The 71,424-nt window shown below is 46.0% G+C and overlaps 2 protein-coding genes across 2 annotated transcripts; one reads left to right on the top strand and one right to left on the bottom strand.

Annotated features, from left to right (window-relative positions):
- Positions 1-31,807: 31,807 nt before the first annotated feature.
- Positions 31,808-67,193, bottom strand: C8H1orf198 (chromosome 8 C1orf198 homolog). The gene is made up of 4 exons (XM_043477159.1): positions 66,789-67,193; positions 51,180-51,230; positions 37,205-37,750; positions 31,808-34,697 (listed from the first exon to the last, which is right to left on the bottom strand). Exons 1-4 carry the CDS (start codon positions 67,110-67,112, stop codon positions 34,641-34,643), a joined length of 978 nt encoding a protein of 325 aa, XP_043333094.1. The 5' UTR covers positions 67,113-67,193; the 3' UTR covers positions 31,808-34,640.
- On the top strand, positions 67,111-68,488 carry LOC122446831 (proline-rich protein 2-like). The gene is made up of 3 exons (XM_043477308.1): positions 67,111-67,165; positions 67,261-67,650; positions 68,102-68,488. The coding sequence occupies exons 1-3, from the start codon at positions 67,111-67,113 to the stop codon at positions 68,185-68,187; spliced, it is 531 nt and encodes a 176-aa protein (XP_043333243.1). The 3' UTR covers positions 68,188-68,488.
- The last annotated feature ends 2,936 nt before the right edge of the window (positions 68,489-71,424 follow it).

Genomic DNA, 71,424 nt, shown 5'->3' with positions numbered 1-71,424 from the left:
GGATCAGGGGTGGGAGGGAGACTTCAGAGAGAGGGAATGTTAGGGTTAGTTGCTCAGTTGTGTCCAGCTCTTTGAGACTCCATGGACTATAGCTCCTCTGTCCATGGAATTCTCCAGATAAGAATACTGGAGTGGGTAGCCATTCCCTTCTCCAGGGGATCTTCCTGACCCAGGGATCAAACTCAAGTCTCCCACATGGCAGGCAGATTCTTCACTGTCTGAGCCACCAGGGAAGCTCCAATGTATGGATGTGAGAGCTGGACTATAAAGAAAGCTGAGCGCCAAAGAATTGATGCTTCTGAACCGTGGTGTTGGAGAAGACTCTTGAGGGTCCCTTGGCCTGCAAGGAGATCAAACCAGTCAATCCTAAAGGAAATCAACCCTGAATATTCATTGGAAGGACTGATGCTGAAGCTGAAAGTCCAATACTTTGCCCACCAGATGCAAAGAACTGACTCATTAGAAAAGACCCTGACGTTGGAAAAGATTGAAGGTGGGAGGAGAAGGGGACGACAGAGGATGAGATGGTTGGATGGCATCACCGACTCCATGGACATGAGTTTGGGCAAGCTCTGGAAGTTGGTGATGGACAGGGAAGCCTGGTGTGCTTCAGTCCATGGGGTCGCAAAGAGTTGGACATGACTGAGTGACTGAACTGAACTGGTAGCTAATTCTCATTGTACAGCAGAAACCAACACAACATAGTAAAGCAATTGTATTCCAATTTAAAAAAAGGGGGAAGACCCAGAGGGATCGGGTAGAGAGGGAGGTGGGAGGGGGGATCGGGATGGGGAATACATGTAAATCCATGACTGATTCATGTCAATGTATGACAAAACCCACTACAATATTGTAAAGTAATTAGCCTCCAACTAATAAAAATAAATGAAAAAAAAAAGGTGGGGGGGAGAACAAATTCAATTCAGTCAACCACCAGCAAGGACCCTCTGTGGGCCAGCACTGTGCTAAGTGTTGGAGACACAAGGGTAAATAATATGTAGTTCTCATCCCTACAGGAGCTGGAATGCAGGACAGATGGGGAAGGGTAGCAGCGTAATCAAACCAGACACAGGCAAACGCTCTCCTGGCTGGGGTGGAGGGACTGATTCCCAGCCCCACTCCTCCCGGTCCTGACCCAGGCCCTGTAATTTTGGAGCACCTCCTGTTGACTCCGGAATGAGACACAGGCTTTGAGTTGGCCAAGGGGACACAACTAGGAGCTTGAAGTCTGTGCATTTGGGCTTGTTCTCTGTCACCAAAACATTCAGGCTGGCCCAGGGGAGACATGTGGCCTGGTCACCATGACATCCCCATGTCTTCCTGACTGAGAAGCTTGGGTTTGTCTTGTGGGGATGAGGAGAAGCAGTCCTCGTGGATAGGAGGGATAAGCTTGTGAGACTAAGTGGAGGGCAGGTTTTGAACAGACAGCCCCGTCTCCAAAGGTGCCGGAACAAAGTGGCTCTCATTCACAGAGCAGGGACCAGGGGCCAAGCCCTTCCCGCTGCTGTTGACTCCTCACAGGAGCCCTGAGAGAGGCTCCTGTCATCACGCCCCCTCCATAGATGAGGGAGTCTGCCTTGTGAAGCTGAACACCTCACCCACACCACCCAGCCCATGGCAGAGAGTGAGTGGAGGAGCAGAAGGCCAAGGCCAGGCAGGGCCCTCCTAGCCAGGAGGACAGAGGCTGGTCAGCGGAGGGGGGCTTAGGGAGAGCCAGATTGTGACCCAGCTGCTGTAGGCAAGGAGGCCAGGTGTCCCTAAGAGGAGAAAAAGGGAGGATGGGGCTACTTTAGGTCTGCTCAGCAGCCCAGAAGCGGGAGGGAGTCACTGTGGGGAGATTCAGAGCCTGGCTTTTGCAGGGCCTCCTGCGACCAAGCAACCTAGAGTGGAAGAAAATCTACCTGTGGGAGTGGGGACGGGGGGTAGAAACTGGCAGAGGGCAAGAAGATCCCACCCAGAGCTGAGGAGGTGTGGGTGAAGGGTCACAGGGTGCCCGGCGGGGGCAGGGGGGATCTGCCCCAGAGAAGTCATACGCCTGCCACTGTCAGCTGTCAGGTCACAAGAGAAACAGCTTTGCAACCGTGAGGCCCTTGACCAACGTCAGGGCTGCTCACTTTCCCTGGGTCAGGGGATAACAGGCATCAGGACATTGATGCTTATCTTTTCAAGATCTTTTTTTATATATAACTTAATTGATTTACCTGTCTATTTTGGGCTGAACTGGGTCTTTGTTGCTTTGAGTGGACTTTCTCTAGTTGCAGAAAGTGAGGGCTGCCCTAGTTGTGGCTCATGGGCTTCTCACTGTGGTGGTTTCTCTTGTTGTGAAGCACAGGCTTTAGGCCCGCAGGCTTCAGTAGCTGCATTTCCCAGGCTCTAGAGCAGACTCAGTAGCTGTGGTGCACAGTCTTAGTTGCTCCAGGCCATGTAGGATCTTCCTGGACCTGAGATAGAACCTGTGTCTCCTGCATAGCCAAACTGATTCATTAACATTGAGCTACCAGGGAAGCCCTCTCTTCAAGATCTTGACACAATCTTTCAAAATGAGGAAGATGAGAAAACACCCAACAAGTCTCAGATGCCCATGTGGTGGAGAGGATCAATTTTCTACATCCTGTCCTGTGAAGCTCTGCCAGGAGGCTAAGGGAGAGGCCTGTCATCAAGTTGTGTTGGTTCATGGCACGGGGCTCAGGAGTCTGACTTCACTGGAAAAGGCCTCCTGGCTCCTCCTGTCCAGGGAAACCCTGCCTTCCTTACTCTAGGAGAAAGAATGAGTGCCATCTGGCTGGGGAGGCAGCCCAGCACCTGGCAGAGATGAGCCATGAGGCCCTTGGGCAGAAAATGGAACTCCTCACCTCTCCTGCCAAAAGGCTACTCCAACCAGCAGGATAGTTTTCAAAGGGCCTTGGAGTCGGGCAGGATAAAGCAAAACGTGTATGAAAAACGAGCTGTCCAGTAGCATGAATTCCAAGGAAGAGCAACAGGTCCAGGGGAGCAGCAGCCAGGGGCTGAGGGCTGGTTTGGCCGGATTTCCAGAAACAGCCTGTGTGAAGCCTGCCAGGGAACACCTTTGCTCCCCAAAGCCTGGGGAGAGTGAAAGTGTTAGCTGTTCAGTCGTGTCCAACTCTTTGCAACCCCATGGACTGTAGCCCACCAGGCTCCTCTGGAGTGGGTTGCCTTTTCCTTCTCCAGGGGATCTTCCTGACCCAGGGATCTAACCCAGGCCTCCCGTATTGCAGACAGATTCTTTACCGCTCAAAGCCTGGGGAGCTCACGTTATCAAATCATTTTCCTCTGGAGATCCAAGTATTTCTGATCCAGCGTTGAGGCCTGGCCAAGGTCTTCCCCAAAAGTTTCTCTACAAGTTTTGTAAAGAAAACTGACAATACTGTTTTTGTGCATCTAAACACTGGGGCAGCTTAGGGGGCTATGAAATACCACAGGGGGCATCTTCTTCCTCCAGTGATGGCCCTGGGGCCCAGGTGGCAGCCACCCTCTGGTGTGGTGCAAAAGCCACACGAGGGCACATCCAGAAAATAGGACAATGGAGATGGGGCTGAGCCAGCAGCTGTCCCAGGAGACGCCCTGGAGCCTGCAGATGAGGAACAAAAGGAAATGGTTCTAACAGGAACATCTGCGTCTAATTACTCAGGAAGAACACGCTACTATGGAGAGTGCCTTTTCTTCCTCAGTGCAGGGCAGACTTTAAATATGACCCACAGACTGTTCCATCCCTGCTTCCCCTCAGAGTCACAGAATCAGATTCAGGCAGTATTCCTATTGATGTTGGAACCTGCCAACAGGACTCAGAGGCCTGTAATTTAGAAATCAAGAATATCCACGATGGAAAGGGCCCCAGAGATCTCCCTGTATAGTAGTATTTATTTTTCTGGGTTGGGGATCCCTTTGAGAATCTGAAAAAAAAAAAAACAGTTCCTGGGCCTTCCTCTAGAAGGTACACACACACACACACTAGTGTGCTCATCATTCTAGAGAGTTCTCCCGTCTTCCAAAGCCTCTCAATGTGCTGTAGGTTGGTGCCCCTGCCCCCTGTTTCCCTGAAGTTGCAGATGGAGAAGGAGCAGGCTGACTGGCTATTTGCAGAGCAGGACTGCAGCCCAGGCCATCTTCTCTTGCCTGCACCACAGCCATCCACCTGATGAGTTTCAGAACTTCCTGAGGCCCAGAAGTCTTCCCCAGAGACTGGAAGCTTCCCTGGCTCTGTGGTGAGCTGGGCCTCATCCACCACTGTCTCATGAGCCCCAGCAGGGCTCTACCTCCTTCCTCCCACCTTCATGGTTTCCAGTGATGCCTTGTGGGTGGCTCAGGGTCCGGCAGAGTTCAGACACCAGCGGCTCTTCTCAGGGATAAGCTGCCTCCATGCAGGTGTGGGGCTTGCTGAGCTGAGGCCTGGACAAGATCACAAGCTGAACAGTAAGGGTTATTCTCAGGGCCTGGGAGTAGTAGCCTGGGGGGACAATCCAGAAATACTAGTTTGGGGACTTCCATGGTGGTCCAGTGGTTAAGGGTCCAGCTGCTAATGCAGGAGAATCAGCTTTGATCCCTGGTCTGGGAAGATTCCATGTGCCTTGGAGCAGCTAAGCATGGGCACCACAACTGCTGGGCCCACGCTCTAGAGTCCACAAGCTGCAGCTGCTGAAACCTGTGTGCCTAGGGCCTGGGCTCCACAAGAGAATCCACCGCAATGAGAAGCCCACACACCACAACAAAGAGTAACCTCTGCTTACTGCAACTAGAGGAAACCCATGCAAACAAATGAAGGCCCAGCACAGCCAAAAATAAATAAGTAAATCATGTAAAAGAAAAGAAATGTTCTGTACATCTGTGTCTCTTTTTCTGTTTTGCATATAGGGTTATCATTACCATCTTTCTAAATTCCATATATATGCGTTAGTATACTGTATTGGTCTTTATCTTTCTGGCTTACTTCACTCTGTATAATGGGCTCCAGTTTCATCCACCTCATTAGCCCAGAGGGATCGGGTGGAGAGGGAGGTGGGAGGGGGGTTCAGGATGGGGAACACATGTAAATCCATGGCTGATTCATGTCAATGTATGGCAAAAACCACTACAATATTGTAAAGTAATTAGCCTCCAACTAATAAAAATAAATGGAAGAAAAAAAAAATGCTAGATTTTCTGCAATGAGTGACTTCTGCACTGCCTGTGTCAGATCTCTCCTCTCTGCCTCGGACAATCTCCAACACATCGGAAGGCCTTCTTAGGAGCAGCAACCCCCCTTTCTGTCACTACCATCCACTTCAAGCAGAGCTCCCTTCTGAGAGCCCACTGGGCCCCAGGGAAACCCCTTCACACTCCAGACAGTGGACATGCAGCCCACCATCACTGAGACCACCCAGCCACCAGCCACCAGCCACCAAAGGGGTTGATGGATGTGTCACAGGAAGAAGTGAAGAGCTGCAGTGACTTGTCTGTGGACAGGGGGCCAGAACTCACCCTGTCCTGGAAGCTGGCAGATGCGGCAAGACCGATAAGGGAGTCTCCTCCAGGGGACCTTCCCGACTCAGGGATCAAACCCACATCTCTTACTTCTGCATTGGCAGGCAGGTACTTTACTACTTAGAGAAGGAAGTGGCAACCCACTCTAGTATTCTTGCCTGGAGAATTCCATGGACAGAGGAGCCAGGCAGGCTACAGTCCATGGGGTCGCAAAGAGTCAGATGTGACCGAGTGACTGTCACTCTTTACCATTAGCACCACCAAGGAAGCCCCATAGTATAGGGGACACGCAAGTAAAGGATGTTTATAACTGGCAGATGGAAGGTGAATTTGTTTTGTAACAAGCAGATAGACTGGGACCTGGGCCATTTTACTGCAGTCCTTGCACCTGGACAAACATCTCCTGAAACAACAGATACAAAGTAACTATAAGGGACTAAAATTAACTGCATGCATAGGCAGTTGGGGCAAATCATGAACAACAAGATACAAGATGTCAGAACCCACCTGCCAGGTCTGAGGTGTCAGAAGCAAAAGCAGGGTCCTAAGCCTGATCTCTGCCCACAGTAACACCAAAGAGGTGGGTAGACCACCTAAGTCACCCCTCCAGTCCAACCCACCCGCCTGTCCCCACCCTCACCCCACCCGCAGAGAGCGAGCCAGAACACCTGTTACTTGTTTTCGCTCCCTCCTGCTGCAGCACTAGTCCCAGGAAAACTTTGCCCGAACTCCTGGTCAGGCCTCATCAATTTCTGTTGATTGAAGAGTCCAAGGTGGTGCTAGTGGTAAAGAATCTGCCTGCCAATGCAGGAGACTTAAGAGACATGGGTTCGATCCCTGGGTGGGAAAGATCCCCTAGAAAAAGGCAAGGCAATGCACTCCAGAATTCTTGCCTGGAGAATCCCATGGACAGAGGAGCCTGGCTGGCTACAGTCCATAGAGTCTCGAAGAGCTGGACATGACTGAAGGGACTTAGCACGCACTCAGAGTCCAAGGACCTAGGTTGGTAACAGAGGACTCTGTTATTAAGACTGCAGAGAGCAGAGACTGTTATCCATGTTGAGTCAAGTGTCATTAAAGTTGAATCCAAAAAATTTTAATAAGAGTCACCATGGGGACCTCTCTTCAGGGCAGTGGCAGCTGGCTGAGTGAAGAGCGGCCAGCTACGGGGAGGGAAGGACACACCAGGGACTCAGGACTGGACCGGATGAAACATCTAGCTATGTTTCTGCTGTGAGTTTCCTGCAGGAGATAAATATTGATACAATGAAAGTGTGAGCAATAATCTAAGCTATAGGAAATAGAAGTCACAACCTTTCAGGGTGAGAGAAAGCTTCCAGGAGTTGGTTTCAGGTGGCTTTCATGATGGGTTCACTGATAAAGATGGTACGTGGTAAGCATCTGCTTCAGACAGAGGCGCCCTGACTGTGCTTTCCATCGTTCCTCATTTCATCCTCGCTGAACTATTGCCTTACCTTTAGAGCAGGAGAGGAGCCTGGAGAGCAAAACAGTTTGGTAACATGTCCTCTGTGCAGCTCAGGAGCTGCCGCCTGCCTCAGTGCCCGAGGACAGAACAACCCCCAAGGAAGCAGGGGGTGAGGCCAGGAGGGCAGAGCTGGTGCACAGCCTGGGAGGCAGAGGCTACCCCTGGCCTGCAGCCCAGGCTGCCAGGCTTCTCACCGCTGTCCCTGTCCCCCACTCCAGCCCTGGCACTAGTGGGCACGGAACCTGGGGCAGAACTGGACAGGCCAGGGCAGGAGGGTGGGAGATGGTGGTGTCTCGGGCACATCAGTGTGGCCCAGAGCAAGCATCTCCCGGCCCTCAATGGAGGCAGCCTTTGGGAGGCAGGGAAGTGACATTGTGGGGCCGCCAACTCCACTGCAGGGGGCTTGCCAGGCCAGAGGAAGTAGAGGGATGGCTCATCAGAGCAGCCTGAACACAGAAACAAAGTCACAAAACGGCGTCCTGCCCTCTTGAGGGGTTGGGCGTCACCTCGGAGGTGGTAGCCAGGAGAGAGAACCTTCAGACGGCTAGCTGTGTGGAAGTCTCTTTCAGGACCAAGAGGGGAGCCTCTGCCTGCTCCTCTCCTTCCTTCACTGCCTTGCTGAGTCATCCCAGCACAGCCACTAGGATAATGCTGCCATGGGAGCATCTACCACCTGCCAGGGGTGTTAACTGTGCTTCTCACCAACCCTCTCACAACCCCAAGAGGTCTGTACAACCTCTTGAAAATGGTCATGTAACCCTTCACAGCACACAGCTGAAAGGGAATCTCAGTTTATGTGACTCCAAAGTCCATTCTCAATTCCTCTACCTGCCTATGCATCCTTACCTGGGACTCCCCAAACTGAGACTGAAAGTGGGGTCCAGCAGAGCCCTCTAGTATGTGAGGATCAGAGACACGAGTGATGTTGATCTTATGCAGAAGGAAGGGAAATTGGGGTGGTGTGGGCAAATCCTAAACCCAAGTTCTCCAGGGCTTAGATCTAGGATTCAGGACCCTCAGGCTGGTAGGTCCCCATGTATCTTGTCCGCTCAACCCTGAGACCTCACAGACACTTTTAGAAGCTGTGTTTTTGAGGATGTGGCTGCTCCCTGGGTTGCTCCACCCTGCTGTCTAACAACCATCAAACCCACAGAACGCCCTGGCAAGGCACAGGGGAGGGAAGCTCCTGGCCCAGTGCTAGCACTCCCACCAGATGTGAGGCAAGGAACCAGGCCTGGAGGGGTCTCGCCCAAGGAGAGAACCAGTGACCCTCCAAGACAGAGAATGTGTTCAGCCCCATTTGTGGAACACGAGTGTCATGGTCACTCATCTGTCACCATCTTCCTGGGGGAGCGAGGGTTGGATGAAGGGGTCATTATAAAGAGTGATCTGGTAAAGATTCAAAACCCACTAGTTATTTGCAAGAAAACCTATTGCATGGAGAAACTCCTTGACCCAGGGCCCATTTTGTACAATTCTTTGAGGTCAGTTTTGTTAATTTTCCTGACTTCCCATCCTAAAAGGGAAGCCAATAGGCAGACCTGCACTTTGCAGGGGCCCTCTCCACTCAAATTAATCTGACAACTCTTTGGAGCAGGTTGGGAGGAAATGTGTAGCCTTGAGGCTCATGGTAGACTCCCTGCAGGAGAAAAGAAAAGGAGCTGGCCCAACAGGGACAAAAGCCACGTTCCCACATGGGAAAGCCTTCTCATTCCCTTAGAGGTGGATGACATCTATGCTCCACTTGTAGGTCTTGTACACTGTCTGGTATGAGCTTTATAAGAACCATGTGGGACTTCCAGAAATCCCATTTTACAGAGAAGGAAACAGACTTGACTGAAGTCACAGGGAGCGTAAGCAGAAGGAGATCTCAGCCTTTCATCTACAAGGCTCATGAGAATCCAGAACATACCTCAATCCCACACAGAACTGTTGCCCAAGTCAAGTGGAAGCGTGCACAGGAAGGCCTCCAGAGGGGACAAAGCGCTACCCTGCGCTGCCCAATAGAAGTATAATGCGAGCCAGCATGGAAGTTTTTCTAAATTCTGGGACTGAAAGTTTGTACCTTTTCACCATGTTCACCCACTTCTGCCTCTGTCCCAATCATTACTTCTGGCAGCCACCAATCGGTTCTCTGAATCTGATTTTTTGTTTTTTTGTTTTCAGCTTTCACATAGAAGTGAAATCATACAGTGTTTGTCTTTATCTTACCTGACTTATTTCAGTAAGCATATGCCCCCAGATTTCATCCATGTTGTCACAAAAGGTAGACTTCCTTCTTTTGATGACTTCCATTGTATATATGCCCATTTGTCTGCTGATGGACACTTGGGTTGCTTCCATATCTTGGCTGTTGGAAATAATGCTGCAGTGAGTATAAGGATACATATATCTTTTCAAGTTAGTGTTTCCATTTTCTTCAGATAAATAACCAGAAGTAGAATTGCTGGTCATATAAAAGTTCTATTCTGAATTTTTGGAGGAAACTCCATATGCTTTCCACAGTGGCTATAGCAATTTGTATTCCCACCAAGAGTGCACAAGAGTTTCCTTTTCTCTACATCCTCACCAACACTTGTTATTTCTTATCTTTTTGATGAGAATTAATCTGAGGTGTGGTGATATCTCATGGTGCTTTTAATTTACATTTCCCTGATGTTGAGTGATGTTGAGCAACTTCTCATGTACCTGTTAGTTATTTGCAACTCTTATGAAAAAGTTAAATTTTTTGATAACTACATCTAAAAATGTAAAAAGAAATAAGTGAAAGGGATTTTAATATTATAATTTATTTAACCATGTATATATAAAATAGGATTTTAACATGTAAGAAACACAGCATGATTATCAATGAAATATTTTACCCTCTTTTTTTCATACAAAGCCTTTGAAATCCAATGTGTATATTGCATTTTCAATACATCTCAATTAGCATTTGCCGCATTTCAAGCAGTCAAGTCAGCTGTGACTGGGACAGCTTTACAGGACAGCTCAACATTATCCAACAGTGGGACAAGCAGCTCCTGTAAACCTCTTTTTAATCCGGGGCAGCTGTGCACTTAAACCAGCCCAGCTCAGAGAACTTACAGAACTCCTTAGGCTGAGAGAAGAAACCAAAGCAATCCAGCACTGACACTACCGAGTGGATCCCAGTCTTGATTTTTCCACCGGATGTTTTTTCACAACAAAGATCTGATGTAAACTTCAACATGGAAAAGAGATCAAATCAGAGCTCCCCAATGAAGAGCACAGTTGTTGTTCAGTCACCGAGCCATGTCCTACTCTTTGCAACCCCATGGACTGCAGCACGCCAGGCCTCTCTGTCCCTCACCAACTCCCAAAGTTTGCCCAAGTTCATGGCCTTTGCATCAGTGATGCCATTCAGCCATCTCATCCTCGGATGCTCTCTTCTTCTGCCTTCAATCTTTCCAAGCATCAGAGTCTTTTCCAATGAGTCTGCTGTTCACATCAAGTGACCAAAATACTGGAGCTTCAGCTTCAGCATCAGTCTGAGTATTCTGGGTTGATTTCCCTTAAGATTGACTTGTTTGATCTCCTTGTTGTCCAGGAGACTCTCGGGAGTCTTTTCTAGCACCACAGTTCGAAGGCATCAATTCTTTGGCACTCTGCCTTCTTTACAGTCTGGCTCTCGCAACCATACGTGACCACTGGGAAGACCATAGCCTTGACTGTATGGACCTTTGTCAGCAAAGAAATGTCTCTGCTTTTCAACACACTGTCTAGATTTGTCATAGCTTTCCTGCCAAGAAGCAACTGTCTTCTGATTTCATGGCTGCAGTCACCATCTGCAGTGATTTTAGAGCCCAAGAAGAGGAAATCTGTCACTACTTCCATTTCCTGTCTATTTGCCATGAAGTAATTGGGCTGGAAGCCATGATCTTAGTTTTTTTAATATTTAGCTTTAAGCCGGGTCTTTCACTCTCCTCCATCAAGCCTCCATCAAGAGGGTCTTCAGTTCCTCTTTGCTTTCTGCCATTAGAGTGGTATCATCCATACATCTGAGGTTGTTGTTCTTTCTCCTGCCTATCTTGATTCCAGCCTGTAACTCATCCAACCTGGCATTTCTCATAATGTGCTCAGGATACAGCTTAAATAAACAGGGTGACAGTTGTGACAGCCCTGTTGTACTCCTTTCACAATCCTGAACCAATCAGTTGTTCCATACAGGATTCTAACTGTTGCTTCTTGACCCACATACAGGTTTCTCAGGAGACAGGTAAGATGGTCTGGTATTCCCATATCTTTAAGAGCTTCCCACAGTTTGTTATGATCTCCACACAGTCAAAGGCTATGCTAAGCAGAGTCAATGAAACAGAGGTGGATGTTTTTCTGGAATTCCCTTGCTTTCTCTACGATCCAGCAAATGTTGGCAACTTGATCTCTGGTTCCTCTGCCTTTTCTAAACCTAGCTTGGATGTCTGGAAGTTCTTGGTTCATGTAATGATGAAGCCTAGCATGCAAGATCTTCAGCATATTACTAGCGTGGGAGATGAGTGCAACTGTCTGATGGAATTGGGATGAGTACCAATCTTTTCCAATCCTTTGGCCACTCCTGGGTTTTCCAGATTTGCTGACATATTGAGTGCAACACTTTGATAGTGTCATCCTTTAGGGTTTTGAATAGCTTTACTGGAATTCCATTGCATCCACTAGCTTTATTGACAGCAGTGCTTCCTAAGGCCCACTTGACTTCACACCCCAGAATGTCTGGCTATGGGTGACTGACCACACCATTGTAGTTACCTGGTTCACTAAGCTGTTTTTTGTATAGTTCTTTCATGTATTTTTTCCATCTCTTCTTGAGCTCTTCTGCATCTACTAGGTCTCTACCATTTCTGTCCTTTATTGTGCCCATCTTTGGGCAGAATGTTCCCTTGATATTTCCAATTTTCCTGAATAGATCTCTAGTCTTTCCCCTTCTGCTGTTTTCCTCTAGTTTTACGCACTGTTCATTGAAGAAGTCCTTCTTGTCTCTCCTTGCTGGTCTTTGGAACTCTGTGTTTAAAACCTTTCCCTTTCCCCTTGCTTTCCACTTCTCTTCTTTCTTCTTTGAAAAGCCTCCTCGGATAACCACTTTGCCTTCTTGTTTTTCCTTTCATTTGGGATGGTTTTGTTTGCTGACTCCTGTACAATATTACATATGTCTGTCCATAGTTCTTCAGGTACACTTTTCACTAGATTTAATCCCTTGAATCTATTTGTCACCTCTACAGCATATTCATAGGGATTTGATTTAAGTTATACCTGGCTGATCTAGTGGTTTTCCTCACTTTCTTTAGTCTAAGCCTGAATTTTTCTATGAGAAGCTGATGGTCTGAGCCACAGTCAGCTCCAGATCTTGTTTCTGCTGAATGTATACAGCTTTTCCATCTTCAACTACAAATAATGTAATCAGCTTGATTTCAGTATTGACCATTTGGTGATGTCCATGTGTAAAGTCATCTCTTGTGTTGTTAAGAAAGGGTGCTTGCTATGACCAGTGCATTCTCTTGGCAGAATTCAGTTAGCCTTTGCTCTGCTTCATTTTGTACTCCAGGGTCAAACTTGCCTGTTACTCCAGGTATCTCTTGACTTCATACTTTTGCATTCCAGTCCCCAATGAAGAATAGAACATCTTTTTTGGTGTTAGTTCTAGGTCTTCTAGGTCTTCATAGAACTGATCAACTTCAGCATAGTCTGCACTGGTGGTAGGGGCATAGACTTAAATTATTGTGATGTTGAATGGCTTGCCTTGGGAATGAACTGAGGTCATTCTGTCATTTTTGAGGTTGCACCCAAGTACTGCATTTCAGACTCTTTTGTTGATTATGAGGGCTACTCTGTTTCTTCCATGAGATTCTTGTCCACAGTAGTAGATATAATGGTCATCTGAATTAAATTCACCCATTCCTGTCCATTTTAGTTCACTGATTCCTAAGATGTTGATATTTATTCTTACCATATCCTGCTTGACCATGTCCAATTTACCTTGACTCATGGACCTAACATTCCAGGTTCCTGTGTAACACTGTTCTTTGCAGCAACGGATTTTACTTTTATCACCAGATACAGCCACAACTGAGTATCATTTCCATTTTGGCCCAGAAGCTTCATTCTTTCTGGGGATATTAGTAGTTCTCCTCTGCTCTTCTCCAATAGCATATTGAACACCTTTCAACCTGGGGGACTCATCTTTTGGTGTCATATCTTTTTCTTTTTATATAGTTCATGAGATTCTCATGGCAAGTGTACTGGGGTGGTTTGCCATTCCCTCCTCCGGTGGATCATGTTTTGTCAGAAGAGAGCAGACCAGCGCCAAGTCTCTCCAAAGTGTCCCCCTAAGCAGGTCCTCAATGTTTTAAGATCTGTACTCAGAAAATGATAAGATACTGATGAAGGAAATCAAAGATAACATGAACAGGTGGAGAGATAAGTCATGTTCTTGGATTGGAAGAATTAATATTATCAAAATGACTATACTACCCAAAGTAATCTATGTATTCAATGCAATTCCTATCAAATTACCAATTTTTTTTCCACTGAATTAGAACAAAAAATTTTCCAATTTGTATGGAAACAAAAATGCCCCCAAATAGCCAAAGAAATTCTGAGAAAGAAAAACAGAGCTGGAGGAATCAGGCTCCCTGATTCAATCTATACTACAAAGGTATAGTAATCAAAACAGTATGGTTTTGGACACAAAACTAGATATATAGATCAATGGAACACGATAGTCCATTGGAACAGAAAGTCCAGGGATAAATCCGCACACTTATGGTCCTCTAATCTATGACACAGGAGGCAAGAATATACTATGGAGAAGACAGTCTCTTCAATAAGTGGTCCTGGGAAAACTGGACAGCTACATGTAAAAGAATGAAATCAGAACATTCTCTAACACCATATACAAAGATAAACTCAAATGGATAAAAAATCTAAATGTAAGACCAGACACTATAAAACTCTTAGAGGAGAACATAGGCAGAACACTCTTTGACATAAATCATAGCATGATCTTTTTTGATCCACCTCTTAGAGTAATGAAAATAAAGACCAAAATGAATAAATATGACCTAAATTTAAAAGCTTTTGCACAGCAAAGGAAACCATAAACAAAATGTAAACACAACCTACAGAATGGGATATATTTTGCATATTTGCAAACAAAGAGACTGACTAGGGATTAATCTCCAAAATAAACAGCTCAGGCAGTTCAATATTAAAAAAAAAAAAAAAACCCTAGCTCGTGGACTCTAGAGCATTGGCTCTGTGGTAGTGGCACATGGGATTGGTTGCCTCAGACCATGTGGGATCTCCCCAGATCAGGGATCCAACCTGTGCCTCCTGCATTGGCAGGCAGGTTGCTAACCACTAGATCACCAGTACTGTGTTTAGTTGCTCAGTGGTGTTCAGCTCTTTGCAACCCCATGGACTACTGCCCACCAGGCTCCTCTGTCCATGGAATTTTCCAGGCAAGAATACTGGAATAGGTTGCCACTTTCTTCTCCAGGGGATCTTTCCAACCCAGGGATAGAACCCATGTCTCTCTTGGCGTCTCTTTCTTTTGTAGGCAGATTCTTTACCACTGCGCCACCTGGAAAGCCAGGTGGTTTCAGACCACCAGTGAAACCCCTAAAGTGTTATTTTAAAATATTAATTTAAAATATTAAATATACATTTAAAATAATATTTTATTTTACACATATCTCTTATGTGCAGATATATTTTGTGAGGGACATAAGTTACATGTACCTCCAGCCTAACACCAAGCTATGAAGGAGTAGGAGTGTGGGTTCATTTAATGCTTACTGAGTGACTATTTTGTACCAGAAATTTCAAGAATGTTATACCAGGCTGGATGTTAATTTGGAGAGAATGGTAATGAAGCTCAGAGAGGGGAAGTACTGGACAAAGTCTGAAACCCAGGGAAGAGAGTGGGCCAGGTCGGTCATTCCTGCTGCAGCTTCTGCTATTTGTTTTGAAGGTGACTTTTCCTCCTATATTGGGTTGCTTGTCCCTGAGAGGAGATGCTGTTTTCCCCTCCCAGACATATGTTCTTCAGATACAGGTCCCCTCTCCCAGTGACAGGCACTGCCACAGCATGACTCTGTTGGGGGCACTCAGAGATTCACCCCAAATGGGAATGGCGGTGCAAAACACTGAAGGCCACTGGGGGACAGGGAACAACAGCTTTTATTTTAAAAAAAAAAGAAAGAAAGAAATCAAGAACATTATTCATGTAAAACTGGGTGTTAAAGTGACCCAACTGATGTTTTTCACTCTGCACCAAATAAGCATATGAAAAGAAGGACCAATGTGAAGCTCAGGAAAATGGACTCTTTGTAGTTTTTGTGCTCTAAGGACACAAAGGTTTTGGAGATCACAGTTCACTGAATTTGATGCTGTGAGAGAGGAAGCATAAAAAAGTTTCAGAGTAAATAGCTTTCTCTTTCAGGAAACAACCACTTCATTGAAAATGAAGGATAGTATGACCTCTGCAAAATAATTGTACGTGTGCTTGGAAGTCAGGTAAATGGGGATTGGAATCCCACTTTGATCACTTACTAGCTGAAACACCTCAGAAATTTTACTTAGAACCTCAATTTCATAATCTGTAAAATGAAATTAATAATACTTCTTACTAAAGTAAAACATTGAGTACACTAGTTTAATACATTTATTAAACACTTAAAATATGGCTGACATATTTTAAATGTTTAATAAGTGGTAACTCTTATTATAATAATTCAGAGGTACCAGAGAGCTCTTGCTGTCTTCACCAACAAGATGAGACCAACCCACAGGCACAGGGAAAATGGCAACTTGCCTCCCACAGCCATTCCATCTGAGAGATGACAGGTAAAAAGTCACATAAAAGGCAAAATCCTACTTCTTTCACAGCACTTTCCCCACCTGCTTGCTCCACACCCCTGTTCTCTGTTCTGCTACCTTCTTTAAAGTCCTGACAGGTTAGTAAATTACAGTGATTTACAATCCAACACAGATGAACAGTGAACAGTTTTTCTACTGTAGCTCACTCTGCTTCCCCAGCTGCACTTCCTGGGAGCAGCAGTGGCACCTTTGTAGGTCTTCATGTCTGCACTGTGTCCCAGCTCTGGGGGTGGTGCGCACCCTCTGCACTAACCCTCTCAGCATGAAGGATGGATGCTGGGCATCACGGGAGAGGCTATCTTTAGTTCCTGTCCTCTGAGCTCCCGCCAGCCTCCAGGAACCCTGTCAGGAGGCTTTATCATCATCTCAGGGCTCCTCTTTCCCCTTGCAGCCCAGGTGGCTGCCATCAGCTGTCTTAGTAATGGAGAGAGAACGAAGGGACATGCTATAAAAATGAACAAGGACTGCCAAAGTTAGGGCAGCTGTGTACCTATCTATTTACATCGCCAAATGAAGAACACAATACAATAGTCACTGGGTGCTTCTACTCCACAATGCATTATCTGCTGGGCGAGGTTTCTTTTGGTCTTGATTTTTTAATTTACTTTAATTTTCTAAATGAAGTATTGTTGATGTGCAATAGTATATGTTACAGGTGTACAATATAGTAATTCACAATTTTTAAAGGTTATACTACATTTATAGTCATTATAAAATATTGGTTATATTTCCTATGTTGTACAGTATTTCCTTGTAGCTTATTTTATACATAATAGTTTGTGTCTCTTAATCCCCTACCCTGATATTGTCCCTCCGTCTCCCTCTTCCCACTGGTAACCACTAATTTATTCTCTATGTCTGTGGGTCTCTTTTGTGTTGTATTCCCTATATTATATTATATTATATTCACTTTGCTTTTCTGCTCTCTTCACAATAGAAATCCAGGGTAGACTTTTGGCTAGAGTCCAGCAGGAAAGCCATATCAGTTATCTTGCTGTCCATCAAACCAACTGAAAATTCCATGCTTACAGTAGCAACCATGTATTTGCTCACAGCTCTGTGGAGTGGTGTTAGGGCAGGGCTTCATTGGGAGGCTCCTCTTGGTTCCTCGTGTGGTCAGCTGGGCTTCCTCATGTTTGTTCTCAGTTGGTACTGTGAACTGCATGTTTATGTACTCCCCAGACTCATATGCGAAACCCTAACTACCCATAGGATGGTATTGGGAAGTGGAGTGACTGGCATGTAATTAGATTATGAGGGTGGAGCCCTCATGATCGGTTAGTGTCCTCATAAGAAGAGAAAGACAGCTAGCCTTCTGTCATTCATGTGAAGACTATGTGAGGTCCCCAGAACCTGACCATGCTGGTACCCTGATCTTCCATCCCCAGCCTCCAGGATGGTGAGAAATAAAATTTGTTGCTTATCTACCCAATCTATGGCAGCTTGTGATAGCAGCCTGTGTTGACTAAGACAGTAAAGAAGCATGGGACTGGCTGGTTCAAGATGTTCTTGCTCTTGTATCCAGCAGTTGGCTGGGCCTATTGACTGAGCTGACTCCGTCTCTTCCACATAGCTGCCCATCCTCTCCAAGAGGCCAGACCATGCTCTCTGCATGAAGATGAAGCATTTCAAGAGAACAGGAGTGGAGGGTGCCCAGTTTCTTGAAGCTGAGGCTCAGAAATCAAGATGTTAACTTCCACCACACATTACATTCTTTTGGTCAAAGCAAGTTGTAAGACCAGTTCAGAACCACGAGGAAGGAAAATGGACTTCACCTCTTACCTTGAGGAGTGAAGTGTGGATCAGGGATAGAAGGAATTGTTGGAGGACATCTCTGCAAATGATCCATCGAGTGAGTTTGTCTGAGAGACAATGTAAACAATTAAAACTGGCATTGACAATCAGCTTAACAAAAACTCAGGCTGATAAAATGGCAGAACAATTTTCATTTCTTGTCTGGCCTTGATTCTAAAGGATCAAACTTTCTCTAGTTCTTTTTTAATCCAGACTTTCTCTCTTCCCGATCAAAATGCCCCTCTCACCTGTGCTTATGCTAGATAATAATAGATTCCATCTCTGTGGAGTGGCAACCCACTCTGCCTTCCAAGTGTCTCTTAAACACATTTTCTCTCCATCCCCATTGCTGCTCATCTAGGAAAAGTCATCATTACTTCTCTCCTGAGATTGCAATGATTTTCTAACTGTTCTCCTGGTTTAAATGTCCCTTCCTCAAGGATGTTTGGCTGATCTTATCACATAATTAAAAACTTGTCCTGTGGTTTGCAGACTAACGACTCCTCAACAAGTCTCCCTCAACAAGCCCTGGGATCTGTGACTATTTTACGTGACAAAGGAGAATCAATGTTGCAGATGAAATTAAGGTTGCCAATCGACTGACCTTAAGATGGGGAGCCTTATCCTGAATTATCCACTGAATCCATAGATCAATTTGGAGAGAATTAGTATCTTACAATATTGAATCTTCCAAAGCATGGACATCACATATTCTCCATGTATTTAGCTATTTTTAAATTTCAGCAATGTTTTGTAGTTTTTAGAATATACATGGTATATATTTTGTTGTAATTTCATGGTTTTGATAACCTTGTAAATGCAACTACTTTTTTCCAACTTATTGCTAAGTATGTAGAAACACAGCTAAGTATGTAGAAACACACCTTCTGTGCTCTAGTGTTTCTAGATTTGTGTATTACTTCTATGGATTCCTTAGGGATCCACATGTATGTCATATGTGTATGATCATGTCAACTGCAAATAAAGAGAGCTTTATTTCTTCAGTTTTATGACATTTATTTCTATCACTTGTTTTATTAAGCTGTCTAGGACTGCCAACACAATGTTGAGTAGAATTGGCAAGTGTGGAATTCCTTGTTTATTCCTAATTTGAAAAGAAAAGGATTTAGTCTTTCATCACTAAATAGGACATTAGATGTATAACTTTCAAAAGTGCCCTTTATCTGGTTGAGGAAGTTCCTTCCTGTTTCAAGTCTGCTGAGAATTTTTATCATGATTGGGTGTTGGATTTTGCCTAATACTTTTTCAGCATCTGTCGAGACTATCAAATGATTATTCTCCTTAATTCTGCTAGTATGATGGCTCAGGTGGTAAAGAATTTCCCTGCAGTGCATGAGACCTGGGTTCAGTCCCTGGGTCAGGAAGAACCCCTGGAGAAGGGAATGGCTACTCACTCCAGTGTTCTTGCCTGGAGAATTCCATGGACAGAGGAGCCTAACAGGCTACAGTCCATGGGGTTGCAAAGGGTCAGACACTACTGAGTGACTAACACTTTCACTTCACTTTCATGATGAATTACATTAACTGAATTTCAAATGCTAAGCAATTTTATCTATCAGTCAGGGTTCTCCAGAGAAACAGAAGCAATAGGGAATGTGTGTGTGTGTGTGTGTGTGTGTGTGTGTGTGTGTGTGTGTGTGTGTGTGAATGACTTATTTTATGAACTTGGCTCACGTGATTCTGGGGACTGGCAAATCCAAAATCTGAAGGGGAGACTCCGCCAGGATTTGAATTTCTTCTCTATAAAACCTCAGTTTTTGCTCTTAAAAGGCCTTTCAAGTGATTGGATGAGGTCCACAAATATTATCAAGGGTAATCTCCTTTACTAAGTCAACTTATTGTGGATCTTAACCATGCCTATAAAATACTTTACCACACACTTAGATTAGTGCTTGATTATATCACTGGGTAATACCTATAGCCTACCTAGTCAAACCTAATCAGGTTCATTCCTGACATAAACCCCACTTGGTTATGATATATTATTATTTTAAAATACTATAAGATTTGATTTCCCAATGTTTTGTTAGATATTTTGATATCTGTGTTCATGATATGAATATTGATCTGTAGGTTTTTTCTCTTCTGTTTTTGTCATGTCTCTGTCTAATTTTGGTGCCAGGGTAATGCAGACCTCATTACATGAGATGGGTAGAATTCTTCCTTTCTCTTGTTTCAAAAGTTCATGTAAGATTGGTATACATTTAGTAGAACTCACCAGTGAGATCATCTGAACCTATAGTTTTGAGGGAGGAAGAATTCAAATAATGATAAAATTTCTTTGTACAGAAATTCAGGATTTCTATTTATTTTGAGTCACTTTTAGTAAGCTTTATCTTTCAATGAAGTGGTTCATTCTATCTAATTTATGCTATTTGGAGTAAAATTGCTTATAATAATCTTTTATTAACACTTTAATATATGAAATATCTGTAGTTATATCCTTATTTCATTCCTTGTATTAGTAATTTGTTTCTTTGTGTGTGTGTGTGTGTAAATGATGTATCTTTGTTTTTCATTAGCCTAGCTAGCAATTTATCAATTATGTTGATCTTTTCAAAGTTCTAACTTTTAAAAAATCATCTATTTTACTGTTATTGACCCACTTTCTGTTTAATTGATTTCCACTCTTTATTATTTCCTTCCTTCTGCTTAATTTGTTCTTCTAGTTTCTTATGGTGGAAGTTTAGATAAGTGGTTTTTTCAGATCTCTTTTCTTTTCTAATATAAACATTTAAAGCTATCAATGCCCCTCTAAACACTGATTTACTTGCATATCAATAATTTTGATATGCTGTATTTTTAGTTCAAAATAATTTCCAGTTTTTCTTGTGATCCTTTTCTGACCAATAAGCTACTTTTAAATGTAATTTTAATATTTAAATATGTTAGGATTTTCCAGATATCTTCCTTTATTAATCCTTGATTTAATTATATTGCAATCATATTCTTGGAGGCAGCTATCCTCATCACCATACCAACAATGACTGGTATCAGAGACCATACTCTGGATGATTTCAGTTCTTCTCATTTTATTGGGACTTCCCCTATGACCCAGCACATATTGTATCTTGGTGAATTTTTCATGTACACTTGAAAAAGTCATGTATTATGTGGCTGTTTTGTATGTGTCTCATGTGTGTGTTTTAATTTTTGCTTTTGGTTTTGAATTATTTTTGTTATTGTTGTATATTAAATTTTAGCTTAATAGTTCTATTTTTAAAAGATGTGTTTCCATTTACTTCAATCTGGCGTATTTTGGGACGATAATTCTGTAGTAATTCTTTTCATTCCCTTATCTGTACTTAAAATGTCTCTTTTTCTCTGGCTGTTTTGTAGTTTTCTCTTTATTACTGTTTTTCAGCCATTTGCGCATGGTTTAGGACATCTCTGTGTGTATGTTTACCCTCCTTAGAATTCATTGAATTCCTGTATCTGTGGGTCTATAATTTTTATCAAATTTGGGGAAATTTGGCCATTATTTCTTCAAATATTTTTTTCCATCCCTCTCTCTATTTTTGCCATTTGGGATTTTGAAATACAGTCAATATTTTCCCACAAAACACTGAGGCTCTGTTCTTTTTTTTTCCCCGCTGATCCTTATGCTTAACTTTGGATAGATTCTATTGCTACCTTCACATTCACTTATTTCTGTGGTGTATCATTTAATTTCAATCTCTGATAAAATTTTTAAGATATTTTATCTCTACAAGTTCCCTTTCTCTGTTCTTCCATTTTACTTTCCATCTTTGAGCATATGTACCTTATTTATAATAGCTGCTTTAAGACTCCTATCTTCCAACTCTTTTCTATTGCTTCTAATTAGCTTATTTTTCTCATCTAAGTCATATTTCTTTGCTCATTTGTATGTCTAATAATTTTTTATTGGTTGCTGAATATTTTGACTTTCATGTTTAAAGATTGATTGTGTAGTATTCCTATAAAGAATGTTGGACATATTCTGGCAGGCAGCAAAGTTATTTGTGAATTGAATTGATCTTTTCATGTCTTGCTTCAAAACTATTTTAGGGCAGATCTAGGGTTCTTTGTTTCGAGACTAATTTAACCCCACATCTAGTGCATGGCCCATCTACAGTCTCTGATGAAAGCCCACATATTCAACATTCACCCTTACTGGAAAGAATTTGAATGATTCCTGCCTTGTGTGAACTCAGAATTATCTTACAGTTCTCTGACAACTGCTATTTCCTTGGAGGTTTCTTTTGCCCAACCCATTATAAGTTTAGCCAACACATGTACAGACTGATCTTTGGCCAAAGATATAAAGAATCACTATGCAGGTTTCTAGAGATCTTCATTTCCGGAACTCTGCTATTTTAATTCTAGTCCCTTTTGCCTCCCCAACTCCAAATTCATTCTCTTCACCTCAGGAAGACTGTTGGGTTCTGTTTGGATTCCGCGCACCCCACCCCCACCCTGGGCTATAGTCTAGAAATTGTCCCCAATGTACTCAAGGGGAATCTTCTGGATATTTCTGAAGCTCTTTCTCTACCCAACCCCGACCCCTTGCAAATTCCAAGTATCTTTTCATTCCAAAACTCATTCTCCTCAACTCACTGAAACTTCCTGCAACACAGTCTAGAAAATGCCTCAAGTCAGAAAACCAAGATAATTATAAGACTTACTTCATTTGTTTCCCTTCTCTTGGGATCACAGTCTTGCATTGACTATTGTCCAAATTTTGTATAAGTTGCTGTTACCTATATTTTCTCCAGTTTTCTAGTTGTTTATGGCAAGAGGGTTGAATCCAATCCTCATTAGTCTATCATTGCCAGAAGCAGAAATCTTGTTTACTTTTAACAGTTTCCAGCTGTAAAATTGTTTGTGTGGTCATATCTATAGTCTCCTTCCTCTGCTAGAATTAAGCTGCGTGAGGGTATCAACTCTGTCCATATGATACACTATGAACTTCCCAGTGCCTAGTGCCAGGCTGTGACACAATAAAAGCTATGAAGAAAATATATATTATTGCAGTCCTGGGGCTAGATGTTGCAACGAATCCATTGAGGGAGACAAGATGAGGGGATGGAGCAAGAGAAATGGAGAACATGGCACAAAGGGAACAACCAGGACCCAGGTGGTTGCCAGACCCAAATTTGGACCTCATTTCCAGTCTGGGCAGTCCCTTGGACACATCCATTCCATGCTTGGGCTTGGACACTTTCGCAGTAAAAGACGGGCAGTAGGGACTTCCCTGGTGGTTCAGTGGTTAAGAATCCACGGTACAGTACAGGGGACACAGGTTTGATTCCTGGTCAAGGAACTAAGATCCCACAAGCTGTGAGGCAACTAAGCCCATGCGTCACAATGAAGAACCCAGGTATCACAATGAAGACCCACTGCAGCAAAATTAAAAAAAAAAAAAAAAATGGCAGTGAATGCTTCAAGATGCTAGTATTACGTTAAAGCAGCGAAGTATGTTTTCCACACTTTCTGTACTATAGTTAGGACTCTTAGAATAAATTTTAAAGCTCCTCACACATATCACTCTGTACGATTTTATTGCAAATTCTTAGAGTAAACTGCAGGTTGCATTGGTAAGGCACTGGCCAGCAGATGAAATCATCTTCTCCTCTACAGAGTGCCGTGCCCAATCTCACACAGTGTGTCATCTCTGTTCCCAAGGCACATGGCATCAGCTGTCAATAATTCCTACCCTCACTCTCTTCGCAATCTGCATAGTTGTCCCACCAGCTATTACAGAAGTGCCTGGATTGATCAGGCTTTACAGATGTTGGCTGCCATGCAACTACAGAGTCACACAAATTAAAATGAAACAGAGCCAGGCCACAAAAGATCTAACCATTGCTGGCCAGGGGGCACCTCCAACCTAACACACCAGTTAAAGTGTCCTGTTTAATGTGAGAGATTAATAACAGACCTAGATGATGAGAGCTGGCAAGCTTCTTTGCCAATAGGCATCCACTGAAACATGAGCGTCAGTCTATTCTAGAGCTCTCTGCTATATTTCTTCCTTGCTACCCTTATCAATAACCTCAGATATGCAGATGACACCACCCTAATGGCAGAAAGCGAAGAGGAACTGAAGAGCCTCTTGATGAAAGTGAAAGAGGAGAGTGAAAAAGCTGGTTTAAAACTCAACATTCAAAAAACTAAAATTATGGCATCTGGTCCTATCACTTCATGGCAAATAGATAGGAAACCAATGAGAGGGGCTCCAAAATCACTGCAGATGGTGACTGCAGCCATGAAATTAAAAGAAGCTTGCTCCTTGGAAGAAAAGTTATGACCAACCTAGACAGCTCATTAAAAAGCAGAGATCTTTGCCGGCAAAGATCCATCTAGTCAAAGCTATGGTTTTTCCATCAGTCATGTTTGGACATAAGAGTTGGGCCATAAAGAAAGCTGAGCACCAAAGAATCGATGCTTTTGAACTGTGGTGTTGGAGAAGACTCTTGAGAGTCCCTTGGACTACAAGGAGATCAAACCAGTCAATCCTAAAGGAAATCAATCCTGAATATTCATTGGAAGGATTGATGCTGAAGCTGAAGCTCCAATACTTTGGCTGCCAGATGCGAAGAACTGACTCATTTGAAAAGACCCTGATGCTGGGAAAGATTGAGGGCAGGAGGAGGAGGGGACAACAGAGGATGAGATGGGTGGATGGTATCACTGACTCAGTGGACATGAGTTTGAGTAAACTTCGGGAGTTGGTGATGGACAGGGAAGCCTGGCACGTGGCAGTCCATGGGGTCGCAAAGAGTGGGACGTGACTGAGTGACTGAACTGAACTGAACCTTATTTCTACCTCTCCTCCTCCCATAGGCAATCATTCTATTGTCAAATGTCTTACATTTTTAATTTATACAAATGATATTATTTTGAATTCCATTGTTCTTGCTTTGTTTCAGTAACATAGTTATTCAGACCCATCCATGTTGCCATGTGAACATCTAATTTGTTGCTTTTAAGTGCTACATAATAATCCGTGGTGTGGGTCCATCACATTTTTAAAAACTTTATTTATTTTTTAATTGAAGGATAATTCCTTTACAGAATTTTGTTGTTTTCTGTCAAACCCCAGCATGAATCAGCCATAGGTAACCTCCCTCCCATCTCCCACCCCATCCCAAGCCTCTTGGTTGATATAGAGCCCCTATTTGAGTTTCCTGAGCCATACAGCAAATTCCCATTGGCTATCTAATGTAAATATGGTCATGTAAGTTTCCATGTTACTCTCTGCATACATCTCAACCTCTCCTCCCCTCTCCCATGAGTCTATTCTCTAATGTCTGTTTCTCCATTGCTGCCCTGTAAATAAATTCTTCAGTACCATTTTCTAGGTTCCATACATGTGTTAGAATACAATATTTATCTTGCTCTTTCTGACTTACTTCACTTTGTATAATAGGCTCTAGGTTCATCCACCTCGTTAGAACTGATTCAAATCTGTTCATTTCTATGGCTGAATAATATTCCACTGTGCATATGTACCACAGCTCCTTTATCCATTCATCCATCAATGGACATCTAGGTTGTCTCCATGTCCTAGCTATTGTAAATAGTGCCACAATGAACAATGGAATGCATGTGTATTTTTCAATTTTGGTTTCCTCAGGGTATATGCCTAGGAGTGGGATTGCTGGGTCATATGGTGCTTTTATTCCTAGTTTTTAAAGGAATCTCCATACCATCTTCCATAGGGGCTGTATCAGTTTACACTCCCACCAACAGTTGCAAGAGCATTCCCTTTTCTCCACACCCTCTCCAGCATTTATTGTCTGTAGACTCTTTGATGATGTTCATTCTGACTGGTGTGAGGTGATATCTCGTTGTAGTTTTGACTTGCATTTCTCTGATAATGAGCGATGTTGAGTATCTTTTCATGTGTTTGTTAGCCATCTGTATGTCTTCTTCAGAGAAATGTCTGTTTAGGTCTTTTTCCCAGTTTTTCACTGGGTTGTATGAGCTGCTTTTATATTTTGGAAATTAATCCTTTGTCAGTTGTTTCATTTGCTATTATTTTCTCCCATTCTGAGGGTTGTTTTTTCACCTTGCTTATAGTTTCCTTTGCCCTGCAAAAGTTTTTAAGTTTAATCAGGTACCACTTGTTTACTTTTATTTTTATTTCCATTACTCCAGGAGGTGGGTCATAAAGGATCTAGCTTTAATTTATGTCATCAATTTATTGATGCCATAATTTGACGTCATTTGATTTATGTCACAGGCATTTATGTTCTACCTATGTTTTCCTTAGAGAGTTTTATAATTTTCAGTCTCACATTTAGGTCTTTAGTCTACTTTGAGTTTATCTTTGTGTATGGTGTTAGGAAGTGTTCTAATTTCATTCTTTTACATGTAGATGCCCAGTTTTCCCAGGACCATTTATTGAAGAGGTTGTCTTTGCCCCACTGTATATTCCTGCCTCCTTTGTCAAAAATAAGTTACATGGGTTTACCTTACATAGGTGCATGGGTTTATTTCTGGGCTTTCTATCTTGTTTCCTTGGCCGATATTTCTGTTTTTGTGCCAGTAGTACATAGTACATGTACTATAGTACATACTGTACTACCATAGTACTATGGTAGCTTTGTAGTATAATCTGAGGTCAGGAAGGTTGATTCCTCCAGTTCCATTCTTCTTTCTCAAGACTGCATTGGCTCTTCTGGGTCTTTTGTGCTTTCATATGGACTGTGAAATTTTTTGTTCTAGTTCTGTGAAAAATGCCATTGGTAATTTGATAGGGATCACATTGAATATGTAGATTGCATTTGGTAGTATAGTCATTTTCACAATATTGATTCTTCCTACCCAGGAACATGGAATATCTCTCCATCTGTTTATGTCATTTTTTATTTTTTTCATCAGTGTCTTATAATTTTCTGTATACAGCTCTTTTGTCTCCTTAGGTAAGTTTACTCCTAGATATTTAATTCTTTTTGTTGCAATGGTGAATGGGATGATTCCTTTATTTCTCTTTCTTAGTTTTCATTGTTAGTATATAGAAATGCAAGCGATTTCTGTGTATTGATTTTGTGTCCTGCAACTCTGCTAAATTCACTGATTAGCTCTAGTAATTTTCTGATAGTATCTTTAGGGTTTTCTATGTACACTATCATGTCGCCTGCAAATGGTGAGAGTTTTACTTCTTTTCCAATCTGGATTCCTTGTATTTTTCTTCTCTGATTGCTGTAGCTAGGATTTCCAGAACTATGTTGAATAATAGTGGTGAAAGTGGACACCCTTGTCTTGTTCCTGATCTCAGGGGGAATGCTTTCAGTTTTTCACCATTGAGAATAATGTTTGCTGTAGGCTTATCATATATGGCCTTTACTATGTTGTGGGAGGTTCCTTCTATGCCCACTTTTTTGAAGAGTTTTAATCATAAATGGGTGCTGAATGTTGTCAAAGGCTTTTTCTGTATCTATTGAGATTATCATATGGCTTTTATCTTTCAGATTGTTAATATGGTGTATCACATTGATTTCCATATATCAAAGAATCCTTGCATCCCTGGAATAAATCCAAGTTGATCATGGTGTATGAGCTTTTGATGTGTTGTTGACTTCTGTTTGCTAAAATTTTGTTGAGGATTTTTGCATCTATGTTCATCAGTGATATTGGCCTGTTGTCTTCTTTGTTTGTGTTGTCTTTGTCTGGTTTCGGTATCAGGGTGATGGTGGCCTCATAGAATGAATTTGGAACTGCTCCTTCCTCTGCAATTTTTTGAAAGAGTTTTAGAAGGATAGACATTAGCTCTTCTCTAAACATTTGATAGAATTCTGTGAAGCCATCTGGTCCTCGGCTTTTGTTTTTTGGGAGATTTTTTATTACAGCTTCAATTTCAGTGCTTGTAATTGGGTTGTTCATAATTTCTATTTCTTCCTGGTTCAGTCTTGGAAGATTGAACTTTTCTAAGCATCTGTCCTTTTCTTCCAGGTTATCCATTTTATTGCCATATAGTTGTTCATAATAGTCTCTTATAATCCTTTGTATTTCTGCATTGTCTGTTGTAACCTGTCCTTTTTCACTTCTAATTTTGTTGATTTCTTTTTTTTTTTTTCTTGATGAGTCTGGCTAAAGGTTTGTCAATATTGTTTATCTTCTCAAAGAACCAGCTTTTAGCTTTATTAATCTTTACTATTGTTTCTTTCATTTCTTTTTATTTCTGCTCAGATCTTTATGATTTCTTTCCTTCTGCTAATTGGGGGTGGGGGGTGGTGGGGGAGGGTTGTTCTTGTTTTTCCAGTTGTTTTAGGTGTAAAGTTAGGTTGTCTATTCAATGTTTTTCTTGTTTCTTGAGGTAGGATTGTATTGCTATAAACTTCCCTCTTAAGTCTGCTTTTGTTGCATCCCGTAGATTTTGAGTTGTCATGTTTTGTCATTTGTTTCTAGAAATTTTTTAATTTCCCTTTTGATTTTTTCAGTAACCTGTTGGTTATTTAGAAACGTATGGTTTAATCTCCTTGTGTCTGTGTTTTTTAGTTTTTTCTTGTAATTGATATCTAGTCTCATAGCATTGTGGTTGGAGAAGATGCTTGATACAATTTCAATGTTCTTAAATTTACTGAGGTTTGATTTGTGACCCAAGATGTGGCCTACCAAGGTGTATTCTTCTGCATTTAGATGGAATGTCCTGAAGATATGAATGAGATCCATCTCAAATAATGTATCATTTAAGACATGTGTTTATTAATTTTCTGTTTTATGGTCCATCACATTTTATCTAACCATCTTCCCAATGACATCTAGCTTGCCTCTTACTCCCACATACAGCACTGCAATGAACAGCCCTGTACATACTTCCTTGAGTACCTGATTGAAAATTTCCTTAAGACACGTCCTGGAGGAGAACAGTGGAGTCCCAGAATAGGGGACACTCAGTTTGGTGAAATAGCACTAGATTATTCTTGACAAATGGCTGTACAGTTCCTCTATCCTAGGTTTTCTCAACCTCAGCAGTACTGACATTTTGGACTAGCTTATCCTTTGTTGTAGGCTTCCCAGGTGGCACTAATAGTAAAGAACATGACTGCCAACGCAGGAGACTTAAGAGATGCAGGTTCAGTCCCTGGGTTGAGAAGATCCCCTGGATGAGGGCATGGCAACCCACTCCAGTATTCTTGCCTGGAGAACCCCATGCACAGAGGAGCCTGGCAAGCTACAGTCCATAGGGTTGCACAGAGTCGGACTAGACTGAAGCGAGTTAGCATGGTGCAGCACGGCATCCTTTGTCATGGGGCGGTCCTGTGCCCTGGGATGTCTGGCAGCATCTCTGGCTTCTACCTACTAGGTGCCAAGCATCCTCACCCTCAGTTGTGGTGATGAAAAAAATGTCTTCCCACACTACCAAAGGTCCCCAGGGAGGGCAAAATCACCCAAGGTTGAGAACCAGTGCTCTATCCCAATTCTGCCAACACTTGGCATTATCAAGCAATTTTCCCCCTCTGATTATCAACTATTTTAAGCAACTTCTCATATGCTTGACAGTTTGTAAGGATTTTCTGTAATGTTAATTCTGTTAAGGTTGCTGGCCTCTTTTTGTTGATTTCCAAGAGTGCCCTTTGTACTTTATCTATTTTTGGCTGCCCAGGGTCTTCATTGCTGCATGTGGGTTTCTCTAGTTGCAGCAAGTGGGAGCTACTCTCTAGTTGCAGTGCTCAGGTTTCTCATTGCAGTGGCCTCTCTTGTTGTGGAACACAGGCTCTAGGTGTGTGGGCTTTAGTAGTTGTGGAACATGGGCTTAGTTGCTCTGCAGTGTGTGGGATCTTCCTGGACTGGGGATCGAACCTATGTCCCTTGCTTTGACAGGTGGATTCTTAACCACTGGACCACCAGGGAAGTCCCCTATGTACTCTTAATACTTGTCCATTATTGGAATTGACATAGCACATATCTTCTCCCATCCTTTCCACTAACTCTACTGAAATTGTACTCCACCGACAGAAATCCTTAATTTTCATGTATGAGATTCATCAGCATTTTGCTTTATGGTTTGTGCTTTTGAACTTTTACTAAAGAAGTTCTTCCTTGCTCTTGCCCTAGGTCACAAGACATTTCACTCCATTAGCTTTACACGTTACCTTTGATAAATTGGCTTTTAATCTTTATGGAGTCCACCTTCTATGTAGAATTCTGTAAGAATCCATGTTGATATCTCCTATAGTGAATCCTCCTTTCCCCTGCCAATTTCTGGTGTCACTTTGATTGCAAATTAAGTCTCCTTTAATGGGTGCATTTGTCCCCAAGCTCTGCACTGATCTAATAATCTGTTCCTGCACCAGGACCCATAAACATGTTTCATAACTGACAGACAAGGCTTCTCTCATTTTTCAGTGAACTATTTTCACCTACAATGTAGTGTAAATCTATCCAATCTCACAAAATGCCCAACTTCAATTTTTGTTGAGGTTACACTAACTTTTTTAAATGATTTGAAGAAAATGAAGTTTTATAATATTGTTATCCCATGTAGGATTATTCAGCTCTTCTTCTATACCTTCTATTTTTCTTTTATAGTTTGCTTTGTTAAAAAAAAAAAAGTCTTTGTATACTTTATAAAGTTGATTCCTGGGTACCTTGTATTTTCAACTCTCATTATGAGTTGATTTTCTTTTATTTGTGTTTCTAGTTGGTATTGCTGCTGTTAATTTTTAATTTTATATTCAGAATTGCTCACTTGCTTTCTACCTGAGTTTTGGTGGGATTCAGAATCACTGATTCCCTCCTATGGTGTTCCCCGCCCCCCACCTTTGGGATCAAGGCACCTATAGGTTCATTAGATTACATATAAGCATATGATCAGACCAATGAAATTTTCTAGACAAGTCCCTGTGAATACCCCCACCCCACAACCGAAAGCATTCTTGTCCCCCAGATTCAACATCTTTCCTCCAGGCTGCGAAGTGTTGATTACACCCAGATATATTTTGTGTCTATGCTGATGGCTCCCTCTTGCATAGAAACACTTTTGTTTCCTTTGGTAGCCATGCTGCTTCCACATACTGAGCTACCATAAAGGTTGCCAAACCTAGGGGAGACCTACTTTGCCTCGTCTCATACATATACATACACTTGCTGGTCCACACACTTCATCAAATCACTGTAATACCAAAGAGTCAGCAAGTACAATCATTTGCTCACCCAAAAATCTGTGGTCAGCAAGGCCCCACCATGCATGATAACTTACAAGTCTGACACCTGGAACCCCCATTTTCTTGAGGGGGTATTAGGTTGTTTTTTTTTTTTAATTTTTAATTGGGGAATAATTGTTTTACATCATTGTGTTGGTTTCTGCCATACAGGAATGTGAATCAGCCATAAGTATACATATGTCCCCTCCCTCTTGAAGCTCCCTCCCACCCCACACCCCATCCCACCCATCTAGGTTGTCAGAGGACCGGGTTGAGATCCCTATGCTATACAGTAACTTCCCATTAGCTATCTACTTTACACAAGGTAATGTATGTTTCAGTGCTACTCAGTCAATTCGTTCCACCCTCTCCTTAGCCCGTAGTGTCCACAAATCTGTTCTCTATGTCTGCTTCTCTACTCCTGCCCTGCAAATAGGAGGTGAATGAACTTAGAACCTGTTATACAGAGTCAGTCAAGAGAAAAACAAATATATATTAACACACATATATGGTATCTAGAAAAATGGTACTAAGAGGGTATTAGTTTTAAAAACTGACATCTGAACATTCTGTCAGTCTACAACCGGTAACCTACCACCTGCACCTTAATGAACAAAATAGAACTCACGAGCCATGTTTATATTTCTTTCAAGAAAAATCAGGTTCAATCACATTCAAGGTGAAAGCTTTTGGGGAGATGGCATCTGCCCTTCTGAGTTCCTCTCTTGATGCCATCAGCTTGTCTTGGAAAGACATGCCCTGGGTTCCATGTCACAGGAGGGCTGTATGAGAGCTCTCTGGGGTACAGCCCACCTCTTCTGCTGGGGGCCTGTGTACCTTGGCTACTGCTTCCCACTAACCTGCACAGGGCCAAGGCAGGACTGTGCAAAGTGGGCCTGCTGAAGTAAGGTTTCAAGCTGGTTTTAACTAGTATGAATCCTTTTATTCCCCTCTGGGTTCAACAGCAATCATCCTAGCAGGCTTTCTAACTCCAGCAGAGGTCCCAAAGAGACACATCAAACAAATTTTAAATGGCTTTATTAAAGGCTGTTAATACAAAATACAACCAAGGTACAAGTAGTCAGTAAGAATTTTTCATTTTTGAAAATGTGTATCAAAGAAGAGGCTGTTCTGACACCCACAGGGGTGCAATGGGGCTGGGTGCCATGCCCCACTGTTCCCAAAGCAGGTGACACCCCTAAACCCAGAGGGTAGAAGTGGGGAGGGATCCCAAGTGAAAGAAACTGAGACTGGTTTCTAACTTCCTGGTGGAGATTTTGCTGTTACAGTCACCCAAAGCAAGACACTGAATCCTTGAGCTGAAACTCAGGGGCAGACGACAGAGTGGCCAGGATGAAGAAGGAAGGATGCAAAACCACATTAGGCTTCAACTGAAAAGTGTGAATATTTAAAATAATACAAATGTCTGGTTTTAGAAATGCCATCTTGATATATGTGGCAAAAAAAAAAAAAAGGTGGCAAACGTGAGTTCAATTTTCCCTTACTTGGACACACCAAACATAGATTCCCAGGAGGATGGTGAAAGGCATCATCTTAACATGGACTGCCCAGGGTTAAGGGGAGACTCTGCAGTTCAGGCAGGATGGTGACCCATGAGCATGTGTTCAGGCCATCACCTCTCCCTCTCAAGTTTTATTACTTTGCAAAGCAAAGCAATACAATTTCAGGACTCCCTCTAGGATTTCCCAAGCAGTGATTTTACATTTAATCTCAGGAGGCTGTACCTTTATGAAACTTTAGACATTGTTACAGAGACCTGAATTTCACTGGGTACTGGACCCCAGATGATGATAAGAGAGGCAGAACCTTTCAATAATCCCCAAATCTCCTCAGCTACCAGGAGAACTTGATGGGAATACTGGGTTTTATGAGAAAGTGGAAAAGAAATTAGAGTTCTCTCTCATAAGAACAGATAGATCACCTTGGCTAACTGTCCCAGGACACAGATCTTTCTTTCTTGATATGCCAACACTAAGAAAGGCAACTTCTGGACATCTTTTTTTCTTAAGCTGACCCTGCTTTCAAGCATGGGTTCTAAGACAGTCCACTGTGCTCAAAGCTGGAAGTGGAGACAGGTGGCAAGCCCAGCTCTGAAGCTCAGTGGCTGACCTGTGGGGCTGGTACCCAGCTGTGCAATTGCAGCTGGGATTTCTAGCATTCTTTCCCCCTCGTCACCATGCTAGGAACCTTTTTCCCTTGAATGTTTCAACTCTACTTAAACAGGGCAGAAAGAACTTGTATTCACCACAGTACAGTCAGTCACCAGAGGAGGAAGGTCAAACTCAAGACCCCAAGGAGCCAAATGAGGTTTAGAGACATAATGCAATTGGCAGAAGCCAAACCAAAAGTTGGCTAGGCCACAGTTTTGGCAGAAACTTTCTGGGAAAAAAAAACAGTTGCCATGTGCTTTACCTTGGAGCCTGATAAAACATTGTAGAAATCATTTCAGAATGTCATACGAAACAGAAAGGCATTTTAAAAAGATACACTTTGATACTGAAATCAGGTGCTCACTGGCAGGATTTGCAGGGATTAAGGCGTCAGGTGAGAACACAGTGAGAGGCAACATGGAGACCACGCCAGGGCATGGAACACAGGCTCACAGCCCTCGGGGTCACTGGGCAGGGCTCTCCTCTGATCCTACGCCATCCCATCTTGGGTGAAGGACACCTTGCCCTTGTGGGTAGGCTCAGAGCTGCCCTAACCCGCCCCCCTCCCCACTCCCCCGGCAGCAGAGACCACAGCAGGCTGCCAAATCCACGTCCAGGAGATGCTGTTGCCATGACCACGAAGGTCTCCAGGGGGCGCCGCTGGGGCCATGCAGAAACGACTGCACTTCTGTCGGTGGTCAGGACTGAGGGAGGGTCCATCGTGACACAGCTTGACCAGTCCGTGGGATGAAGGACACGCACTGCCCCTGCCAGCTTCACGCCAGAAGGTTCCAACGCAACTAATCAGAAGAACCTGGCCTTCCAGCAATGCCTGTCATCTGCCCTGACTCCTGCAGACGCCCAGGACAGGAAACACCTAAAAGGTCAGGAAAGTAGCAAAGAACTTCCAAGGGGAAACTGGTACAAACCCAAGAAAAGCAGTAGCCCTATAACTGCTAAATCTAGATACAAAATCATGTAAAGTTAATACAAAACTTTAAAACATGCAACTTGTTAAAGATGAAGTCTGAGTAAGTAGCATGGCAGGCAGTTTAAAGACGACTTCTGCCACGTGCCCATGATCCGTTTCCTGGAAGTGATGCGGAGTGAAGGGTGGCACGTGATACAGAGGCGGGGCTTCCGCAGAGGAAGAGGCGTGGCTTCCACACCGGAAGCCGGACAGCTGGGGCTGTGGGTGTGGACTTCAGGGGCAGGCAGGTCTCCCCATGGTCACACCGGGCGCCCAGCGCCATGACTACTGAGAACATCCTCAACAGCCACCCGTCAAAAGGAGCCCCGTGCATTTTTAAAAGGGTGGGGACAGAGACGAGGTGGGAATCACTCTATGATTTTTATGACATGGTTGAGAAAATTCTTTCTCGAAGGAGGGGGAAAATTGGGTAGAGCTAGAGCACAGCTTTTATTTTTAAGATTTACTGAATTCCTAAGTTTTTAAAAATTCCAAATGTAAAACTTCTGTTATCAAATTGTTGAAAATAGCACAGATATCTGGTCTTACCAAAAAGGGAAAAATCTGGAGAGCTGGCCAAGGCAACATTAACCAGCTTCCAAATGATTCTGGAAAGAGTGGGAATGCTGCCCTTTTGTTTAATCTCCCCCTTCACCACACCACTTTGGAAAACACTTGGGGATTCTTGGTTTGTTTGTTCTGTCTAATCCACTTTACCAGTTGTCCAGAAAATCAAATCCTGTCTTCAAGATGACATTACTTGAGCTGACCTGTAGAAGGGACAAAAACAAAGTAAGGCATGAGGCTTTTTTCAAGTCAGCACAATCTAAAAACAGCATCTCATTTAAAATGACCCAAATGAAATAGCGTACTTCCCTCTCAGAGGCTCCCTGACCTCAATTTGCCTCAGTGCTGGGAACCAGAAAATTAAATAAAGCTCAGTGCAAGCCAAACTCTGCCAGGATCCAACACATATCCCTTTCTGTCCCCAGGCACGCCTGAGGGCAGCCTGTAGACCCCACCTGGAGAGAAAAGGAGAAAAATGTATCTTTTCTATTTCTTAATGAGGGGCATCTTTAAATTTAGTCACCCGTGGAGTAAGAGAACAAGTTAGGAAGACAGTCTTTCTAATATGAAACACACTTACACAGTGACAGACAAAACAAAATAAATTACCAAGTTGAGGGAGTGAAAAATAGAAGAAAGGGTATAAAACTTCTTTCTCTCAGATGATGTGGTGGGTTCTGGAGTGGTTTTCCCTAACCCAGGACCATTCTTCAGGTCAGACTGCCCACTTACAGGACGTGGGGTTGGTTTAAAGGGCCATCTGTGAGCTGATCCAGACACCTGAGAGACCCTTCTGCTGGGTCTAACACAAGCGTGTTCACCTTGTGGCTGCAGCCTTCCTGGGCAAGGGAGCCTTGAGCCTGCACCCTCCACATGCTGCCAATGGAAGGCACTGCCACAGAAGCAATAGAGGCAATGGGCTAAGCAGCTCCCCCTGAGGCAGGTCTCGGGCTTTTGCTGCCCCTCAGACTGAGCCAGAGCTTGAAAAGCCAAAGGGGTTCAGGCGTACATTTCTTTTTCTGGTTTCCTACCAGTGCTCTCAGTTCAGCAGCATGTCACTCTGTATTCCGCAGTCAGAATCAGTTCTGTCAGAGGATTTCATGGGCTTTGTCCCACATTCCACCCCACCCCGCAGACACACACTTTCCTGCATCTCTTTACAATTAAGATTCTCACATATCTTATATAAATGCTTCCCTCAGAGGAAGACCCCACTGCAGACTGTCAAGAGCAGTGGGCTGCCTGAGTCTGCGAGAGGGAGCCGCTGGGCAGGAAGCCAGCCTCAGGGCCAGCACCACAAGGCGGTGCTCCTGGGGACCCGGGGGCCTCCATCACCCCATGGCCGTCCTCCCCATGCCTCCCTGGGACCTCAGCAAGCACTGCAGCCCATCCAGAAAAGCTCGGAAGGGCAGGAAGCAGTAAAGCTCTGGGAAGTGCCGTCCATCTCCATGAACGAAGCCTTGCTCATCGCCTCACCCAGCTCCACGAGTAGGCCACCATCTTCCCCCAGAAATGGTTCTCAGACATGCCTTGCCCAAGTATCTCTTTGTTCATTATAAAACAATGTCTCAAAACCACGGCCTCCCTCTGAAATACCACTACCTGTTTATTTGGGCTTCCCTGGTGGCTCAGCAGTAAAGAATTCACTGGCAATGCAGGAGCCACAGGAGATGTGGGTTCAATTCTTGGGTCGGGAAGATCCCCTGGGTCGGGAAGATACCCTGGAGGAGGGCATGACAACCCACTCCAGTATTCTTGCCTGGAGAATCCCATGGACAGAGGAGCCTGGCGGGCTACCGTCCACAGGGTTGCAAAGAGTCGGACACAACTAAAGTGACTTACCCTGCACACATGTGCGCGCGCACACACACACACACACACTTACATATTTTGGATTTGGGTGATCCTTCAACACTAACTCCGTTTAAAGTCCTAACCAAATATTCTCTTTCTTTGCTGAATTTTCTCAAGTAATGAAGACCAGCTAACAAAGACAAAAGTCGGTGCTTCATAACACTGGGAAAACATGGAGAAGCCACTCACACTGCCCATTCTCTTGCAGGGCCCTTTCCTCACGACTCACTGCACCTCGGCAGTGAACCTCTCAGATCTTTCTTTTCCTTCTCATGCATCCCCGGAACGAGTCCTTTCCTTAGGACTCTACTTGGGACACCTAACTCTGTGTTTTGCTTGAAAACGAGAGGCTGCCCATCACTACCGAAGCGAGTCTCCTGTGATCTACAAACAAGCACAGCTGCTCCTGGTGGAGGTTTGGGGGTCCTGCCTGCTTCCCCATGTGCCCTCAGGACACCTGCAGCTCCTTTCCTCACTCACAGAGCAGCCCAGCCTCCCAGGCCCCTGCGTGGAGCTGGCATTCAAACCCCACCCACACTGCCAGCTTCCCCCTCGAGTCCTCTGCTCGCTGCCCCCACGATCCTTCGTCACCTGCCCTCACACAAGCAGGGAAGGGCGGGGGGCATCTGAGACACGATCACACAGCAGGCAGACAAGTCACGGCACCCAGACAGGCTCACTGAACACGCTTCTTGCATGTTTGTTGGTTGCCGAGCTGAGTGACAACCCAGCAGGCCGCCGAGGGATGACAGAGGAAGAAGAAGGCATGGGCATCTGTGGCCCGCCTGCCCACCCCTGTGAGGCAGCCCTCGTCCCTTCAGCAAGAAGGAGACCCTGGCTGAAGTGAGACACCCACCTGTGCAGGCACGGGTTCCAGGAAGAGAGCATCCTCCATGTCCTCTGCAGCCTCCATGGCCTCAGGAGAGGGGGTCTTTCCCACGGGCCCAGAGGGGCCGGCTTCGCTTGGGGGGCTGGCGCAGGCCTGGGCGGGCGGGGGCCTCTCACACTCCGCGCTGATGCTGGGAGCGGCCCGCTGCTCCGGGCGGAGGCTGCTGGGCTTCTCCACCTTCGCCTCCCTGGCCTTTGGCGCCGGCTCCTGCCGGTAACAGGCCGGCAGGACCTTCTCCCCTTTCTCCATAGACTTGATCTGGCTGGGGGTCAGCGACTGGAACTCCGCCTCAGGGCCCTCCCCGCGGGACCGCTCTGCGTTGATCTTCCAGAAGGACGCCTCCTCTTCCTTCCAGGCAGGACCCAGGGCATCCAGGCTGGAGGACTTGCCGCCCTGCGGGGGCCGGAGGGCCTGCGAACCCTGAGGGGCTTTGGATGGTGGCCTGGCCTCGCCAGCGGTGCTGCAGCTCGGCTCTTGGATGGACAAGGAGGAGATGCTGAACTCCATCTGACTCTAGCAGGGTTGGGGGAGGGGACGAGAAGTACAGCCACACTTTCAGTCAACAGAATGGGTGTGCCAGCCCAAACATCTCCCTAGGAGCAACCGACTGCCTGCTGTCCTTCTGCTGGAACTGTCTGTCCTCAGCAGTGATTTGCAGGAATGCCATAACATCCCTGGAACATGGCAGAAGTTTTGAGAGCAAGGCCCTTCACTCTGGAGGCTACAAACATCTGAGACTCTTGCCTCTGACTGACAACTAAGGCCTCTGCTTGGTGAGCGGATCCCCCACCTGGCTCTTCAAGAGAGATTCCCACACCTTCCTGAGGAGGGTGACTGTCCCCTTGGCAACGACAAGGAAGGGCACACGGTCAGCATAAGCGCCCTGCAGTGAGGATCCAAACCCAGAACCAAGTCCCCACCTCATAGGCCTCTTCCTTCCTGACCGATGACAGCCAGCAAGGGTGAAAAACAATCCAGCAGTCAGACCCTGCTTTCCTGAACTAAAACGAGAAAGTCAAGGGCAGGCCTGAGTGCAGCTACAAAGATTCGATCCCCCTCACGCCCTTCCATCCCACACTCTGCCTTCATGCCTGCTAAGGACTGCCTGTTTGTGTGCCTCTAATTCCTAAGTTGAAGGCCTAACTTCTGAAGTTAGTTTTTGGAGGCAGAGCCTTTAAGAGGCTTAGGTGAGGTCATGAGGATGAGCCCTCATGACAGGATTAGTGCCCTTATAAGAAGAGACAGAGAGATGCTCGCTCTCTGCCACATAAGGACACAGCAAGAAGACAGCCGTCTGCCAATCAGGAAGAGGAGTCTCTCCCGGACCAACCTGCTGGCACCGTGACCTTGGACTCCTAGCCCTGGAACTGTGGGAAGTGAACGTCTGTTACTGGATGCCACCAGCCTGTGGCATCTGGCTGACAAGACAAGCTTCCTCTCCGGTGCTCTCCTCAGCGTTGCCCTGCTCTCAGCCGATCCTGGTCCTGTTAGGTGGGGAAACCCCAGAGGGCAGGGCCATACCCCACATCCAAGTGCCCCCAAAACACTGCCTTATTCTGATGCTGCTAACCACTAAAAGCAGTGGGACTGAGCTGGGCATACTCAGTTGTGTCCAACTCTTTGCAACCCCATGGACTCTAGCCCACCAGGCTCCTCTGTCCATGGGATTTCCCAGGCAAGAATACTGGAGTGGGTTACCACTTCCTCCTCCAGGGGATCTTCTCAACCCAGGGACAGAACCCACATCTCTTGGGTTTCCTGCATTGGCAGGCGGATTCTTCACCACCGCACCACCTGGGAAGGCCAAGGTTGAGCTGTATGACCAACAGATCACTGGGGGGAAACCTAGCCCCTCTGACAGGAGTGTGCCCTGGAGGCTGTTCCCAAGTCCTACAGAGCGAGCCCTCTGCTACCTCAATGCCTCTAAAATCAACCTGGAACATTCCTCTCTTCCTCTCTACTTGTACTCTCATGTATATTCTCTTCTTCTTCTTCTTTTTAAAGTAAAGGTATCAGGACTTCCCTGACGGTCTAGTGGCTAGGACACCAAGTTCCCAGTGCAGGGGGTCTGGATTCAGTCCCTAGTCAGGGAACTAGATCCCACAGGCTACAACTAAAAAGATTGCACATGCCACAGCTAAGACCTGTCTCAGCCAAATAAATGAATATTAAAAGGAAAATAATAAAAGTATTAAAACTATATGCTAAAATTTGAGGAGTTAGAAAAACATTCATAACCTTTCCCTCTTCCCATAATCTCTATTTCTTTTTGTATTTTCAGGTAATCTTTTTCAGATATGTATTTTATGACATTGCAGTTCTTCTATGCATATAATTTGGGTATTGTTTTTTCACTTAGAACCATCATCAATGGTGGGGTGTGGTCTTTGTAAACCATTCGTTTTAAAGGACATAAGATATTTCATTCAGTGGCTGTCGCACCATCTACTTTCCCACTTTCTTCTTATCAGACAGTTGGCTACTTCTAATTTTTGTTGTTATAATTAAGGCTGCCATGAACATCTAGTATATAGCTTTCTCCATTTGGAGTTCATTTAGTCAGATAGATTTCCAGAAGTGAAATACCAAACTACAGCAGGTTTAAACCTTTCTTCTATCATGATTTTGGGTGCATACCAAATTTGTTTGCCAGGGGCTGCCCCAATTTTTAATGCTGTTCACTATATATCAGGGTATCAATTGCAGCCACTGGTTCCCTACTAAAACATGGTTCTCTCCACCCGATCCCTCTGGGTCTTCCCAGTGCACCAGCCCCGAGCACTTGTCTCATGGCGGGGATCGGGATGGGGAATTACATGTAAATCCATGGCTGATTCATGTCAATATATGGCAAAAACCACTACAATACTGTAAAGTAATTAGCCTCCAACTAATAAAAATAAATGGGAAAAAAAAAAACACCATGAATCTCTGTTACTTTAATACATACACCTTCACTTAATAAATGGTGATTCCAGTCTAGTTTATATAAACAGCCCTCTCCCAGGAGCCTCACCATTGCAACATGTTTGTCACAACAAGGATGGAAATACTGCTTTTCCCACAGAAGCTGGAGACCTGAGCCCGGGGAGCTGCACATGTTCTATTTGGCTGAGATTTTTCCTCAAACCCCAGATTCTGATAGCCAGAGGACACCCTTTGAGATGATGAGGCCACAAGGAACTCTAGCTACAACGAGCACAGGCTGCACTCAAGCTCAGGGTTATAAGATATAAAACCCAAGAAACGACTTCAAAACTCAGGTACTGGGGCTCAGAACAAATGTAGATTCTGAGTGCATCCAGTGCACCGGACACAGTTTCCTTTCCTGATGGGTTTTTCATCTAAAAGTTTTTATTCTACAAAGGAGAAAAATGGAGGTTTGCAGCAAATGAGTGAATTGTCCTAGATCACATAAGGGATTAAGAGAGAGTTCATTAAGAGATTGTGTGGCTGGGTTTCCAATCTGGAGCAAGTAATTCTAGGCTTGCAACTATGCTGGGCATCACATCACGTATAAAAAGCCAGTGGCTGCCATGGACAATGTCTTTATAAACACCAGAGATCCTCATATGCAGCAGGATTTCTGTATGTCAGCAACCTAATCTGGTTTTTAGGTTTCTGAGGGAATCATTCTCAAATACTCCATATTTCCATGTGTGCGTGTCTGTGTGCTCAGTTGCTCAGTCATGTCCAAATCTTTGCGACCCCGTGGACTGTAGCCCACCAGGCTCCTCTGTCCACGGGATTTTCCAGGCAAGAATACTGGAGTGGGTTGTCATTTCTTTCTCCAGGGACTCTTCTCAACCCAGGGATTGAACATGAGTCTCCTACATTGCAGGCGGATTCTTTACCGCTGAGCCACTTGGAAGGCCCACATATTTCCAAATTCCACAATAAAACATAGTGAGAATGTGGACATAGAGATGATGAGTTCTTTAAATATGCAAAGTGCTAAAAAAAAAACACAGCTTGGAATTGAGACTGAGAGAACTGAGTTGAGGTTGATCTGGAAATTGTTGGGTAAGAAAAGTACTTATACTGAGCAGTTCATCAAACCTTAGGCTTTTTTAGGATCAACATTTCTCCAGTGGGGAGAAGCCCCAGGAAGCCTGGGCTGAACACAAGTCTACACAGAGGGCAGCAGTGGGCCAAGCCAAGGACCCTGGGGAGGGAAGCCAAGGACCCTGGGGAGGGAAGCCAAGGACCTGGGGAGAGTCGCAGTGGCTCCAGGGCTGCTTCAGGCCCTCCGTCAGGACACCCAGGCAGCACTGAGCCGGAAGTGACAAACCAACACAGCCACGGAGGCTTCATGGCTCCTAGGGCCACCAGAGCCCTCACAACAGCTCCTCGGGGAAGGGTGACATCTGGGTAGAAGAGGGGGCCACGCTGAACTGGGGTGGCTAGCTGGTTTGGGGCGCTCTAAGGTGAAAATGGGAAAAATAAGAACTTACAGAAAAGACAAAGTTCTAATATAATTCAGCTTCTAAGTCTTTTTTTTTTTTTTTAACCAAACATTTGTTGGTTTCCATTCTGCAAATAGAATTATGATCATAGCCCCCTTTTAAGAAAAGTCCTCCCTGATCAGCTGCACTGGGGAGGGTCTCTTTCTTTCCTACTTCTCGCCCCAGAAGGCAAAGGTTTGTGGTTTGTGTTGGAAATAAATGCCTGGGGACGAATCCGCCTGCCAACGCAGGGGACATGGGTTCGATCCCTGGTCCGGGAAGATTCCACGTGCTGCAGGACAACTAAGCCTGTGCACCACAACTACTCAAGTCCATGTGCCTAGAGCCTGTGCTCCAGGAGAGAAGCCACTGCAATGACAAGCTGGCACACCACAACAAAGGGCGGCCCACCACCGCCACTACTAGAGAAAGTCGGAGCAGAAAAGAGGCTCAGTGCAGCCAAAAGTAACAATAAAAAACAAAGTAACAAGTGCCTGTTGGGAAGGGACAAGGAAGGAAAAAGAAGAGGGACAGAGGGCCATTTTTTCCTAACTACAGTTCATCTTCCTTGGCTCCAAGACCCCAGAATACCAGCAAAACTGGGCCAGGACACAGTGGTCATTTTCAAAGACACTGTTGTCTGGGTCACACAGAAGCAGCACCTGCGCTGCAGCCCCCTTTGTGCTTTAGAGGAGTCGTCTTTGCTTTCGCTCCATGACTCCAGCGCCCTGGGCAGCCCTTCCCTCCCAGACCGGGACTCAGCCTGGCCTGTCTCCTGCGATTTCTCCTAGAACGTCCCCCAAGCCCTGGGTCCACTTTAGAAGGGCCTTCTGCTCACCGGCTCAAAACCAGAGTGAGAAATATGAGTGGCTGCCTGGGTGTCCTGATGGAGGCCTGAAGCAGCCCTGGAGCCACTGCGACTCTCCCCAGGGTCCTTGGCTTCCCTCCCCAGGGTCCTTGGCTTGGCCCACTGCTGCCCTGTGTAGACTTGTGTTCAGCCCAGGCTTCCAGGGGCTTCTCCCCCCTGGAGAAATGTTGATCCTAAAAAAGCCTAAGGTTTGATGAACTGCTCAGTATAAGTACTTTTCTTACCCAACAATTTCCAGATCAATCTCAACTCAGTTCTCTCAGTCTCAATTCTAAGCTTTTTTTTGTTTGTTTGTTTTAGCACTTTGCATATTTAAAGAACTCATCATCTCTATGTCCACATTCTCCCTATGTTTTATTGTGGAATTTGGAAATATGTGGGCTTTCCAAGTGGCTCAGCGGTAAAGAATCCGCCTGCAATGTAGGAGACTCATGTTCTTTCCGGAACCTGCTCCTCTCAGTAAAGGGCAAACACACCAGTGACCCAACCCAAAACTGGGCTCTTTTCTTCTCCAGTAAAAATGGAGTAATGATTATCCTTACCTCCCCAGACTGTTGTTTTAGAACCAGACTTGGCACATAGTAAGTGCTCAATAAATGCAGGCTACTGGGCTCTGCTCCTCTTCTGCTCGGTCAGAGGTATCTCAGCTCCCTGGGGGAGGTCAGTATCGCCCTCTGGGCACTGGCCCCCTCCCGCCTTCCTCTGGCCACCAGGGGCGTAAGCCAAGTGCCCACAGCTGGGACACGCAGGCAGTGTCTGTGCCCGGAAGGGAGTGAGACTCCGGAGCCCCATCCTGGCCCACTGTCAGACGTGCAGTCTGAGTAAGATACTCCCAGCAGGGCCATGGTGTGGCCACCGTGCGGTCCCATAGGCGGCCCGTGAGATCTCTGGCCTCACCTTTCCCCACACCCCTGAGGCGAGGAAAGGGGGTCTTCTGACACTGGAGGGGACAGCCCAGCCTTGGAACCTGACAGGCCAGCAGGGGGACCGCCTCCAGAGCCTGTGATGAAAGCTAGAAAGTCAGGAAGTTCTCATGTGATGTCCTCCGTCCTGGAACAAAGTCAGGTTTTCCAGGTGCAGAGGAAGAGCTCTCAGGAGCCTGGTAGCCACACCGAACTGCGTCCAGCAATGGGGGGCCTCATGTAAAAAGCAGCCCAAGGTCAACAGCTCCCGATTCAGACAGCAAGCCCATGGGGGCCTCAAGCCCATGGTCTCACATAAGAGGACTGAGACGGGAGAGGTGGGAGTACTCAGGAAGCCCTCTCCCCTCACAATGATGCTGAGGACCCCACCTGCAACCTCTCAGGTGATGGCGAGAGCCCAGCGCTGTGTACCCAGGGGCTCAGGCCAGCTGGGCCAAGCCTGGTGTCAGCTGCCCATGTGGGGACCTGGGTCTCAGCTGGCCATGTCTGTTCTAAAAACAGAAAGACCACAACAGAAAGACCAGGCTCTATTTTTACGTTCCACTCACTGGAGAGGAATGTGTAATATTTCAGTAAAGGAGGGTGCAGGCAGCCAAAACTAACTGTTTGGCTTGGCAGCCTGCGGCAGGTCTAAACTGTTGAGACAAAGGCTGTAGAAACATTGTTAGAAAATATAATAGTTTACTAGAGCAAATCCTCATAAATTCACAAATCATTTAACATTTATCCTCCCCACCACCCCCTCCAAAGAAGGAAGAGGAAGAAGGGAAGATACTAAAAACTTCGAATCTCAAAATTAGCAGAATGACAACCTGGAGAAGAGACAGCAGGCCCTAGCCACTGAGACTGGGGGTGTCAGACCCCCCAGGCAAGTGGGGCCTGGCGGACAGAGCCTGGGACCACCCGCCCCTGATCCCGAGGCCCTGGGTGTTTTCCCCAGGGAGCCGGGCAGACAATGGGCAGTCCAGCTCCACTCCATGCTGTTGGGCTCCATGGCAACGAGAGCCTGGAGAAAACCCCACAGATGCCCAACAGGAGGTGGGTGTGAGGAGCTGCAGTCATCAGGTCACGGGAAGAGCAGCCTCTGCCCTCCAGGCGCTTGTCGCCTCACAGGGATAAGATGCCCCAGCAAAGACCAGTACCAACAGCACGAATGCGTGCCTGTCCAGTGGGGTGCTCCTCAGAGAGGACACGGGAGGGGGACGGTTGCAGCTCAGGGTGAAGGGTACGGTCTGGGCTCGGATACCCAGCCCACACACCTCACTCAGCCTTCAGTTTCCTCATGGGTGAAAGGGTGCATTGTCGGGATTTGTCAAGGAAATGCCCCCAAGGTGCTCACCAGAGTTGGGGCCTGTGGGAGTTGCCAGGCTGCTGAGAGGACTGGGCAAACCATAAGGAACAGGATCTGCTCTGGGCCTATGGCCGGGTTGAACCTGCATGAGGAAGGCAGTGGGGCTGGGCGGGCTGAGGGCTGCAGGAGAGACCAGCAGGAAGGACCCTTGGGGTCAAAGAAGCAGGCTGGGCCCTGGGTTGAAGGGGCTGACAGGTTACTGCACCCGTGAGAGTCTGGAAAGGTCAAGAGCAGGGGGCCACAGGTCCGCTCTGGATCTCAGGAAGGTAAGTGAGAGACAGCACAGGGGCATTGGAAAGAGGAGGGAGACCTCACTGCTGGGAAGAGACGGGGGTCTCAGTGAGGGGCTGCAAGCAGGAGTGTTCCTGTGATGGGGGGGTGGTACGGCTCCACGGCCCCCTGCTTCTCAGAAACTTTGGGCTGGCAGTGAAGAGGGAGAGCCAGGCAGAGCCATAACTGGATTTCCAGGGAACCTTCCATGTATGGATAACCTGATGGAACTCCCTCTATTCCCCGTGAGCAGGAGATGCCGGCAAGCCACAGGCAGATCCAAGCTGCAATCTGTCTTCACTGATTCCCCCTGCCTGCCAGTTACAGCCTTCTCTGAGCCCCACTGTCCTGGCCCACATCAGGAGCAGGGACACTGACCTCCCAGGGCTGGAGACTTGGACGTGCCTGCAAATCGCTGGTGTGGACCTCAGTGTATGGAGATGCTTTTGTGCCCAGGGATTTACTTCTCCTGAAGAGGGGCTAGGAGGCCTCCCTACTCCGGGCATGGTCTGTGCTGACCGTTAGAGATCAAGGAGCTGATTCCCACCCAGCTTACTTACTATCCCCAGTGAGGCAGCTGAACCTCAGGGGAAGAACTCGTGCAGACAGAGAGGAAAATTCCAGACAGCCTGGGGGAGGAAAGCACGGTGGGGGTGGGGTCCCCAGGGTCCAGCTCCCCAGCGCCAGGGCCTGACCTGCCTCTGTAGGAGTCTCCTCTAAACTCCCCAGCCCAGAGGGACTAGGAATGCCAAGAATCCTCTCCTCCCCTCTGTGGAGCATTCCAAGGCTGAGTGTTTTCCTCTTGAAACCTCAGGAGCATGAGACAGGAATCCACCGTGAGGCCCTGCAGGAACCCCTTGCTCCAGCACACCTGTGAGGCTGACGCATGAGGGGAAAGATGACGACCAAGAGCACCTCACCGGCTGCAACGGGCACTTCTGCCTCTGAGCCTCCCTTCCATGGGGAAGAGGTCAGAGCAACAGAGGCCCCAGACCTGGCACAGCCTCCGAAGGAAGCGACCCAGGAGGGGAGGGCAGGCTAGAAGACTGAGCAGGAGCCAAGGAAGATTGACTGTGCTTGCCCAGCATTAAGGCCTGTCCTGATCAGAGCTGCCTTTCAGGGACAGACGACACTAGCTTGTCCATCCTCGGCAGGTCTCTGCAGAGGTCCTCTGCCACCAAAGTTAGCCTCAAGGAAGGAGCCTAGGCAGAGGTGCAAAACTTGGGAAGAAATCCCAAATCCCTGAGATTAACTCTGTACCGGACAGTCACGACCTCGGGTCAGGCTGACCCCAGCCTCAGCTAATCTCTTGGTGGCTGCTGACCAAGGATCCAATCTGTGCCCATGAATTGAAAGTAGAGTCTTGGACACTGGACCACCAGGGAAATCCCCCCTTCCGCATCAGAGCCGAGAAAGAGCAAGGCCCTGAGTGGCACTCACTAAATGTCTGCAGAAGTGGCGGTCTAATGGTTAAGACTTTGTGCTTCCAATGCAGGGGGCATGGGTTGGATCCCTGGTCAGAGAATTAAGGTCCCACATGCCGTGTGGCACGGCCAAAATAGAAAATGGGGGAAAAAAGTCTGCTGGAGTGAACAGCTGCAGAAGGCATGAGATCATATCTACCAATGTGCATGTAGATATGTGTTAACTGCAAGAGGGAAAATAACTGAAGGAGTGATTGTGTGCCTAAAGCTGTCCTCCTGTCCCCAGATGCACTCATCCCCTCACTGGGCTGTTTTCTGAGAGCAAGTGATTACTCATCTCTGAGTTTAAGCATAATGTCTAACCCAGAGTAGATGTACAATCAATGTCTACTGAATTTTTGAAAAATCAATGAATGGTGTCATAGAGACAGGAAGTAGAAAGATGGTTACCAGGGGCTGGAGGAGGGGTAAGGGGGGTTTCTGCTTATAGGGAATAGAGTTTCAGCTCAAGAAGATCACAGACTTCTGGAGATGGACTGTGGCGATGGCTGCGCAACAGTGCACACTCACAAATGGGTAAGATGGCACATTTTATATTAGGTATATTTTATAACAATTAAAATTTAAAAACAAAAATTTTAAAAATCAGTGGATGATAGACAATCAAATGAAATGATCTGGTGTCAGGGTTGTCAGAGCATGGAGTCTTAGATTCAAAACAGCACAAATTCTCTGCAGCTGTCCATCAGAAGCTACAATGTATGTCCTCAAATCCCAAATCTGAGCTGGACTAGGCCTCAATTAGACCAGCAGAACAAAGCACGGGGGACACTTTGATACCCAAGCCTAAGCCTAGGAAGGCCTTGTCGGTTTGCACTCTCACCCAGGGGAACTCTTCAGCTACCATGCAGCTCACTGGATACATGTGGCCCCAGAGGAAAATGGAAGAGAGGCTATCCTCGAGCAGCTGGTTCCCATTAGCTGTCTGGTAGCAGGTCCATGGAAAGGCCAGCAGAAGAACAGTCTGGCTGAGCCCTGCCCAGACCACTGGCCCACAGAGTCAGGAGCAAAGAAACGAACATTTCAAGCCATGAAGCAGTGGGGTGTCTGTCATGTATCAAAGATTTCAAATGATGAAGGGCCACTAGCCCTGCAGCTGGAGGTCAGGGCCGCCCTGTCATGGCTAACCTGCCTCCTGCAAGCAGCTCTCCAAAGAAGTTCTCATGAGTCTTTAAGTCCTAAGGAAGAGTGTGACAGCTCAGGGAGGCAGGCACTTGACTTTTGGCTGGGAAGAGGTGCATGTGGAATGCTGACTGGTAAGGACAGGGTTGGGGTGTGGTCCTTTGCTCCTTGGAACACTTTCTGTTACCCCTACAAAGTACTGACTTTAAACCACGTAAGTTTTATTTTGAGAACTCAAACAGACAGGTGAGGACATAGCCAGCCTACCAATTCATGAAATAAGCTGGTTCTCTCATTGGAAGGGAACATGAAATGGAATTCTGAGCCACAAAGACTATACCTTTTACTGAAAAGATACAAGTTAAAATGGGCAAAACAAATCGACGTGATTCTACCAAGCCTTCTTGATTTATGCAGGTTCCCAGGAGACCTGGATGCCATCTGTGACAATTAACACCAGCACAAGTGTAACCCATGCTGGATTATGTCAGCACACTTTGTTCTAGAGACCTTTTCCAGGCACCTGTTCTCACACTGAGCCTCACTCACAGCAGCTGCCCCAGGCGCTGCCCCCTCCTTGTCCCAGAACGTCATCTGCACTGTGTTAGTAACAGAAGAAACAGCCCATCCCACAAAGGGCCAACTCGCCAACATTTAGCAAGCTAAATTCTTTCTTTTTCTCTCTTTTTTCATTTATTTATATTAGTTGGAGGCTAATTACTTTACAATATTGTAGTGGTTTTTGCCATACATTGACATGAATCAGCCATGGATTTACATGTGTTCCCCATCCTGAACCCCCCTCCCACCTCCCTCCCCATCCCATCCCTCTGGGTCATCCCAGTGCACCAGCCCTGAGCACTTGTCTCATGCATCCAACCTGGACTGGCGATCTGTTTCACAATTGATAATATACATGTTTCAATGCTCTTCTCTCAGATCATCCCATCCTTGCGTTCTCCCACAGAGTCCAAAAGTTGGTTCTATACATCTGTGTCTCTCTGTCTTACATAGAGGGTTATCGTTATCATCTTTCTAAATTCCATATATATGCCTTAGTATACTGTATTGGTGTTTTTCTTTCTGGTTTACTTCACTCTGTATAATGGGCTCCAGTTTCATCCACCTCGTTAGAACTGATTCAAATGTATTCTTTTTGATGGCCGAGTAATATTCCATTGTGTATATGTACCACAGCTTTCTTATCTATTCGTCCACTGATGGGCATCTAGGTTGCTTCCATGTCCTGGCTATTATAAACAGTGCTGTGATGAACATTGGGGTACACGTGTCTCTTTCAGATCTGGTTTCCTCAGTGTGTATGCCCAGGAGTGGGATTGCTGGGTCATATGGCAGTTCCATTTCCAGTTTTTTGAGGAATCTCCACACTGTTTTCCATAGTGGCTGTACTAGTTTGCATTCCCACCAACAGTGTAAGAGGGTTCCCTTTTCTGCACACCCTCTCCAGCATTTATTGCTTGTAGACTTTTGGATAGCAGCCATCCTGACTGGCGTGAGTGAGATGGCACCTCATTGTGGTTTTGATTTGCATTTCTCTAATAATGAGTTATGTTGAGCATCTTTTCATGTGTTTGTTAGCCATCTGTATGTCTTCTTTGGAGAAATATGTGTTTAGTTCTTTGGCCCATTTTTTGATTGGGTCATTTATTTTTCTGGAATTAAGCTGCAGGAGTTGCTTAACAAGCTAAATTCTTATGAGAGCAGACATCCTCAGGGGAGCACAATGCACATAGGGCTCGGGGCATTTTAACTAATCCGATTTCTCGGTCTTTATCACTGAGACATCATGAAACCTATGGCCCAGTCCTGGAACATCTGTGCCTCCTTCTGTGCCCTGTCCACTCCAACCTGCAGACTGCCCATCTGCCTGTTACTAGACGTCATCTACAGGATTCGTGCTTCTCAGGTCCCCATCTGGGGGACCCACAGAAAAGCAACAGTGGTGCCCTGATGAATGTCAATGTGGCGATGTACTTTCCACCCACCTCCAACTACCTCTGCCCTGTTACTGGACCAGGGATTTGTTGTCAGACTTCAGAGCTCTGAAACTGCAATTCCAGGGTGCTCCTCCATATCCCTGGCTCCCTCCCACCCCCGCCTCAGCCACCCCTTAACCAGTGTCCATATTCTGAAGGATTCAGCTTCCAGGCAGAACTCTGTCGCTCACCCTGCCCTCTGTTTAGACTTAGGTTATTCATCTGCCTCAGAAATTAAAAAAAATAAAAATAAAAAGACACACAGGATGCAGATGTTTGCATCTTTATTTTTAGGACGTTTAGGACCCAACGTTCTGGTTCCCTGAAGGCAGGAGTCTGTGCTTGCCGAATGAACATGTTCATCTGCATTAATGCTAAGTATTCTTAAAAGCCACCTCCTAACTCCCACATAAGAGTCACCTTGGCTTTCACAGGCTTCCTCATCCCAGGGGCATCGCATCACTTGGGGCAGTCATTGTTGGTTACAGTGCCACCTGTGGGCAAGGACGCCAGCTCTCCGGATCCAGACAGGCCCTTGTCAAGTCCGTCATTTGTTCTTAGACACAGACCCCCACGTGAGGGCCTCTCAGACTTGAGTCACTTGCAGACCCTCTCATTGCTTCATCCCACTCTGACCCACCCTTCCTACAGCCCCGTGGAGGCCATTTCTACTGGGATGAACAACTGCAGGGACAAGAACAAGCCCCTTCAAGTATCGTGCTTGAAAGCCCTGATCTGACCTCAAGCCTAAGCCCTACTCCAGGCACTGAGCCATTATAGTCACCTCCATCATGGAAAGGATCCTCCAACACAGAGCAGCTAAAGTTCTAGAATTCAGAGAATCCTGGTCTTTTTCCTTGGATTTGAGACACCTACCTTTTGGTCATTTTGCTAATTATTAATGCACTTGTTCTGGGACAACTAGGGAGAATGGGGAAATGGATCAACCTAGAGAAGCTTGATACTCTTAAGCAACTTAGGCAACAGTAACACTGATAACAATGAATGAATGACTGGACACCAGCATTCAGGGACCCAGGTTGAGTTGTCCGTGTGTATCCACTGGCTATTCCAACTTCACAAGGTACAAAGAACAGTCTCTCCCTCCTCTCTTCCACTCAGGACTCTCTGCCTTAGAGCTGACTCTTCCAGGCAATTCTGATGGATCTGCACTCTGCCCCCACATCCACCCAACTTGCTGCCGCTGCTGCCCTTCTGATTTCATTTTAATAAAAGCTGCTCTTATCCCACCCCCACCAAAAGCTTCCTTCAAGGCTTTGTCATACGGACCCTTGTGCCACCAACCCCCTCACTTTAAATCCATCACCAAACCTAGCACCTAACCTAGCACAGGCCCCACCCCACCTCCTATCCTTTCCTAGCAGCAGAGGGTGCATCTGACCTCCCAAGTGCTGAAAGGAAAATACCTAATCACATCACTTTTTATAAAAGATAAACAAATCTAAATTTAATCCAACTTACCCTTGTTTCCCAGGAGAAAGGGGCAGAGTGCTCATCTTGCCAAGTTATGTCCTGAAATAAAAATTCAAGAATAAATCTGAAATCCAAACCCAAACATACCCTGTGCAAACAACCACCCAAGGCCATGGGGGAACCAAAATTTAGGAAGATTCCCAACTCCTGGCTCTGAACAAGCCTGACATCATCACAGTCTGCAGAGAATATGTTGACCTTCTGGGTCTGGCTTCCCCTCACTCTGTGGACCGAGGCTGCCAGGCATGCCTGTCCCCTGCCAAGCAGATATTAGATGGATGCCTGGGAGTCCCAGGACAAACTTGGTGACAGGGAAGCTGAGCAGAAAGGGAACAGGGTTTCTGGGCTCAGGTCTCAGCCCTACCAGCAATTAGCCATGTGGCCAGGGGATGATGACTTAGCCTTTTGAGCCTCAGTTTCCCCATCTGTAAAAGGAGAATCCCACTTGCCTTGCAGGGTTGTTGTGAGGATTAAATGAGGTCACATATGAAAGGAATGCTTTCAAACACATTGGAAAAGACCCTGACACTGGGAAAGATTGAGGGCAGGAGTAGAAGGGGACAACAGAGGATGAGAAGGTTGGATGGCATCATTGACTCAATGGACATGATTTTAAGCAAATTCTGGGAGATGGTGAAGGACAGGGAAGCCTGGCCTGCTGCAGTCCCTGAGGTCTCAAAGAGCCAGACACGACTTTGTAACTGAACAACAGTGAAAAGAATGTCGGAAAATTATTTGCAGTCAACACCAGTACCCAATTTTTAAATGGAGCCCCACCCCCAATCCTAATAAGTGCCTCCCAGAAATCTCAAAGGCAATGATCAGCAAATCAATGAAGAAAATGCAATTATAATGAAAACTCAGAATCATTCTGACCCTCACAAGCAGAACAGGATAAAAGGAGCCCTTCAAAATAGTCACGAGATTTGACCTTGGGTCCACCAGCCTAAATAAAGGCTTGTAAAAATCTCCTTCCCTTGGCTACTTCTCCACCCTTCCACCTGTATTCCTATACTAGCAAATGTCTCATCTGGGCCCAGCTTCTACTGGGGATCATATTTTCTGAACCAAAAACTGGGATATCTTGGGCAATCCAGATGAAAATGGGATTAAGTACTTGAATTGAGACTGTCCTTGCATAAAGCACCCCAGGGACATGGCGTCTTCCCACCCAGAAGCACTCCTCGCCCCTAGAGGTAGGTCACCTGGCTCCCCCTCCTCCAGGAGGTGGCCCAGTTCTGCAAAGGGCCCACTTTTTTTAGTACAAACTCCATTCCCAGCCTCAGTCTCTAAGCTATGTCTCCTATCACTCCTGACTCTCAGGCAAAACTAAAAACATGAGGCAACATGGGCCAACTGTGTCCCCACTGTGCAGTTAAGCCCACGTTTACGCTATAATTTACAAACTGTGTCCCTCCAAAAGTAGAAATGTGAGTTAACAAGTCTCAGCTAAGGGGGCCCTCAGTCCAGGTGTGTGTGGTCAGGAAGTGGGAGAAAAGTGTAGTTGAGCTAAATGACCTGAAAGTCCTTAAAATTCTATGATTTCAGGACCCTCTAAGTTCCTCATAGAAGCAATACAACAAGAAAGACTTTGACAGATGGGAAAAATAAAGGAGGCTGATGGGATGTAAGTCCCCTTTATTCTAGATTTGGACCAGTGAAAAAAGGACAAAGGGAAACCAACTGGCAAATGTGTTCCCTCTGTCCTGGTGATAGACAACCCAGTGGCCACCTCAGGGGACAGAGGAGGTGCGTGGAGATTCAGTGGGCAAGCAGAGACAGACAGGGAGCAGGATCACTGGCTAAAAGCAGGACACATCCCTTCTCATGTGATACGATCAATCCTCTGAATATTAATTATGCAGCTTGAGTCCCTTTGAAATCTGCAAAGAACAGAGTAGGAAGGTTTGGGAGTTTGGAAGGTGAATGAGTGCAAGACTTTTAGGAACAACCTTCTTTTCTATTTTTCCAGCTTTTTTCTACAGTAATCCTGGCCTATCTTCTTCCCTACCAATATACATATACAAGTTATAAATGTATTCCTCCTTAAGTAATTTTGTTAATGAAAGAAAAAATGAAGATGAAAAAACAATATTACATGAAATAAACAAAAAATCGAACAGGAGTATCAGAGGGAACCAATGAAATACACTTTCTATAACAATGCTTCATTTGAGCTATATTTGATCATTCTTGTACATATTGTATACTTTTAAAAGAATTATTCCTCATAATTCCTTGGTGAAGAATTTGGGAAAGAGTAAATATATTTTATAAAATCTGATAAACAAACATGAAAGGAAAGTTTTATTGGTAGTCATCTCTGATTGAAATGGATAAGATGTCTAAAATTTGTATATGTACTCATGGAGTAATAAGGAATTAGTTATTGTTTAAAAAAAGAAAAAGACTCTTAGGAGCAAAGACATAGCCTAGAGCGTGGTAAGCCAGCAGGCTCCAGCTGAAGCCCATGTTGGCCGAAATTCCAAAAGGGCTGCAGACAGAGGGGCACCCTCTGATTTCTCCACAACCTGATGTCAAGTCAATAATCTTTTGTTTGCTCCAGCAAGAAGCTGAGTCAAGGGGCAAATTCCTTAGATTTCTGCAGTTCCAAGCTCATAAAAAAATAATAAAAGCACTCAACAAAAATAAACACGCCAAACCAAACCGCGATTGAAGCTCTGATGTCAGCCACTGCCCGGCTGCAGACTCCAGCCACTAACAGCCCTGGCAGCCAGCGCAGGCTCTCCAGGCCGCGGGATGCAAACCGGCATCAGAACTGCAAGGTTCTAGAAGTGGACAGTGGTGGTGGCAGCTGTACCACACTGGGAATGTCGTAACAGTACGCCTAAAAAATGGTGAGAATGGTCAATGTTATGTCATGAGTATGTTACCACAATTCAAAAACCTGAATGTATTATATGACTCGAACTACACGACATTCTGGGAAAGGTAACATTAAAGAGACAGGAAGATCAGTGGTTGCCAGGGTTAAATGGAAGGGGGGATGAGAGGGCAGAGGATTTTTAGGACAGTGAAACTACTCTACGGACTTAGGGCAATAATGGTATGTAGGTTCATCCACTGTGACAAATGTCCCACTCTGGTGGGCCACATTGGTATTGGAAGAGGCTGCACGTGTGTGACAGTAGGGAGTATTTCAGAAATCTATACTTTCTACTCACTTTTGCTGGGAACCTTACATTGCTCTGAAAATTAATTTATTTTTCAAAATAAAAATGACCCCTCCCCACTCCAAAAAAAAAAAAAACCTGACAAGGGTAGCAAACACTAAAAACATCATTTCCTAATTACTTCAGTCTGTCTTGCTATCATCTATGCTCCTGACATTACTTATATCTATTGTACCTGCAAGATAGAAAGTGCATCCATCTGTAACAACACACAGTGGGGTCGCTGCACCTCCCTGACTGGCTCTGATTCCGTGAGCCACCATGGGGCTTGGACAGGACCGAGGGGAGCATCTCCATGGCAACCAGCGGGTGCTCCACAGCAGGGCTGTTCCCCTCGCTGCCCTGACGCCAGATGCTGAACATTTCCCAACACATCACAAGCTGCAACCAATACCAGACACCCTGAAATCCACTCCATTGTACATTAAATGCAATTTTCACTATTAAAATTTTTAAGGATTTTGGTCATCTTGCCTTTGAAATTATTTGGTGACAGTAACTCATCGAGAATCGGTTGGTTTATCTGTAAAAGTCATGACTATTCCAAAACTAATCTAAAGTGAGAAATTCTGGACTTCAAATTCATTTCAAAGGTGAAATGTTATAAATATTAGCCTCTCCTCTATGACTGGATACTAATGAGTCATTTCTTCTTTTATAACTTCCTTCCCAACTTCAGAGCCAGTGAACTTCATTTCGTCTCCAGCGTAGGGGGCAGCACCCGTGGATGGCAGTGTCCACAGTGGATGACCCTCGGCCGGGCCCACAGGCCAGCCTGAGGAAGCGGGGCCAGGAGCACGGGCATTACAGAGCAACTCTGAGCTTCCCCTCCACAAAACCAGGTCACTAGCAGCCGGCAGACAGGGAGAGGTACCTTTCCGACCACAGTCAAAAGAAGTGCTTCGGAGACCCCTGAAGCACTCTGAGAGTCTTGTTTCCTCTCCGGGCCTCAATGAGGGACAGGCTGGGGACCACTCTAAACCTGAAAAAACTGCACCTTTCTGCAGACACCCCTCTCTGGCACACCTGTCCCAGGTAGCCTGAGGGGATGGCCACTTCCTAGGCCCCTACTGGTCTTGGGTCCCTGCTTGTGCCATTCATACACACCAGATTCAAGGCTCTCTAAAGAGCACTCTTAGCTTAAAGGTTTCAGACCTAGCTGTAAATCAGAATCACCTCAGTTCAGTTCAGTTCAGTCGTTCAGTCATGTCCGACTCTTTGCGACCCCATGAACAGCAGCACGCCAGGCCTCCCTATCCATCACCAACTCCAGGAATTTACTCAAACTCATGTCCATTGAGTCGGTGATGCCATCCAGCCATCTCATCCTCTGTCATCCCCTTCTCCTGCCCTCAATCTTTCCCAGCATCAGGGTCTTTTCCAATGAGTCAGCTCTTCGCATCAGGTGGCCAAAGTATTGGAGTTTCAGCTTCAGCATCAGTCCTTCCAATGAACACCCAGGACTGATCTTCTTTAGGATGGACTGGTTGGATCTCCTTGCACTCCAAGGGACTCTCAAGAGTCTTCTCCAACACCACAGTTCAAAAGCATCAATTTTTTGGCGCTCAGCTTTCTTTATAGTCCAACTCTCACATCCGTACATGACCACTGGAAAAACCATAGCCTTGACTAGAGGGACCTTTGTTGGCAAAGCAATGTCTCTGCTTTTTAATATGCTGTCTAGGTTGGTCATAACTTTCCTTCCAAGAAGTAAGCGTCCTTTAATTTCATGGCTGCAATCACCATCCGCAGTATTTTGGAGCCCAGAAAAATAAAGTCAGCCACTGTTTCCACTGTTTCCCCATCTATTTGCCATGAAGTGATAGAACCGGATGCCAGTGCTGTTTTAACAGGCAGAAGCTGTGGGTCCCACCTGACATAGTTTTAGAAAACCAACAGCTCCCTGAGTGTGTGTGTGCTCAGTCATGTCCGACTCTCTGCAAAGTCATGGACTGTAGTCCGTCAAGCTCCTCTGTCCATGGGGATTCTCTAGGCAAGAATACTGGAGGGGGTTGCCATGCCCTCCTCCAGAGGATCTTCCCGACCCAGGGATTGAACTTGCATCTCCTGCATCTTCTGCATCGGCAAGCGAATTCTTTACCACTGGTGCCACCCGGTTATGATCCAACAACTCCCTAAGTCATTCTAATGCAGCGGTTCCCATGGGTAGCTCGCCTACTTCAGTCCTCCACAGGACACCTGACTCCCGCTTCTCATGGAGGCACCTGGCCACACAGGCTGCACGTGCTGACCTCCAAGGCTCAGGTGCCCACCTCTCTGCCCAGGCCACCCCACCTGTAGAGGCGGCCTCAATCAATACGGCTACACGGCTCTCATCGCTCCCAAGTAAGGACTTCTAGTAAACCAACCTGGATGCTGGCTGCTCTCACAAGAGGCCCGCGGTTTTCTAGGCTGGCTCTCACCTACCCCACTTTGAAGCAGGCAAAACCATGCTCTACATCATCAGTATAATCAACCAAAGCAAACAGTCTCCTAAACACTGCAAGGCCTCAGCAAATCACATCTAAATGCTGCTAAAGAAACATCATCTGTTTAATTCAAAAAAAAAAAAAAAGAAATATCAATAACCTCAGATATGCAGATGACACCACCCTTATGGCAGAAAGCAAATCACCTCTAAAGGCCTCAGCAAATCACATCTAAAGGCTGCTTTAGAGACAAGAAAGCCTCCCTCAATGATCAATGCAAGGAAATAGAGGAAAGCAATAGAATGGGAAAGACTAGAGATCTCTTCAAGAAAATCAGAGATACCAAACAAACATTTCATAAAAAGATGGGCACAATAAAGGACAGAAATGGTATGGACCTAACAGAAGCAGAAGATATTAAGAAGAGGTGGCAAGAATACACAGAAGAACTATACAAAAGAGATCTTCATGACCCAGATATCCATGACGGTGTAATCACTCACCTAAAGCCAGACATCCTGGAATGCAAAGTCAAGTGGGCCTTAGGAAGTATTGCTACAAACAAAGCTAGTGGGGGTGACAGAATTCAAGCTGAGCTATTTCAAATCCTAAAAGATGATGCTGTTGAAGTACTCCACTCAATACACCAGCAAATTTGGAAAATTCAGCAGTGGCCACAGGACTGGAAAAGGTCAGTTTTCCATCCAATCCCCAAGAAAGGCAATGCCAAAGAATGCTCAAACTACTGCACAACTGCACTCATCTCACGTGCTAGCAGTGTAATGCTCAAAAATCTCCAAGCCAGGCTTCAACAGTACATGAACTTCCAGATGTACAATCTGGATTTAGAAAAGGCAGAGGAACCAAAGATAAAATTGCCAACATCTGCTGGATCACTGAAAAAGCAAGAGAGTTCCTGAAAAACATCTACTTCTGTTTTATTGACTATGCCAAAGCCTTTGACTGTGTGGATCATGACAAACTGGAAAATTCTTAAAGAAATGGGAATAACAGACCACCTGATCTGCCTCCTGAGAAATCTGTATGCAGGTCAAGAAGCAACAGTTAGAACTGGACATGGAACAACAGACTGGTTCCAAATGGGGAAAGGGGTACATCAAGGCTGTACACTGTCACCCAGCTTATTTAATTGCTGGAAGAAATATCAATAACCTCAGATACACAGATGACACCACCCTTATGGCAGAAACTGAAGAACTAAAGAGCCTATTGATGAAAATGAAAGAGGAGAGTGAAAAAGCTGGCTTACAACTCAACATTCAGAAAACTAAGATCATGGCATCTGGTCCCATCACTTCATGGTAAATAGATGGGGAAACAGCGGAAACAGTGGCTGACTTTATTTTTGGGGGGTCCAAAATCACAGCAGATGGTGACTGCAGCCATGAAATTAAAAGACACTTGCTCCATGGAAGAAAAGCTATGACCAACCTAGACAGCATAGTAAAGAGCAGAGACATTACTTTGCCAACAAAGGTCCGTCTATGCAATGCTATAGTTTTTCCAGTAGTCATGTACGGATGTGAGAGTTGGACTATAAAGAAAGCTGAACACCAAAGAATTGATGCTTTTGATGCTGTGGTGTTGGAGAAGATTCCTGAAAGTCCCTTGGACTGCAAGGAGATCCAACCAGTTCATCCTGAAGGAAATCAGTCCTGAATATTCTTTGGAAGAACTGATGCTGAAGCTGAAACTCCAATACTTTGGCCACCTGATGCAAAGAACTGACTCATTGGAAAAGACTCTGATGCTGGGAAAGATTGAAGGCAAGAGAAGAAGGAGACGACAGAGGATGAGATGGTTGGATGGCTTGATGGACATGAGTTTGAGCAAGCTCCAGGAGTTGGTGATGGACAGGGAAGCCTGGAGTGCTGCAGTCCACGGGGTCGTAGAGTCAGACACGACTGAGCGACTGAACAGAACTAAAAGGCTGCTTTCATTTCATTCTTTCCAGAGTTCAAAGATTACATACAACTACTGCAACAGCATTTCTAATAATGCCTCTGCATAACTACAATAAGTATGTAATCATAAATACTCTGATATTGTAGAGTTAAAATATGGTGTGCTGTTTGTTAAATTTCTCCTGCCACCTAGAGGGCTGAGTCTCTAAAAGTTAGAATCCCAACCATTAAGCTCCCCAGAAATACATCTGATTTTTCTTGAGTGGTTCAGAAGCAGTGCTCACAGGAACCATACATTATCATTGTCCTCCTAAGTCCATAAATTGGGAGAGTTTCCAGTTGATTGACAGATGGTGCCATTGTGGCTTAAAGGTGAGAAGTTTAAACTGTGAAATACTCCAAACTAGAGAAATGACACTCAGATGGCAGAGCCTACAGGAGAGGGACAGACACCCCTGTGTTGCTGTCTCATCCCTCCAGGGATGTCAGCTGGCCCGGGCCTCCTGGCACATCTGCACCAAGCACCTTCTTCCTGACGGTCTGCTGAGTGTCAGTCTGTACCTCAAACTCACAGGAGCATGTTAAAAACAGAAGGGAGGGAATCATACTCCCTGGTATTTAGCCGAATGAGTTGAAAACTGCAGTTCAGTTGCTCAGTCATGTTGGACTCTTTGCGAGCCCATGGACTACAGCCCGCTAGGCCTCCCTATCCATCACCAACTTCCAGAGCTTGCTCAAGCTCATGTTCATCAAGTCGGTGATGCCATCCAACCACCTCATCCTTTGTCGTCTCCTTCTCTGGCCTTCAATCTTTCCCAGCATCAGGGTCTTTTCAAATGAGTCAGTTCTTCGCATCACGTGGCCAAAGTATTAGAACTTCAGCTTCAGCATCAGTCCTTCCAATGAATATTCAGGACTGATCTCCTTTAGGATGGACTGGCTGGATCTCCTTAGGTCCACATAAACACCTACACATAGCTGCTTATAGCAGCTTCAATCATAAATGCCAAGACTTAGAAGTAACTAAGATGTCCTTTCATGGGTGAATGGCTATGAATGGCTAAGAAAACTGTGGTACATTCAGGCTGTAGACTATTATTCAGTGCTAAGAAGAATGGGCTATCAAGCCATGAAAAGACACAGAGGAAACTTAATGCATATTACTAAGTGACAGAAGACAGTCAGAAAAGGCTGCAGACTCCATGATTCCAACCATGTCATCTGGAAAAGGCAAAACTATGGTAATAGTAAAAAGATAAGCAGTTGCTAGGGACTGCAGGGGAGAAAGGGATGAATAGGAAAAGCATACAGGGTTTTTAGGACAGTGAAATACTCTGTATGGTACTATCAGTATAATGATGGAATTGAGTCCTCAAACATTAGTCCAAACCACTGAATGTCCAATATTAAGAGTGAACTTGATAGGGCTTCCCTGGTGGCACAGTGGATAAGAATCCACCTGCCAATGCAGGAGACACGGGTTCGATCCCTGATCCGGGAAGATCCCACATGCTGCAGAGCAACTAAGCCCATGCACCACAACCAGGGAAGCCCAGCGCCTACAGCCTGTGCTCTGCAGCAAGAGAAGGCACGGCAGCGAGAAGCCCGCACACCACAGCCAAGAGTACCGTGAGCACTGCTCACTGCAACTAGAGAAAGCCCGTGCCCAGCAACTAAAATCCAGCGCAGCCAAAAATTAATTATTTAAATAGATTATTAAAAAATAGTGGAAAATATACATTTTACAAAAGAGTGAACTGTAATGTAAACTATGAACTGGGTGATGGTGTGTAGCTTCACTGATTATAGTAAATGCACCGCTGTGATGGGGGGCTGTTGATTCTGTGGGGGGAGGGGCTGTGTATGTATAAGGAGGTGGGTATATGGAAACCTCTGTACTTTCTGCTCAGTCATGCTGTGAACCTAACAATGCTCTGAAAAATAAAGTCCACTAAAAAAAAAAAAAGGAAGGAGTAAGGGAGAAGAATATGCTCTTTTTTTTTAACCAACTGCTTATTCTTAGGGACTATTGTTTACATATTTATGGAATGGATGCTTTCCCCTTTGACCTGCAGCACTGAATACACTTAATTCTGCTGAGATAAGACGGTTTCCATCACTGGAGGAACAAAACTGCAGTTCTGACAACAGAAAAAGAGTTACAGTCTAACTAATGGACAGGTTCCATCAGGAACACAGCACAGAAACTCAGGCCTCCACAGACCTTAGCAAAAACAAAAGCTCAGTGCCAAGGTGGCCACGGAAGGTGGGTGGGGAGGCCAGAGGAAACAAACAGGAGCACAGAGTAGGAAGTTTAAGACAGGTCTGGCCTTGATTTATTTTTCTGAGAAATGGATTTTTTCTTTTTACTTTAGAATGTCAAAGTAACTCCCGTCCATTACAAGATGACTTCACATGTGCCAATAAGCTTCCCAGCTCTGCCCCTCACCCTGGGAGACAAGCAGCAAGTCATTTCACTTTTTTGCAAAACCCGTTCCCTGGTAATTACAGGGCCACACACCCAAGGGCAGGGGCAGGGGGAGCCAGTGTAGCTGCCTCAGCTCCCAGGGGGAGGGTTTCAATACCCTTCCTCTTCCAGAGGCACCAGCTATGCAGGGTCCCAGGCCAGGTGCTTCTCTGGACAGAGAACTACCTGTCTGCAAAGGGAAACCTGGGGAAGAGACCCACAGCCTCCTCCTCACAGCCTGTGGAGGTGACCATGGACCCACGGCCACGTTCTCAACTCCTGCTTGGATCCAGGGCACAGGCACCAGGACTTGATAAACCACATCCACCCTGTCATCTTTTCTAAAGAACGCATGCATCTGCCAGACAGAAGTGTGGGATTCATAATTACACATTCCACCTTTCTTAAAAAAAAAAAGTCCAAAACACTGAAAAGGTAACTCTCAAATTTCTCACTTGGGGGCCAAAGGCTGAAAAATAAAAAGCCAAGCTGCTGAAGCAAAAGGGGAAAAGGTGACCTCACACATCACAAGTCCTGCATCAGGAAGCCACAGAGCCAACCAAACTCAAATCTGACGAAGATTTAATAATTGAGGAGCATTCTGGAAGGACTACCAACTGCTTCATAATGCTGCTTCTGCACTGTTTGAAACTTTTAACAGTAACATACAGGTACGGTGGGCTTCCCTGCTGGCTCAGCGGTAAAGAATCCACCTGAAATGCAGGAGATGCAGGGGACGCGGGTTCGATCCCTGGGTCAGGAAGATCCCCTGGAGGAGGGCATGGCAACCCACTCCAGTGTTCCTGCCTGGAGAATCCCACAGACAGAGAAGCGTGGCAGGCTACAGTACATGGTGTCACAAATAGACACAAGTGAAGCGACTTAACATACATGCACACACAGGTATGTCAGTTTAGAAATTGTACACTTAATTAATTTTATTTTAAAACACAAACATCTAGGCTGTCCAGCTCCTAGACCCTAAGGAGAGAGGGCAAGGTGACTCGTTGCAGGCAGCCCAAAGGGCATGGCCTGGATGCCAGCAGTTCATCAAAGTCTGCTGACTGGGGGGCTCCATACTGACCCCCTCCTCCTGAGCACTTCAGGGAAGGGTGCTTCACCAGCCATGGGGGAGCAGGAGCTGGACAGGCGGCGGGGCTGTGGAAAACTGAGGGGCCTTCAGAGGCCTGCAAGTGATCTCCTGACTTCCTGCAGGAGTCAGGAAGGCCAAGACACAGCCCCAGAAAAGGAGGTGAAGGCCAGGTGGAGTGAAAGATAAGCCAGCCAGTCCTCTGGTTCCTGCAGGAGGGGGAGGGACACAGAGGCTGGGGGAACACCTCCTTCCAACAGCAGCTGGTCAAGCTAAGCTGCTGAACAGGAGGTGGAGCTGTCTGGCTCCAGGGCTTACAACCCACATTCTCTAGCACTCAAAATCCAGATCCGGGCCCCTGGGGTTGGCACATGGGAACATCCTTCCTGCCCAGCCCCACTTACTTTATAAAGAGGTGAAACAGGCAAGTAGGTACATGAGAGGCAACACTCTGGCTACCCAAATTTCTGAGTTCACCTGCTTATGGCTTATCTGGAGCCTAGTTGTGGCACGGAGCTCAGAACCCTGAATTCTCAAATCCTGCTAGATCGGTGGCAAGAATCTGGGAGTAAGGGCAGGGTGCAGAGACCTACACATGCCTAGAAAGTCAGGGTTTTGTTTTCTGTTTTTGCTATTTGATAACAGGAGGCAGACTGGGGTGATACCTAAATCTCCCTAGATGAAAACTCTTCATCTCCCAAAATAAGCCATTCCCCAGACTTTTACTGCTGTAGGAAGAAGGCAGGAATTGAGAAGCACAGGGCAAGTCAAACTGCTGAAAGCACCTATTTGCAAACATGCCTTAACGTCCAGACCAAACATGTGATGCAGAGGGCACGCCCAATGTCCCTGTCTGTTCCAAGCAAGGCCTGTAAGCCCGAGAGGTCTGGTGAGCTGGGCATGCTTGGTCACTCAGTCATGTCCAACTCTTTGTGGCCCCATGAACTGCAGCCCTCCAGGCTCCTCTGTCCATGGAATTTTCCAGGCAAGAATGTTGGAGCAAGTTGCCATTTCCTCCTCCAGGGGATCTTCTCGTCCCAGGGATTGAACCTGTATCTCTTGCGTCTCCTGCATTGGCAGGCAGATTCTTTACCACTGAGCCACCTAGGAAGGCTAAGCATCCCTGAAGAATGAATGGCTCTAGTGTCTAACATACTAGGCTTAAGGAAATAGTCACTCGGTTGACTGCCAAGGTAGTAAGAACCAAAAAACTGATAGAACCCTTCACGGCTTCCACGCTCAAAAGCAGGCAGCCAGCCTCCCTCTCTGCGTCAGGCCTGTCCTCCCAGCAAGGGTGGATCTGGGCCTAGATACTGGTCCTCTTGCTTTACAGACAGCGAACGTACAAACGAACACACAGATGGCATGCTGCCACACCTGTCCTACACAGAGCAGCCCCACATGTGCCAACTGGACATGTGAGCCGAGCCCTGACCACACTCCCTGCCACCAAGATCCATGACCATCAACACACAAGTAAGTTTCCACTTGCTTGTTCCTGCCACACATAACGAGGCCTGGATGACAGTCACATTTGAAGGCTGTATTCGCATGATCTGACGTAAAATGTGGTTGTCTGGGATGCAAAAATGTTACTGGCGACAGGATAGAGGCTATTCAAAGAAATAGGCAATGTCCTGGTCCTTCATGATAGCTGAAAGGGGGGCACAATCTGAGGCTGGAATGATGGCTGAGTCATTCAGGAGTCAGGGCACTTCACATCCACACTATGGACAGAGAAAGCCCAGCTTTCAATATGTGCCCCAAGGTGAATCCCCAGAGCTCATCAGAACAGAGCTCCTTCTCACGTGGGACTCTACACGGCCGACGCTAAGCTTAGCAACGGGAGGAATTTATTTCACGACAGTGATTTTCAAAAGTGGACACAGACAGACTACAGCTAACAACCTTAATACTGACATTTTCGCCATTGGCAGCAGCAGCCATTTTTAGTCCCATAGGCCTTTCCTACATATAAGCTCTTCTATCATCCTGTTACTGTTCTTCCCACTGTAGGAGTTCAGAGACATTAATGAATTACCACAGTCAAAAAGTTAGTTGATGGGGAGCCAAAGCAAACCCAAGACTCGCAACCAAGCCCAGGTGCCTCGTGTTACAGCCTTAGAAAAGGCCCTCGGAACCCAGAAACCCAGGTGGTCTTTCCCAAGTATCAGCGAGGCCCCCCCCCGCCCCCGCTTGTCATCCAAGGTCAGACACTGGCTAAAGCAAGAGCTGGGGTCCACCTGAGCACCCAACCTTCACTGAGCCAACTGTGGATGCTGGCAGTGGCGGAGCCCAAGGAGCAGTCTCTGTTCCAGGACTGGCTGTGGAGGCCACAGAGACTACATCTGAAGGCAGATTAAACAGGAAGGGACAGAGCAGCTGACTCAGACTGGCTCAGGGCCCTTTTGGGTAAGCCTGGGGCCACCTATTCAGGCTACTCTGTCCAGCAGCCTACAGAGGGGGTACCCCCACCCTGTCCCCATCATCACCCCTTGTGCCCAGGAGCCAACCCTCCTCCAAGAACAACTGTACTCCTGGGCATGAGACCACCTACTCGACTCTGGTGCCAAGTCGATGTAACACACTTTAAACTCTCTAGTGGGATTAAATCACTGTAGCCCAAAAGACAAAAAGCTCTGGGCAATGTTCCTCTGTAACTTTCTTCAAACTCACTGTGTCTCTGCCACTCATGCTGAGAGCCTGGCAGGAGGTTTGCAGATCATGCTTCCAGGCAGGCCGTTTTGCAAAGCTAAGTTCAGTTCTGAAAAACAGGGCTCTTGTGCTCCCGGAAGAATATGCAAGTACCACAACAAAAAGTTCTATTGGCTGTTAAATTGCTTTGGGTTTACAAAGTCACAAATGGCTCAGTCTGGTACCCAGTTAAGAAATCAGAGTACACAATCCACTTGGTCGTATCTTATCAGCAATATGGCACAGGCCTGTTGATGATGAACAGGCATATGGATATTCTTAGCCAGGCAGCTAGCTAAAGGAAAATGACAGTGACTCTCCAACATCTGTAAGTACTTGCAGGTTTATTTCCTCTCACAGTTTATTTACTCATGACGTTTCCAAGAGGGGCTGACTGCTTTTCCATCACCCAAATCTGAGCACCAACATTGCAAACATCTTTAGAGATGCTTATTTTCACATTAAATATGTTTCAGCTCTGGGATTACATTTTAAATGTATATTCTCATCCATTCCATTACCACACCCTCGTTTTTCCTGGCAAAGCCTTTAGAGTTTAAAATCCAATGAAGACTTTTCATCCTCTCAGAATAAAGCCATGTGGGCAGCATATTTCTGCCTCTCACACATCTCTCACACTAAAGCAGGTTTATGACCACAAACATTTTGTATTAATCAACGTTTCCGCACACCCACGCCTGAAAATCAGATTAAAACCTCATTCTCCACTAGAATTCCTTCTGCAGTCCACAACTTCCTCAGAAAATCTCTCCAAGCTAGGCCCCTCATCCTTGCAGCCTCAAAGCATGCGGATTTCATTGTATATTGCTTGCTGCTTTCGACTTGGACCAAAAGTTGAGTTTGAAAAGCCCAAGAGCCACAAATTTGGCACCAAACAGGTTTTAGTTAAACACATTTCCAGGAAAAAGCCAACTTTCTGAGCAGCACAGAACACTCAGGCCTTTGTGAGTTTCCATGGGTCATCCCTGAGTTTTTTCTAGCTTCAGGGTTTCTTCCTCCAGTGAACATCCCTCTAGAAGTCCCAGCAGAGTGTCTAGGTCAGAGGCCCAGACATGCCCTTATATGTACCAAAGGTTTGCAACAGCTCATTTAAACGTATCCAGTGTTTTTCAACGGAAAAGAGGGGCCACCACACTCACTCCCAAAACAAAACTGCACATGGGGCTCACTCGGAAACATCTTGGGCTTTGGGAAATCTCGGAAGGCACCTCTTTATTCTTGTTATCTTGCTTGACAATTTCACTCTCTCCGCACAACTCATCGCAAATATTAACAATATTATTATGTATAAAATGACTACCTTCCCTAGCAGGCTTGGGGTGGGTATTATTATTCTTGGGGGTACCTGAGGCTCTAAAAGGTTAGGTCACCCACGGCCAGACAACTAAATGGCAGAATAGATTAGAACCTAGGCTGGCCTGGCTTAAAATTCCCTGCTGCGGCCAATTTGGTCTGCTTCGCTTCCAGCAACTGCCTCCAGCTCTGGGAGAAGTCTCGTGTCCAATGCGGCCCATCAGGGCAGGTCTAGATGGAGGGTCTTGAATGACCTCCTTCCTTCTCTCGGCGGTTCTCCACAGACTCCCCCGGGGAACCCCTCCAGGCCCCGACCTCCGGCTCCAGGCCGCCCCTTCCACCCACCCGGGTTCCTGCGCCTTCTCTCCAGCCCCTGCCCGCGCGTCTGGAGGGGAGGGCTGCTAGCCGGCAGGTGTCCGCCCGGCCGCGGGCGCATCGCGTAGCCGGGGAAGGGTGGAGGGGCCGCCGGCCCGTCCGCACCTACCTCGTCCCCGAAGCGCACCACCTTCTGGCCCGTGGGCCCGCGCAAGCCAGGGAAGCGCGCGAGCTCCTCGGGGTCGCCCGGCGCCGGGGCGCTCGGCCCCACCAGACACCGGTCGATGATCTCGTCCTGCTGAGCCGGCGGCAGCCGCGCCCACTCGGGCCCGTACTTCTCCCGGATCTTCTCCTTGTCCTGCATGATCTTCCGAGCCATGGGGCTTAGCGACGAGAAGTAGGTGAAGCGCTTCCGCTCCCGGTCGTCCAGAGGCCGGTTCGCGCTCATGACGGCCGTGCGCGAGGCCGCAATCGCCGCCGCCATGGACGCCATGCCCTGCCCGCCCGCAGCTCTTCGCCCCCGCCCCGGCCAGGGCCCTGGCCCAGGCCCCAGCCCCCGCCCAGCGGCCCGAGCACCGCCCCCGCCCCGCCCCCCGAACAGCGCCCTTCCGCCCCCAGGAGCCCGGGCCCCGCCGCCCCAGGAACCCCGCCTCCGAGCCCGCCCAGCCCCCAAGGCCCCGCCCCTCCCCGCCCCACTCCGAGGGCTCCGCCCTCCTCGCCCCCACCCTGGGAAGGCCGCGGTCTGTACCCCACTGCTTCTGGAACCTGGCACTCCGCGCTCCTCTACCCCCAGGAACCTGCCCTCCGCACTCCCACCCCGGGACCCCAGTCTTGGCGCCCCGACCGCAGGAACCCCGCGTCGCGCATCCCGCACCAGCCCACCGCTGGGAACCCCGCCCTTCGGGCAGCTCCTGGAGCTACCTTCTTACGCCTGGTTGCGTCCTCCAGATCGGCTCTCTCATGTTCCCGCGGTGCCCCCGCTTTTCGGGGCTCCCCTTGGCCAGCGCAGGAGATGACTGGCGCGTCCCCAGGTCCGCGCCTGGCAGCCTGATGGGATTGCTGGTGGTGACCGCCATAGCGCCACGTGGTCACTAGTTTGACAAAGGAAACTTTTGTCCCTCCGATGTGCCTAAGTAATACCGGCATTTCTGGACCAAGCCACAGGCCACCTTATTCTTATCCCTTTCCCAACTGAGTCATCTTTTTCATCTTTCTCTGAACTGTCCCCAAACCTGGACCAGGGTCTTGGCGCGGTGAGCTGATAGAAGCGGTGGGCTCGGGGCAGTGAGGACGCAAAAGATACGAGCTGGGGACACTGGACTAATGTCTAGAGAGTTGAAAGAATATAAATTTCCGCGGCTCCCACAGAGAGGAGTAAAGTGAAGTATCAGGTAGCGTTTCGCTAAAAAGGAGTTATGAACTGCCGGGCGGGCATCTGCGGCCCGCGGGCTAGTAAACCTGAACTTCGTTTTTCTTTTGCAGGTGAAGACTTCTTCCCCAAACCTGTCGCATGGTCTTTGCTTTCTCCAAGATTCCTTTTGGAGTCTCAGAAATCACAAGAACTCTAGGCTGCTTGAGGTTTGCAAACGAACGGAAGGGCAGCAGGAAGTTTTCATAGGCAGAGAAGCAGCATCCCAATAGTGTCGGGGGTCAGGTGTGCCGTTTTGAAGTATGTCTCAGAGCACAGCCATTAAAATTATACAGAGTCCTCATCTGCTTTACTGTCTGGCTGGTTTGAACAAGACTGTAACAGGGCTCAGATGAGAATTAAATGTCCACATTTAAAACAAAAAAACTGCGTTTCAGCTGTTACTTAAGGTCATTGCCTCTGAAGTAACACTTGGATAATTCTGAAACTTATATAGTGTTATAAATATCAATGTTACCTCAAATAATAATAATAATAATAAAACTCTTGGATAATTCTGAACACAGTTGTAGCAATAACTTGCAAAGTTCTGTTTTAAATGTGTGATAGCTTTATCTTCTGGCTCGGAATTCCTCAGAAAATATTTTTAGAATGTCATGAATGTGACTAGCTCTACAATAAAAGATATTTCTATCAAGTATTATTAGCATACCATATTGAAAAACAGTGGAAAAAATCACCAAATAATAGCTGGGATTGCCCAGTATTTGAAGGACTACTTATCAAGCCAGGAGGTTGAGGTTTTTGGTACTAGTCTATTTCTATAGGTCCAATCTGAATCCTTCTTTCTCACCTCAAACACTTGTTTAATAAGGTGGGTGATGTTTAAAGATGTATTCTCAAAATTAACAACTTCGAAGTTGCTTTGAAATTCACATAGAAAGAGTTCAGTGCTGTTAGAAACTTAGTCCCACCTGGTTTTCACAGCAATTGCAAAAACAAATGGTCTTTGCAAAAAAGCATAACCCAATTAAGTGTTTAGATCAAATATAATTTATTACCAGAGAAGTCATAATATAAATGCAATATGAAACAAATCAAGGACATCAGCCAAGCTATGTAAAATCCATGATCTGGGTAATAAGAGGTAGCTAAAAGAAAATTTCTTCCATATTATAATAAGAAACTCAAAGGAATTAAATAATTTTGCTGCAACTAGGAGATAAACGGATGTATAGATAGATAAGTAGATTCAGAGAAGTAAAGATAGCTAAACTCCAAATATGTAATAAGGTAAAATAGTGGGATGATTCTAGCGCTAATCATCTTTCTTAGGCAAGAATTTGGATAGAGGCAGCCTGCCTTGTTCTTTGTGGATTTGACTTAGCCAGTGGGCTCTTTACAAAATGAAGAGACGATCATGTGGTCACTGACCCTCTGAAATGCTTTAAAACCTTGCACTGTTCCAAACAGCATTTCTTTATTCATCAGCATCTTATTGAGGTATTTGCTGTTTGTTCCCAGAATACTTTTCTTAGAGACTGTATAGAGACACATACCAAAAACTGCTTTACCTAAGAATTAAACTGTTTCAATGTCTTAAACTGTGGAGTTCTTTCTTGGTGCATGCCTTCTGATTTCTCAGAAGGGTTCTTGAGTCCCTGCTAGAATGTAAATTCCACAATAGGGAGATCCTATCTGTCTTGTTTACTCTTGGGAACAATAATGCCTCCTGATTCAGAGTAAGGCTTCAAGTGACTATTTGTTGAGTGATTATGAATGAAGAAATGAATCAATGTTACATATTTTACATTATTGTCCCCTCTTTACAGATAAAGATACAGGGGCATCAAAAGAAAAAAACTTACCTGAGATTATCCCCCATCACCCTCCATGGGATGGAATAGAGACACAGAACAGTGGTCCCTTTGCCTTTTTATCTCTTAACATTAGAGTAATGTATCTAAGGTTAATCACTGGGTTATTGATAATAAATTGGGTTTATGGCTATAATTTATTAAAATTACTTGTTAGTAAAACACAACATTAATTTTTTCAGTGTAATAATTGAATACCCAAGATGATCACCAATATTTCCATTATACAGCTGGCATCTTGGCTAACAGTTGCTGTCCTGGGGCTCCTCTCCCCAGGTCAATGCCTTCCTTTAAAAACTATTAACAGAGACACAAACAGCCAGGCTATCCCCCAAGGTTCAAGGTTGCCCTAGGGGCACTTCTGGGACACCTGGGGGCTGCCAAGACCCAGCGACTTTGGGAAAAAGTCCAGAGGCACTGAAGTCGGGTGCACCTGAAGTGGGATGCTGTGGTCAGACACCTGGCCACCACAGAAGTGCTCAAAACCTGGTGAAGCCTAAATTCCTTCACTTTTGCTAGGGGGAAAGCTATACCAGCCTTCAGGGGTAGCATGTCAAGAGAGGGAGGGTGACTCGTGTGAAAGGCGCTCTCTCCACCGTGCAAGTGAAGCCAGCCTTTTGATATTGCATCCACCTGGCCTGTACCTGTTATGGTTCTGGACAGGTTAGGCCCCTTTATGTTTGGTGTTTCAGGAATGAGGACTTTGTAGCTGAAGACAAGAGCTGGGCTCCTTCCTCTTCTTTCTCTCAACCACCACAAAGTGCCTTCTTCACAGCTGACTCTCAAGTATGCTGTTAGTTCAGATGTCTGTTGAATGAATTTGTTGTTGCAAGTAAATAATCTGTGAGCCCACTCCCTCCTTGGAGACCCTGCCAGGTCATAGAAAACCATAGGGCAAGCATTCTAGCCCTGCTAAGAGTCAAGTAACCAGCTCTCACAAGCCAGTTGTTGAAGCTCATGGTGAAATTCCAGGCACTGTGGCAAACAGCTGACAATTTTGGGGAAGGGACTCGATTGGCAACATAGCAGGCAGTCAGCTGGTAGATCCAGCCAGCCCTCCTGACTGACGCTCTCAGCTTGGAGGCAGACAGGCTCCCTGAGGATGATGATTCATTCCTGCATCTGTTACTGGTTATTCCAGATGCTACCCTGAAAGAGGACAGTTCTCTGCTCTTCACTCCCACACCCAGAAAGAGCAGGCGATGGAAGACAGTCTTCATCGTGTATTTAGAAGACCGACTCCATGTATGATTGGAGGGCAGTGTTCATGATCAAGACGAAAAAAGGATGAGGCAAGAAAGAAACAACAAGGAGGTGGTTTCACAGATCTACTTTTTGGCAGGAAATGTGCTTTGACTATTTTGAGGGGGTGGGTTATTTTTCCAGTTGGAGGGAGGTTTTCATGGAAACTACCACGGTCTGTCACTAAGTCCAGGCAGGTGTGAGGCACTCCCTGTGTCTGTAAGAACAGAATCACCTTCTCTGGGTAAAGCCACAGGACTCGCATGGGGCTCAAACCTGGGCCCTTGCCTGTCAGCACCATACTTCACATAGCAAAG

The sequence above is a fragment of the Cervus canadensis genome, chromosome 8, assembly GCF_019320065.1.
Source record: "Cervus canadensis isolate Bull #8, Minnesota chromosome 8, ASM1932006v1, whole genome shotgun sequence".
In the NCBI taxonomy this organism is placed as follows: domain Eukaryota; kingdom Metazoa; phylum Chordata; class Mammalia; order Artiodactyla; family Cervidae; genus Cervus; species Cervus canadensis.
The sequence above is the reverse complement of the archived record's forward strand: the minus strand, read 5'-3'. Positions and strand labels throughout refer to the sequence as shown.

Excerpts from the sequence above, each read along its gene's own strand:
- LOC122446831 (XM_043477308.1), top strand. The coding sequence starts at position 67,111 with ATGCCCTGCCCGCCCGCAGCTCTTCGCCCCCGCCCCGGCCAGGGCCCT. Across the intron at positions 67,166-67,260 it reads CGGCCAGGGCCCTGGCCCAG|GAACCCCGCCTCCGAGCCCG; the intron begins GCCCCAGCCCCC and ends CCGCCGCCCCAG. Across the intron at positions 67,651-68,101 it reads GATGACTGGCGCGTCCCCAG|GTGAAGACTTCTTCCCCAAA; the intron begins GTCCGCGCCTGG and ends TTTCTTTTGCAG.
- C8H1orf198 (XM_043477159.1), bottom strand. The coding sequence starts at position 67,112 with ATGGCGTCCATGGCGGCGGCGATTGCGGCCTCGCGCACGGCCGTCATG. Across the intron at positions 51,231-66,788 it reads TGGTGCGCTTCGGGGACGAG|GACATAACTTGGCAAGATGA; the intron begins GTAGGTGCGGAC and ends TTTTTATTTCAG. Across the intron at positions 34,698-37,204 it reads TGGAACCCGTGCCTGCACAG|GTCAGCTCAAGTAATGTCAT; the intron begins GTGGGTGTCTCA and ends TCCCTTCTACAG.